The sequence below is a fragment of the Aethalodelphis obliquidens genome, unplaced genomic scaffold (genome assembly GCF_003676395.1).
Source record: "Aethalodelphis obliquidens isolate GAN/ISIS:26980383/991018 unplaced genomic scaffold, ASM367639v1 scaffold40, whole genome shotgun sequence".
Classification (NCBI taxonomy): domain Eukaryota; kingdom Metazoa; phylum Chordata; class Mammalia; order Artiodactyla; family Delphinidae; genus Aethalodelphis; species Aethalodelphis obliquidens.
Window position 1 is genome coordinate 7,181,147 of NW_020837984.1, and position 72,089 is coordinate 7,253,235.

Consider the following 72,089-nt stretch of genomic DNA (forward strand, 5'->3'; position numbering starts at 1 on the left):
GTAACACACTTTTAAATAGCAATTAAATAAATGCTTACAAACCATTATAACTAAGTTCACACAGGGACAAGCAAGGAAATATGCCAGGGGTATTGCCTCGCCACTGTAATTTTCAGGTGCCATGGACTGTAAAATACACCCTGATTTCCAGACATGCTAAAATGTGAAGAAAAAAATGCATCCTACTGTTCGTTGAGATATCCTCACAACTGACTCAGGCATTAGCTTTGTGATCCCATCTTCAAAGTTCAAATGACTTGCCCAAGATTCTAACGGGTGCCTAGACCGGGATTCAGACCCACTTATGAGACAATTCTAGTTCTCTTTCACAATTTGTAACTGAGACATTGCCTTGTTCCAAGAGTTAAACAGCACTAAACCAAACATCTCGAATGGCCAGTTTATCAGTGGGCTTTGCTGTCAAATACCTTTGAAGCTGGCCTGATATGATTAACTTTCAATTAAGCAAGAAATACCCATCCTAGATTTAATTTGCTACAGCTATCAGTCTCATTTTGGCCAAAGCCTGGTTTCTTAAACATCCAGAACATATCAAGGTAGGCAATGGGGCTATAGGATAAGAAAATTACACGGAATGGAAATGGAAATGGTGACAGCTGTTCTAAACCAAACATGAACTTACAGCTGATTTCAAATACAGCAAACGATTTGGACTTGAGGTCTTGACTGATCCAAGAAAACCTCTTATTTTCAGGCCAATACCAGTGATCAAATCAAGCTTTTAACAAAGCTGAAGTTTTAAACAAAGCCCTTCAATATTCCTCTTTGAACACATTTAAAAATCTTACCATCTGTTCTAAAAAATGACTATTTTATGTATGATTACATTCTACTAAAATGATGCTAGTTTTTGCCAAAGACCTATAAAGTTAGGAGTACAGCAATTATACCAAGCTGCTGATTCTCCACGAACATGAGGCACTTCAAATGCTTAGGTTTTAGTCTAGGTTTATAGAAGGCTAATTTAATCCTCTGGAAACAGGTTCACCCAAGTTGGTTTCGCTTTTCTACTCCCTTTGCATATTTCGTAGGCACTCTTACACATTTTTTCCTCTCTTCCCACCTTTCCCAAAGGGACTACACTACTTCCAAGGGTTGTTTTACAAGAGTAGAATTAATCAAGAATATGTGCAGTAGCTTTCTGCCCCTTGGTTCTCATTAAGACTAATTTTAAGCTTTGTTACCCCTAGCCCCTAACCAGAATAAAGAAGATGCTTTTTAACCGCAAGTAAAGGTAAAATGTGCACCAAGCTGTCACAGGAAGGACTTGTTTCTTGGGAACAGAAGGTATTTCAGGAGCATGTTCATTTTATACAAGTGCTGCCTTTACTTAATAACCTTAGAAATAATATTTAGAAGTCAACAGGTATCAAATTTCATTTAAAAATATTACCTAATACCTAAACACAAATAACCACTCTCATTAATATAGGAATAAGTTTGAGCCAATAAAGGGAAAATAAATGTAAACCAAGTTTATTTTGCTTTTTAAGTAGTGTTCTTAAAGCACTACAGCTTGGTAAACAATGTAAATTAGTATAAGTCATCTCAAAAGCCAGAGTTTTGTTTTGTTTTTTAATGAGTTGTTAAAAAGATGCAGCCTATTCTAACAGGATAAATATTTTTAACCATTTCACTTCGAGTTAATGAAGGCTCACAAATGAGCAACACTCCTCATTGAGGAAAACAAAAAGCTGTTGTCGACAAGCGACAGCACACACACACACAAACAAAAAGAACTGTGTAAAAATAACTAACTGTGTTCCCATATTTTTTGAAGTTGCTTTACAATGGGATGATATGCACATGATCTTGCTGCAAACTTGCCAAACAGACTTGTAATACATGTAGCCTAGACAAACAATTCAGTCCAAGAGGTGCTAATTTCAGACAATGCAGCACTATAATAATCCTTTTAACAACGCAATTTGTCTTACTCATTATCTTTTCTTCTAGACTGAAATACAGGCTAGAAAGAAAATGCTCCCTAATTAAAAATTGGTATTGTTTACAGGAAAAATTGTATAATTTTGCATTAGAATTTACAAGTATATGTTCAAATTGAATTTGCCTCCTCCCCCCATCCCAGCCACAAAATGGGCATGAAGTAAAATTTTAAAAAATGCCTTAATTTCCAACTTCATGCAAACTAAATAAAGATGACCAAAACAAAAGCTTAAACAATGGAAGGATATTTCACAGAAAATTTCTTATACAAAAAACACATAAGAAAAAGGGCCACTAGGTGACATTTTAATTTACAAATTGGCATCATTTTGGTCGACAAATATCCAGATGCTGTTTTCATCTGCTAACAAAGTTGCAGAAAAAAGAAAAAAAAAAAAAAACCAGAAAAAGAAAAAAAAAAAAAAAAAAAAAAAAACAACAACAACCCAGCATGACTTCTGACTTTAATCACACATTTCTTCTGGAATTTCATGTGGATTAAGGATGCCAGGGACAGACATTTGAAGTTTATGTTTCTCTTCCTGAGCCTGTCGAAGGGCTGTTTCTCTTTCTTCCAAAAAGAGATCCGATGTATCTTCACCTGCAAACTCCTGTGGAAACAGATAGTTGAAACGTCAACATACTTTAGTAAACTTCAATTCGCAAAATGACTTGCCTTTGGGAAAAAAGAAGTGTAGATAAGCACCTCCCAGTTTACACAAGCAATATAATTTATCCATCAATTACTGAGTTTAAATTATGGTATATTATTTTTATAATTCTACACAACTGAATTAAAAACCAAAGGTGTTAGTTGGGGGGAAAAAAAGATTTCAAAAGAGGGATAGTGTAATGCCATATACAAAATATACTCCATAAGCAATGATACCAAGAAAGACTAACGATCAAGTTTCTATAATTGTCCTCAAGTTTCTATAATTGTCCTTTCATCCTTTATACACTCTCAACTTTATGAATTAGTTTTTTTTTTTTTTTACTAATTTTATATTTACAGTAAAAAAAAAAACACAAAAAACAAAACCCAACAACAAAACCTTTGTATTTTGGAGGGAAAAAAACCTGCATATCTTATGTGACCAATTCTTTAATAGACATAGATAACATCAACTACTTATGAGTTTCATGGTACTTTTTGTATTTCTTTAAAGCATGATGATACAAGAAAAATCCCTCTTCCCATAAGTAAATGGAGCATTTTAACAGCAGTAAAAATAGGGTGGTATCTGCTAATTATGTTCCCCCTAAAATGAATTCCTTACTAACAAAATGGAAAATCCCAAAAGGAACTACCAATGTGTTTCTTTCACCCATTCCACTCCTTTAAAAATACCTATGGGATTCAATCACAATGTTGCAACAGATATTCTAAAATGAATTATATTAATAAAAAGTTCCCCCGAACATTTCAAACCATTTCAAACCTATCTCCTCTTCCTGGCCTTGACTTTGAAAGTGTTTCCTTCTGTAATCAGTCTCAAAAGAGTAAGACTACACATATTTTAAAAGCCCACTCATTTTGCATTACAAAAAGTGGTCAATTCTGGATGCAAGAATTCAATCAGTATTTAGTCAATACTTCTGCAACTGCAAATAAAATACATACCTTTATCTGTACCAGGAAATCCCTAAGATGTTCCTTGAATGCAGGAATATCCTGATTTAAGCTGAAAAGTCCTGTCACAAAGAGCTTTACTTGAGCACTGCAAGTCAAAACACAATGATTAATTGCTTAAAAAAAAAAAACAAACTTAAAAATTTAAGTTTATTAAAAAGTCTATTTATACTTACTCCTGAAGATGAGGGAATGCAGACTTAAGAAGATTAGCCACATATTCCTGAATAAACATTTGGTTGTTAACTGGATTTCCAGGATTTAATGGTGTACTTATTTTTCCTTCTTCAACCAAATTAAACATATATGCAAGGATAGATGCATGCATTGTCAAACCTGTTAAGAAGGACATCATTAACTTCAAGATATAAGAGCAACCGGAACACATACTTTTATGGCTTTAAATTCTTACCAGCAGTATGTGAGGTGTCTGTCACGACAGAAAAGATATGCTGAAGAATATCACAAAAATAAGTTTGATAGAAACTCTGAGCTGCAGCTTCTTCTTGTGCAACATTTTGTAAGAGTGTAAAAAGTATCTGTAAGCCTAAAATACATATAATGCCAACAACGTTATTACATACTGACAACATTCATGATGGTGTTTCAGCTATTAAACAATTCATTCGAAGTCCATTCGCCCCTCTTTTTTTGCTAATGACAATTATTTGCCTAAATTATCTTGACTCAGTAATGGAGTTAAACTGGAATCAATGTCTGCTAACTTACAGGCTATAATCTAATCATTACCACGTTTCCAGTATTTCTGAAGGTTTAGTTGATTCTCTCTACCTCCACTCCAAAAGCAGTGCAACTGAGTAGATTTTTCTATTACATAAAACAGTTATTATTTAAAAGGAAAACAAATCCTCCAACTATAAACAGTTTTTTTGTTTTATCCTTAGTTAACCCTCAGTGCCACAGAGGAAAAGCATATGGGGAAAAGGAAACACTGGTGAGGATATGGGTGAGTGATGTTCTCCCTGCCTTGAATCTTATGCCCATCTCCCTCTAACTCAATTCTGTCTATGAACTCACTCTGGATCTGATTAAACTGTTTATAGGACTTACTCAGACCTATCTATGGAATTGATGCATTCAAGCAAAACCATGAGAAGTGAAGTGATACCTACCTGTCTACCACTATACACCTACCTGTAAGTGTCTGTACATGGATTGTGGGTTGGTAAGCAAATGAATAAAGAACATCGTTTCTGTATATTTACCTGTATCTGCTACATTCCTCATAGTATGTTTGAAAGCCCAAATGATGGAATCCAAAACAAGTTTAAATTGTGCAGGTGGAATAGCCAGGAATGCTGGGAAACAATGAGAATTGACAGCCTGAAGTAGTAAGAAAAAGTTCGTTCTGTGCTCAGGATATTCTTCAAAGTCCTAAAAACAAACAGTGGGAACAAAATAAAGTTTCAATGCCTGAATTATGTTAAATGGAAGGGGGAAAGCAAGCCCTAATTCAGTATAAATGTTTGGAGTTGTTAGTGGACCCCGTTAAGATGTGAAAGTCAAACTCAAAAGCTAATAGAATTCACCTGTCAGGGAAGACAAAATTACTATTTATTAGACAAATGAATTACCAAACTGAAAGAATACAAGTTCACCTTATTATAAAGAGAACTCAACAAAACCCACATAAAGACCGTCATATTTTCTAGTAACTCTGAGACTGTTACTACCACTTTTAAGTGACTTTGAGATCACTAATACAGATTAGAAAAATTGTTGTCTACTGTGTAGATGTGTACACTTACATGTACATTTTTTTTCTTCTTGATTAATACATTTTCCCATTCCTTATAAGCACAGACTACACTTTAAAATGGCAGTGACTAAAATGCAGCAAGTATTCAACAAATGCAAGCTATTTGAATAAACAATCTATCAAATTTACTTTTGTAAATTTAAAAAGTATTTTTCTTATCTAGAAGTTCAAATATTTAATATCAGAGGCTAAAGTTTATGGTGTACTCATAGACAGCCATTATTTATCCTTTTAAAAGTGATAAGGACATACTGCAGAACCTCTCATTATGTAACTGAAATGCAAATCACATACCTTATTTATCATATTCAATGTGCATTCAAAAACAGCATCAAATATTTGAGGTATTTCAGCTGTTATATGTCCTCCTAACTTGTTGACAATAATAGCCATAGTACTAAGCACTTCTGGTTCTCTAGCAGCTGGGACATTTCTCTGATAATCAATGAGAACTGCATCCAACAGAGGAGGAACAAAATTTTCAGCTACCTGTTTAAAAAAAACAAAACAAAAAAACCCACAACTTTTCAATTTTAGTGTAGGCACTTGCTAACTCTTATTAAGCAGCTAGGTCAATGTCATCTGTAAGATTTAATCTAGGTTGATCATCTGCTGAAAACTGGAAACTCCTGTGCTTTAAAAGTTTTTGTATATTAAAACCTTACCAAGAGAAAGCGAGAAATCACAATAGGCTGAGAAGGGCCATGGACACTGCATAGTTTAAATCTGTAATTATTAAAGGAAACTGGGGCCTGACACTCTAAGTATTGTGGCAGGACCAGGATTCTAGGAATACTGTGTGTATGGGATTGGTAACCTCAAAGTAGAGTCCTCCTCAACAATACTGTACCAAGGTACTCATATCTAACCAAAAGCAGACACCCACTCAATGATTTTTTTAATTTAATGAATGCTAGTTGATATTTTAATAATCAGAAATAATAGCCATCACTTACTCTCAAAAAAGGAACTGGACTATGCCAGAAAGACTGTGTGTGAGTTTCCAAGATTCTCAATAAATACAGTCTTAGTAAGGCGTAACTTCTATGCTTTTAATAGGTTCTCCATTAAGATGTGCACAATAAATATAACCATCTTTCATTTAACTGAAGATTACTAGTTAGTACATCCCACCATACAACAAAACAAGTCTAGTTAAGATTTGAAGGATAAGCACAAAATTATTTTTCCTTTTACCTACTTGGTTCCTCTTAACTAGAACTGATTCTCACTTCTTTTTCTTCAAGTTTTATTGAGACATGATTAATGTATAGCACTAAGTTTACTTACATACACGAAATGATTATAAGTTTAGTGAACATCATCATATAGATACAAATAGAAAAAAAAACTTTGTGATGAAAACGTTTAGGATTTACTCTTAAACTTTCTTATATAACTAAGAGCAGTGTTAATTGCATTTATCATGTTTGTACATTACATTCTTAGTACTTATTTATGTTAAAACTAAACGTTACATCTTTTGACTGCCTTCATCCAATTTCCCCTCCCCTCATTCTCCCACCTCTGATAAACACAAATCTGGTATCTTTTTCTATGAGTTCGTTGTATGTTTGTTGATCTACAACACGATGTAACTTCCTGTTACACAGTATAGTGAGTGATTTGGTATTTTTATACATTTCAAATGATCACCACATTAAGTCTAGTTATGATCTGTCACCATAAAAAGTTATGAGTTATTGACTATATTCCCCACGTTATACATTTCATACCCATGACTCATTTATTCTTTCCTCCCCCACCCTGACATTTCTACTCTTAACACTGAAATAATTTATTTTCCTACATACTGGATCTGAAGTGTTTGACTATCTTTGAATTCACAGCCCCAAACCTCAACATAAACCTTAGTTGTAAAACATAATGAGACCCTTCTTATTATCATCACTGATACTCCTGAAATTATTGCCTAAGTTGTTGTAAATTATGAACTTCTCAATTCCTTCAATTCATCCTTTTTACTTTCCAATTTTAAATACAGTTCTGATCTCATACATAAACATGTTTAAAACCTTTTGGTATTTAAGCTTGATACCTTGAGAATTTCCTGAAAAAAATTTCCATATCAATAGGAACAATACTGAAAGTTTAAAATTATGAAAGTAAGTTGCACGGTTGTCAGTGCTACTTCCACACAATAGTGATAAACAGGATAAGATTTTTGGTAATGTTCCCAGGATCAAGAAAATGAAAGGTATACAATAACTAAACATAAATCTCATTTTCCCCAAGTTGAGGCATATGGAGCTGGTTTAGTTTCTGAAAACCATTTAAAACTAACAGGAATAAGAGCGCAAAAGAGACTTTCAAACCTTCAACTAGGAAAGTGCTTACTCCCCCCCACCCACTGAAAAGGCAAACTAATGACAGCTTTGCAAATTGCTCTCAAAGCCATGAGGAAAACAAAAATTTCATCTGAACTCTATCCAAAGAAAAATAAAAACGACCCAATCATCTCGGCTATCTTGTTACATCACCAACCCCCCCACCACCAACAGCAATTTCTTTCGAAGATGGTATATATCTTATTATTTTAATGTACTCAGGGACTCCACTAAATAGAATGTTATAAAATAATGCCAGATGTAAACATCTAAATTACCTTTAAAATAGCTAAACGCATACAGAATATATGCACGTTCCAGAGAATGCAGCATCAACTTTAAAAACAAAAAGCACATCTCACTTACCATCTGTGGATCATTGGACCGGCTCACCCAACCAGATATTAACTTTAAAGTTTCCCTTTTTACTGTTCGCATACTTCTAATCAATGGTTGCTTTGTAACCATCTCACCTAAAAAATACAATCAGGTGGAATCCAACTTAACAACTAAAATTCTACACTGGCAGTTACAGGTACTTCAGATACTATTAGTTCCCATTTACCATTAGAAAACTTAAAAGACAAGAGTACACAGATGAATTTCCTGAGAAAATAAACTAAGACTAATTTTATAGGGGAAAGGGGCCTGTGAGTGGTTAAAAAAATTGTCTAGGATCGCCTGAAACATGGGACGGATTAATTTAAATCTGTGAGAAGTGCTGAATGCTTACGCCAAGGCAGTGAATGCAGAACTGACTTATTAATACATCATTCCATAAGAATTCAGAATCGCTTACCATTAGCTTGAATAGCTGCAGAAATATTTTCACTGAGGCACTTGTATACATTAAGCATATCTAAATAAATTCTCCCAAGCTGAATCACAAACGGGTGTCCAACCGCTTTGCAGGCTCTCACATTTGTTTTCAATATGCTACCAAGTTGCTTGACTGTTTCAGGATCTTTAAGTATATCCACATTCTGCGAAAGACAAAAAACAACTCCATTTAACATATGAGAATTATTCTTGTAGCTAAAGCAAAAAACATTACCCACACTACTCCAAAGCACCATCACATTTATAATGTTAAATGGTGAAACTAATGCAAAAGTCTTCATTACTAAAAACAGAGCAAAATATTCCCAATTTTGCATCAAAACAGAATAAAAATACTACAATTTTTTCAATGTGCAAAAGTACACATAAAAGCACTTATGGGGTTTCCCTGGTGGCGCAGTGGTTGAGAGTCCGCCTGCCGATGCAGGGGACACGGGTTCGTGCCCCGGTCCGGGAAGATCCCACATGCCGCGGAGCAGCTAAGCCCATAAGCCATGGCCGCTGAGCCTTCGCGTCCGGAGCTTGTGCTCCGCAACAGGAGAGGCCACAACAGTGAGAGGCCCGCGTACCACCAAAAAAAAAAAAAAGCACTTATGGATCAGATATACATGTCAAAGGTACTAAATTTATTACTTCTGTAAATATAATTTTCTCAATTTCCATTAGAACTTTTACAAAAAGTAATAAAACTTACTTTGGTTGCTTGCTGGATTATGCTATCCCAAACCTGATTAGGAAGTAGCATGTATTTTTCTATCAAATGTTCTTGTACTGTTTGGTCTGTTTGTGCACCAATCATGTACCCCACAGCTTCATAAAATGTATGGACCTATGTTAAAAGGCAGACATTTTACTTGCATGCATCATAATAAGGAAAACCACACACAAACAATCCACATATACACTTAAAACTAATTTTGTTAAAGTGTCAGAAATAATTTATATTAAGTATGAAAACAGCCTAACAAACTTTTGGTTGAATTTCTGCCTCACTATAAAAACCTAACCACAGAAACACTTGAACTGAATTCAAGAGTGGCTTTCTTTCTATTCCCATTAATAAATTCTCATTAAAACAGTAGTTATTTTCTAAGAAAAATATGCTTGCTGATCCACATACCTGTTGAGGCTGAAGATCACAAATTATAGTGTTAATGTTGTTCAAAATCTCATCAATAAATGGCATTACTTCTCCAACCTGAACCTGAACGAAATGCCTGCGGCACTTTTGAGCTATTTTAATGAAAGTATCACAAGCCATGTCTTGGACTCCATCATGGGTCTCTAACAACACAAAAACAATTATCAAAAAAATTTTCAAAAAAAAATTTCCATTTTTTATTCAGCAAAACTAAATAAAATATATTAAGCAAATAGGATTTACCATGCATGAATTCAAAGAGCTTGTTAACTACAGTCTTCAAGAATTTCCAGTGAGCTCTTAAAAATCGTGGATATTGACCTACTATGTACATGATATTTGATGCAATAATAGCTTTATTATCTTTGCCTCTTTTCTGTTCACATAATCCTAGTAGATCCTGTAAAATAAGACAAATTTCAGTCATTTGTAATAAAATACACTTAGCTAAAGTTCCAGTTCATACCTATCTCTTACATACCTTTATAACAGTAACAAGAAATCGTTTTTCATCCTCTTCATGCATTGCTCCACTAATGGAGCCTATCGCCCAACACAATGTATTCAAATTTTTCCATGACCACTCTGTACCATTCACTTGATTGTGAAGCTTCTCAGTCATTATTCTTTCTGTATCTACATAATCCAGATGAGTAAGATAAACTACAAGGAAAAAAATTCCAAATGTTTCAAATTGCAAAACTTAATGAGCAAAAAGATTTTTACTAAGACTAATAGCACATTAATAAGGATGGCTATTAACAGATTGAGAACCTAAGCATGCCATATTTCCTAAAAAAGTATTTCCACCCCAAACTGAATTACAAAGATGAAGATTAAATTAACAGTATTTATTAACTTACCTAATGTTTCTCTCATATTCTTATACAAATTTATGGAATCTGTATCCTTCATGAATTCTCTTACAACTTCTCCCTGATCGTTTTCTACAACTAATACTTCCTCTGGTTTAGCCATTCGACTAACCATCAGTAAACGGACCTATTCAACAATAAACAAGAGAAACAAATCTGTTAGATCTTTGAAATCAGTCACATCAAATGTAACCCCCACTCCCACTTAACACCAACATACCAAACAAAATTATTCCCACAATATAAAAGAATAAATAACATGGATAAAAATCAATTGTTGGGCTTCCCTGGTGGCGTAGCGGTTGAGAGTCCGCCTGCTGATGCAGGGGACACGGGCTCGTGCCCCGGTCCGGGAGGATCCCACATGCCGCAGAGCGGCTGGGCCCGTGAGCCTGCGCGCTCCGCAACGGGAGAGGCCACAACAGTGAGAGGCCCGCATACCGCAAAATAAAATAAAATAAAATAATCAATTGTTAACTTTCTTGCATCTCATTTTCATTCCTAAGAAACTCACAGGTGGTGCTTGGATAGATTTAGCCAAAAAATAAAAGCCAGTATTTGCATCTGGTCCCCCAAATCACAGGAAGCACATTCAATCACCCACTACTGTTACCTTGGACAACACAGGCAAATACAGCTGCCTCCTGGGAGGAACATCAAAATGTTGACTTCCAGATAGCAATGGAGAGGCAGATGTTGAGAATGGGCTCTCTCTATAGAGTTCAGCTGCCAGATGGTTCCAGTACTCAAGACAAATCTTAAAGATTTCGGTTTCCTCTACTTCGGATACCAACAACATATAATGAAGGGCCTACATAGGAGACCAAAACTATTAAAACAATCCTTAGACGTTACTAACCAACCTCAAACTGCTTTCCATTTGCTACGTTAACGGGAAATAAAAACTCATGTTGCATTCTGTACAACTCTGACATTTCATTATTCATCAAACAGACAACAGAAATTCTCTAGGAACAACTGTGCTTTCTTCTGACATGTCCTAGGACGTGTCAAGAAACTTACGTGATTGTAAAAAGGTATGGACATTAAAAGACATTTGGTAATAGCAAAAAGGTAGAAATAATCCAAATGTTCAACAGATGAATGGACACAAAACTCGACGTTTATCCATACAAAGTATTATTCAGCCATGAAAGGGATTAAGTACTGATACATGCTGTAACATAGTAACATGCTAAGTGAAAGAAACCAATGACAAAAATCAGTATGTTATGATTCCATTTATGTGAAAGGTTCAGAATAGTTAAATCCATTGAGATGTAAAGCAAATTACTGGTTGCTAGGGACTGGAGGGTAGAGCGGATTGAGGGAGTGACTGTTTCAATGGGTACATCATCCTTTGTGGGTGATGAAAATGTTTTGGAATAGGTAATGGTTGACAACACTGTGAATGTACTAAATGCCACTGAATCAAACAATTTACAATGGATAGTTTTATGTTATGTAAATTACATCTCAATTTTAAAATAAGGTCTTTAGACTTTTCATCTTAGAAATGACAAATCTGCACATGCTTTAGGAATTTAATTTTCATTATAAATTATTGATCTGGTATTGAGTAGAACACAAAAATCGTGACACTTGGCTTTTAACAACTATAATTCAGAATTGGCAACATATATTTATATTACACAGACAAGTAACAGGTAAGATACGTTAAAAGGTACAGGAATTTTTAGAACAAAGTTGTACTTTAAGTTTTTATTATTAATTTCAGAAGCCAAAGGCTCCATAAAGCCTACCTCCATGAGTGTTTCCCTGAGATTTAATCTTTTTTCTATAAGTTGACCATGTTCTTTAAGAAAGGTGCAGAGAAACAAACTGAGATTTTGAATAAAGTTCTGTTCATCATCCTTTCCATTCGAGTATGCAAGTCGAATATTGGTATTTAAAGGAAGCATCTGCGAGGTTAAATATGGATCATAAGCCCTTCATTTTAAAAACAAATATACTACATTTAAGTTCTAAATTTCCACCACCCTTTTACTAATTTTAAAATATACGGAGTGGGACTTCCCTGGTGGCACAGTGGATAAGACTCCAAGTTCCCAATGCAGGGGGCCCAGGTTCGATCCTTGGTCAGGGAACTAGACATGTATGCCACAATAAAGAGTTCACATGCCACAACTAAGGAGCCCGCCTGCCATAACTAAGACCCAGTGCAACCAAATAAATTTTTTTTTAAATACAACAAAAAAACCATATGGAGTTAAACAGCTTATTCTCCCCTAGAATGCCTTGGTCTATTATATCCATTTTTGTAACTTGCTGTCCTAGCTTTTGATTTTTTTTTTAAAGTTGCAAGTAGTAAAATTTCCTCAAAGATTATGCTTTGACATATTCCCTACATCAGAGTTTTCCCACCTAGGGTCATTAAAAATGTAAAAATAGTTGATTCAGATCACTAACATATATAGTAATATAGTTTTGTGATTAACCTTCTAGATAATTTCATATACACCTAGTCAGACTAACACTTGGCTAATCCCTTCATTTAAGAGATAAAAGGTCAAAGGCAGAACTGATATTAAACCCCAGGTTACTAAGCCTCTAAATTCTGTAGAAATAAATTACCATGACACTCCCAGAGAATTTACTTCAAGGAATTTTCAAAATGTTCATAAAAATTTCTAGCTTACCCTTCATTTTATATAATAAATATACAATCACATTACAGCTCATCTATTTATGGTAAGCTGTGCTGAAATGGTTCAACTCAAACCCAACATTTTCTAAGGCACTAAAATTGTTTAGTCAGTTTTTAAGGGTGTTGTATTACCTGTTTTAGCTGCATCATTGTCAGCGTAAATAGCGTTACAAATTGTTCCTCATACTGGCTTACACTCACACCAGCAATCTCAGTGAGGCACTTCAGAGAGACATTTCGAAACATTGGAACATTCAGGAACTATTTTAATTTAAAAAAAGGGGGTGGGGGGGGGAAGGAAGCATAAAATTAAACGGCCTGAAGCACTTTACTTAAAATTAACAATTAAAAAAATAACAAAGGATTTAAAAATCAGGAACACAGAGGAAAAATATCAGGCAAATAGGTGGTGATAGGGTTTTTTGGCACATATATTTTAAGAAAATTTCATTATCCATCCAATAGACAGTAAATGCTTTAGTAGTATACTGTGCTTTCTTTGATGTGTCCTCAGACACCTGGAAAACACAAAGTTGCTTAGAAACTTTCCCCACAGTCTATTACATGACTTTTAAAGACATCATGTTTTCTGTATAATCTAAAAAGACTTTAATTGTTTAGGATTTTAAGAGATGGGCAATACACCTAGGATTAATAACGTGTGGAAAAATTGGCTCTTTCATATTTAACTGTTGAGAAGGTATAAAAATAGCCTCCCATTGGGTGTGGCAATTTGGTAAGCGTCAGAAGCCTTAAAAATGGACATACCTATTGATCCAATACTTACATGTATTAAAATTTATACCAAATATTTGGACAAGTGCATAAATGTCCAGTATTTCCTGCACTACTGTTGACAATGGCAAACAATTTAAAATAAACTGTCTATGGATAAAATGGTGGCTCTAACATAGTAAATTCAGATTAGAACATGACCATATCAAGCCCTCAACTACAAAGCCCCAAACGTAAGTTATAATAGTCTGCTTTTATAAGGTCTTAATTAAATACATAATTTACTCATTATATCTGATTAGAAAACATCTGGAAATACAACCAGTTGGTAACTATATCTGGATGAACAATTATAAGACTTTACATAGGTATTACATGCTACTGCAACTAAAAGGAAACCAAATTCATTATTGTTCACATACAATTTGGGAGACTGCCTGGTATGAGTGGCAGAATCATAAAATTCTGACACGGTTTTTAAGAATTAGTAGTTGAAACTACAGAAAAGTTCTTCTGAGCAATTTCCTCATCTCGGAAACAAAGCTGATTATGGCTGTGAATGTGGAATGGTTTTAATATTCAAAAGAGCATTACAAATTAAGAAAATACACACCACTATCCAGTGATAAATATAACTGAAATGTATTCACTATACCTTATAAATTAACGTGCTGATTAACTTGGTCTCAAAAATATATCCAAGTGGAATCCAGTTAAGAAATCTGAGCAACGTTTCCAAAGTTGCATGTACAAGTGGAGCATTTTGGGAATTTTCCTACAACAAAAACATGATTGTAAATTATCTTCCTATATAATTAATTAGTTTTTAAAATGAAATTAAAAGCACTTACCATCACAAACTGACAAAGCTGAAAAATTTGTGAGAATTCATTGCACATGCTAAAAAAATAAAAAATTGATCAGTTTAGAACACACATAGAAATGAACACTGTAATTATTTACATACTAACATTTCAGCAGCCACTGAAAACTTGAGTTACTTCTATTTATAAACACAGATATCAATAACTTCATCGAAAGTTACAAAGCTATTAAAACTGTGTAAATATCTCTTAAAACTCACCTATAAATAGCACTTAATTTCATTTCTTGAAGGTTTGGTTTTCATGTCATCCTTACTCTATTAGAATAATTTCAATCACATCACATCTTTTATTTATGTTTTTGTTTTTTGTTTTGCAGTACGCGGGCCTCTCACTGTTGTGGCCTCTCCCGTTGCGGAGCACAGGCTCCGGACGCGCAGGCTCAGCGTCCATGGCTCACGCGCCCAGCCGCTCCGCGGCATGTGGGATCTTCCCGGACCGGGGCACGAACCTGTGTCCCCTGCATTGGCAGGCTGACTCTCAGCCACTGCGCCACCAGGGAAGCCCCTTTTGTTTATTTTTTTAAAATTCGGCCACACTGCATGGCATGTGGGATCTTAGTTCCCCAAGCAGGTATCGAACCCACGCCCCCTGCAGTGGAAGCGCGGTGTCTTAACCACTGGACGGCCAGGGAAGTCCCTCAACCTAGTCTTTTAAATCAAGACAGTCAAAACAGAACTCTCCAAAATGAGAGAAGTGGTGTTCGATATATCCTCAAACCTAAAATGTGCTTATACACCTAAAATGTGCTTATACACCAAACCAGAGAAAAAATCCTAAATTCTGAAGCTAGTCTGAATACATAAAGGTAAAAAACATTTCTGTTCCCTAATGACTAAACACATTTTTATTACTATGTTGAAGAAAATAAAATCTGGCATGTTCCTGGTGTTAACTATAGGGAAACTGATAAAATGTAGGAATATTAAGAATAAAGTAGACATCTGGACACAAGTCATATCCTTGGACCTATGATTAACTAGACATCATATGAATCAGATTCCAAAGAGTTTTTTGGGAATTCTTAACCTATATTCCTTCCACATGACATGCATGAAGTTAATTTTGCTATAACATCATACATATTTTTCAAGCCTCCATATTTAGATTAGGCCACTTTAGCACTATTTAAATTTGTAGTAGAAAAGAATTACGTGTATTAACTTTTAATAATCATAGTTCCTTAAAAATTTACAATCTATCTCCAAATTCCTTGAAATTGCTAGATAAATTACTTAAAAATTCCAAAACAATTACTTGCCTGTCTTTTAAATGCTTAGCTTTCACTTGGGTTATCTGTCCACTAGAGAAATCAAATACTTCTTCACTCAAGAGTTTCAGAATCACCATATTATTCTGACAGAGACTTTCACTGGTCCTACTTGCTCCAACAATGTCACTGATAAAAGTTGGCCAATGTTTTGGCCATTCTTGTTTCAGTATCTAAAATAAGATAGGAAATGTTAATTTCATTTCACTTGTCAATGGTAAAGAAAACAAACTTCATAGAAATTGCGTGATACCAAAAGCAGGAGCAAATATCAACCACCTTTCATTTTCTTCCCCTTTATTAAGACAGGAAATGTGCTGCTCTCTATAGAATGTACAGAGTAGAAACTACAACACAAAGTTCTGTGTCTCAAATGCCCTGTTCCTCCTCTCAATAATCCTGATTCGTCTAATCTAGCTCTAATGTGTATGCATATCAATATTTGCCAGATATGTGCAAATTATCCTAAGAGACTATAAGATCTAACTCTAAATGATAAAAAGGTGATGGGCAGGGAAAGATATTTTTCTTTGGCTGGAATCTGGGCCTTGAAATATAGGTAGGGCTTGGAGATAAGAAATTTGGAAGAAAAGCAGCATTATCGTTGGGGACAGAATCATCTTTGACCAAAAGCCTAATGGACTTATTCAATTTTAAGGTCTGTACTGTTGATTCTGTATGCTAGGGATTTCCCAACAATATTCTGTAATAGCACCTGTTAAGTAAGAGGTAAGTAACTTAACCTCTTTGGACTCCTCCCTCTTCCCATTCAGAGATACGCTAACAACAAGAAGTTCTCAATAAAAGCTAGTTTAACTTAGTGAAAATCCAAGTGTTTAGGAAAACCCAATGTTTCTGTAACTTATTAAATTAAAAAAAATCTGTTTTTCCCTCACATACTAATTAATGTTCTCAAGAAATTTTTTGGACATATTATTAAAGGTAGGTAAACTTAAAATTTCTGACTTTAGAAATATAGAAAGATTAAAAAACAGGCTAAGTATAGAGATCAATTAAAGGGATGCTTGAATTCAAAGGCAATTTTTTCAATGAATTAATAAGACTGAGATAGTGGACATGGAAAGGAAACATGCACAGTATGAGACAGATGAGAAAAATTTTTTTTTATTTTAATAGATCTTTATTGGAGTATAATTGCTTCACAATACTGTGTTAGTTTCTGTTGTACAGCAAAGTGAATCGGCCATATGTATACATATGTCCCCATATCCCCTCCCTCTTTAGCCTCCCAATCCCACCCCCTCTAGGTCACTGCAAACCACCGAGCCAATCTCCCTATGCTATGCTGCTGCTTCCCACTAGCTAACTATTTTACATTCGGTAGTGTATATATGTCGATGCTACTCTCACTTCGCCCCAGCTTCCCCCTCCCACCCTGTGCCAAGTCCATTCCCTATGTCTACATCTTTATTCCTGCCCTACAACTAGGTTCATCAGTACCACTTTTTTTTTTAAAGATTCCATATATATTCATTAGCATACAGTATTTGTCTTTCTCTTTCTGACTTAAGTATGACAGACTCTAGGTCCGGCTGGACTCACTGCAAATAACTGAATTTCGTTTCTTTTTATGGCTGAGTAATATAATATTCTATTGTATATATGTGCCACATCTTCTTTATCCATTCATCTGTTGATGGGACATTTAGGTTGGTTCCATGTTCTGGCTATTGTAAATAGTGCTGCAATGAACATTGTGGTACATGTATCTTTTTGAGTTATGGTTTTCTCTGGGTATATGCCCAGTAGTGGGATTGCTGGGTCATATGGTAGTTCTATTTCTGGTTTTTTAAGGAACCTCCATACCGTTTTCTATAGTGGTTGTAACAATTTACATTCCCACCAACAGTGCAGGAGGGTTCCCTTTTCACCACACCCTTTCCAGCATGTATTGTTTCTAGATTTTTTGATAATGGCCATTCTGACCAGTGTGAGGTGATACCTCATTGTAGTTTACATTTGCATTAGATGAGAAATTTTTTAATGAGTTTAATCCATATTGGAGCCAAAGAAGTGAAGGTTTTACAGTACCATATCTGATGTTTCCTACCACAGCATATTAACAATTTTAAATGCTAGACAGCAGGCTATTGTAATTACTGTGAAGATTACTATCACTACTCTGCAAGATGTTAGTTTAGTTATTCGATAAAAGTAGGTTAGACTATTTGTTCAACCACTCAGCCTGAAGTGAAGCACTTAATCCTTCTCAGGGAAACAGTGTGTCAACTAAAAACTTACCTGAACAAGAATCATATTTAATTTCCCGATATATACCTTTTCCTTCTAAGAAAAGAAAAAATTTTAGATTAAATGAGGACTTAAAATAGATACATAAATAACAAATGTAGGCAACCCACACCCCCACAGAGAGAAAAAAAAAGACTGCAGATCTATTGTAAATGATTGTGCATATATGTGTCTGTATGTCTGTGACAGAAGTGGGTTTAAGTTGAAGACCCAATATTTAAATGATTTTATACTCTCACAATAATCTGCAAAAAAGCTCTTACCTCTACACAAGTTGGGTCAGATGACGTCTTGATAATGAGGCCAACAACATATTTTTTTATCCCTATTAAAAAAAAATTATTCAACACTTTCATAGCATGCTAATACATCTTCAGGAACCAAAAAAACTGGGGGTGGGGGAGGGCAGAGTAAAGTCAGATGATACACCTGAATCCCATCTCCAATTATGGCATTTTTGAAAAATGCCAATTAGTTTAGTGTACTATTCCTTTAATTTTTAGTTTTTGTTAAACTTTACAAAATATTGGTTTAACAATTAGGAACTACTGTATTCTAAGATATTCTTTAATGTTAGACAGTCAAGTATACCAAGCTGTGATTTTTAAATTAAAAACAAACCAAAACAAAAAACCCCATAAAGGACTAAGGTATTGTTCATTTAAATAAACACATTATTTTTGTGGGTTAAAACTACAAAAACCTTTAAGACATAACTTTGTGAGCACTATAAATAAGTTTATGTAAAATTTATAAATCAAGGTCAGATGTTAATCCTTTTCAGATTTATTTTAATTATAGCATTAAGCTAATCCTATAAGTAATTTTAACTTGTTTGTCCTACAATGTAGGAAAAAACAGAGTTAAGGAGGAAGTTTGTTTTTGTTTTTTTTGCGATACGTGGGCCTCTCACTGTTGTGGCCTCTCCCGTTGCGGAGCACAGGCTCCGGACGCGCAGGCTCAGCGGCCATGGCTCACGGGCCCAGCCGCTCCGCTGCATGTGGGATCTTCCCGGACTGGGGCACGAACCCGTGTCCCCTGCATCGGCAGGCGGACTCTCAACCACTGCGCCACCAGGGAAGCCCAAGGAGGAAGTTTTTATTTGTAGTAGTCTTTACTTAAGGGTACCTTAATAGTATAATCTGTTCTTAACAGTTAAGACTTCATGCCTTTTATTCTTTCAACAGTTGACTTCATGCCTTTGATTTTAATTTGCATCATTCAGAATTTACTTGGCATCTACTACAGCTCCCCTCAAAATTTAAAGTAATGTGGTACACTTACATTAATATATCCAAAGGGTCTGAAACAGATTCCCTAATCCAACAAATTATTATTTCCCACTACAAAGAATAAAGACTATTCTCACATCTGTTTAATAATTTAGGTTTTGCCACCAAATGACTTATGAAGATTTTCGAATTTTCAAAGCTATCTGAACTTCAAAAATACAGATAAAGGTTTTACTAAACTGTGTGTACCAAGTCTCATCTAACAAATCTACAACACTGGACTCAATATCCACTGAGAAGGAATATGCTAAGAAACTTACCCATAAGGGGTTAGCCAGAAATTTAGTCAACTTGAAGGCAACAAAGTGCTTATTTGATTGTAAAACTACCTTAATATAGTAATCTTCATAAGCTAAAACAACCTTCAAAAAATCATTAATAAATAATTTCCTAATTGCAGAAAAATTTCGTAAGTCCAATAAAGCCACAAAGTAAGGATTATTCATCAACTGAAAATGTAATGTTAAGTATTAAAAATGTTCACAAGAATCATTTAAAAAACCTGCCTGCCAGGTGCCAAAAACTTAACTGTTATATACAAACACATACAATCTGCTGAAAACTACGTTATTGACATTTTAAAAATTTCTACATTAGGCAAAGACCACAGTACTAATTGTTGCAGACAATATCCACCAATGAATGAATGCTAGAACAAATGGGCAACACTTTCAGGAGAAATTCATTATCTGCACACTGTCAAATTATCTTCCCAAGATATTTTTCACTTTCAAAGTGGAAAATAGTAAACCTGTAAATAGAAAACCAGTGGGCACCAACATAACTGATAAAGATTAATAATAAATGAATAATTAAACATATTGACATCATGTACCCCCGGTTTGGTGGACTGAGGACACATCACCTGTGTGGTATTCTTGCTCCAAAATATTGAACCCCAGTCTAATCATGAGAAAACAACAGACAAAACTAAATTCAAATACACTACAAAATAACTGACCAGAACTCATCAGTGTCAAAGACATATCAAGCAGAAATTAAGAACTGTCACAGATTAAGGAGACTAGAGACACAACTAAATAAATTGTAGACTAGGAAAAGGACAAGAGAGACAACTTGTGAAATTTGAATTAAGGTCCATAATTCAGTTAATAGTACTGAACCAATGTTAAATGTTTGGTTGTGATAATTTTATTATGGTTGTCTAAGTTGTTAAAAGGATAAACTAAGAGGTGTAAGTACATTCTGTACTTTTTGGGTCAATGTTTCTATTGTCTAAAATTATTTTTAAAAAACGAGGCTTTGTGGACACACAAAATAAAATCAGATCTAGATTCAATAAGGTGATTAAAACAAAGAAACAAACCGACTAGGGGAACAAGTTTTATTTTAAAATGAGTGCTAAATCATACCATTTAGTTAGGTTAACCCACACAATAATCTCATGTCCTTAATATCCACTAGATCAAATCAAAACAATTCTGGGGCTTCCCTGGTGGTGCAGTGGCTGGGAATCCGCCTGCCAATGCAGGGCACACAGGTTTGATCCCTGATCCTGGAAGATCCCACATGCTGTGGAGCAACTAAGCCTGAGCTCTAGAGCCTGCGAGCCACAACCACTGAAGCCCGCGTGCCTAGAGCCCATGCTCCGCAGCAAGAGAAGCCACCACAATGAGAAGCCTGCGCACCGCAACGAAGAGTAGCCCCCGCTCACCGCAGCTAGAGAAAGCCCGTGTGCAGCAATGAAGACCCAACACAGCCAAAAAAAAAAAAAAAAAGTGAACATTTTGGGCTTCCCTGGTGGCGCAGTGGTTGAGAGTCCACCTGCCAATGCAGGGGACACAGCCCTGGTCCGAGAAGATCCCACATGCCACGGAGCGGCTGGGCCCGTGAGCCATGGCCGCTCAGCCTGCGTGTCTGGAGCCTGTGCTCCGCGACAGCAGGGGCCACAACAGTGAGAGGCCCGCTTACCATCAAAAAAAAAAAAAAAACACACACACAAAAAAAGCAATTCTGATATTGTTGACCCTCCTGTTCTTTACAGATGAATTACTGTCATTAAGACCCCTAAAAAGTTAAGGAACCAAGGGGAGGAAAGTGGCCGGGGGTGGGATGAATTGGGAGATTGGGATTGACATATGTATAAAATAGATAACATTAATAAGAACCTGATGTATAAAAAAATAGAATAAAATTCAAAAAAATTAAGGAAAAGGGCCATTATAAACAAATAAAAAAGCACCCCTCTGAAACCTCTAATATAGGCAAAAACGTGGTTTAAACAAAACCAAAAATACAGCCTACTCTCTTAGATTAAATGACTGACAATACCAAATAAGACATTCAGTAGTTTTCTTCTAAATCTGTCATAAGGAACAAGAGTAGAACTACAATTCCTGCCTCTGGTTGAAACATGTATGAGTTTTGAGGCTTTTCTCAGCCTCGGAGAATAAGAAAACAGGATCAAACTGATCCTTCACTCTTCTGTTATAAATTAAATCAATTAAATACCTTCTCCCCCTTTTTTTAGAGGCTTCTGAAATTCACCCGTAGATGGAGTGAAGAGTAAAAGATGAAAGCAGGAAAAATGTGAAATAAGTAATTTAAAAAACCCAAAAAACTACAAGGATCTCAGAGACAATAAAGTCTCTGAGACTTTAAAAAGACTTTAAAGTCTCTTAATTTAACGTCACTCTATAATGATCAGTACTTCCATCCATCCAAAGCATTGAAACTATACGTAAACAACACCTTTTTGATCAAGTACTGCTGCATACAACTGTCTGTTTAGAATCTCCTACTGCTATGTAGCTTATCTGATTAAGTACCATAACTCCTTTCCCCAAATTCCTTCCCATGGTTTACCCAGAATTAAAAAAATAAAAGCAGTTCAATTAAGAAAAAGTTTACAATTGTAAACTGAACCTATATAAAGAAATGGTGGGAGTTCCCTGGTGGCCTAGTGGTTAGGATTCTGGGCTTTTCAATCCCTGGTTGGGGAACTAAGATTCCACAAGTCACACGGCACGGCCAAAAAAAAAAAAAAGGTGTCACACGTACCAAGGGAGAAAAGTCAAATGTTTACAAGTAGCAGAGAAAGCTCAGCTTCTGAGATTTAACAGAAAATACTTCAATCCCAGTGTCTATTTATTCTTTGTGCCAAAAGAATCAGTCGTCTGCCAGTTGCAAAAGTGACATTTATGTAAAACAAATTTCTTAAAACAAGAACTACCTTTACAAGATTTCATATCCAATAAAAACCATACTAATCAGAAATTATCTGTTTCCAATTAGTCAGAAAGTGTATGTGAAGAGACTAGGATATTCCTTCCAGCAGCCTTCTAAGCTCTTCCTTGGGAATAAGGAAAACTTGAAATATATATATATTAAAAATACAAACTGAAGAACATTTCACTGAAGAGTTCTCATACATAGTTTGTATGCCTTTGACAAACACAATTATGCTCTTATATGGTTACTAAGTTTTTCAAAGGACTCCTACAATGATCTAGCATACTTATATCCATAGCCCCCCATCCCGTTCTTCTAAATATGAACAAAAAAATTCACTTCCAAAGTTATTGAAGTCCTTTGAATTATTTATTGAAAAGGAATACTTTTTTTTTTAAAAGGACCAGTCACGTATAATTTCTTCAAAACAAGGTACACTAGTATAAAAATGCCTAACTACTCACTGGAAGGCAGCTTATGGCACATGAATGCTCCTTATCCAAGAGTTTATGCATGCATCTTTTATAATACAACTCTATTTTCTCAAAGTCAAGAAAAATTTCTTTGACAGTCCCATTTCAAATAAAAACAAAGCAATACCAAATAGCCTACACAATCCTGTAAGTTGATAGTATCAACATTAGCTAGCTAAAAAGCTGAGATTTAAGTAACTCCCATCCTGACTTAGAAGTTATATATCATCTTGCAAGTTAGTTACACAGCAATATTAACAACCTTATCCCCCAGGAACATATTGCAAATATTAGATCTTAATGATAGGGTAAAAGAAATGCATCACAGAATTTGATTCACTAAAACCCTTTAAAATGAGAACCTACTGACTGCAACATACTGATGGTGCAAACTAAAATATGAGTTAAAAAGTTGCAGTCTCCGGGGCTTCCCTGGTGGCGCAGCGGTTGAGAATCCGCCTGCCAATGCAAGGGATACAGGTTCAATCCCTGGTCCAGGAAGATCCCACATGCCACGGAGCAACTAAGCCTGTGCGCCACAACTGCTGAGCCTGCGCTCTGGAGCCTGTGCACCTAGAGCTCGTGCTCCACACAAGAGAAGCCACCGCAATAAGAAGCCCACACACCGCAACAAAGACCCAAAGCAGCCAAAAGAAAAAAAAAAGTTGCAGACTCCTATCTCTTGCTTTCATAGTGGCTAATTTTCATACAACACAGAAAATAGAAAGCCTTGATACACTCTTATAAAAGTAAAGCTACAATCAGACAAAACTGAGTTAAATCCAGTCCCAACCATTGTGCAATACTATCAGATGAAATTCACTTTAAATATTTGTTTACTCTGTAATCACATCCTTCCATCAAAGCCATGTATAACTGAAACTTCTTTTCTTTCACATTTTAAAATATTTTACAATGTTGTGTTAGTTTCAGGTGTACAGCAAGTGATTCGGTTATATACAAATAATATACACATTCTTTTTCAGATTCTTTCCATTATACCTTATTATGAGACACTGATATTCAGTACAGCACAATATATGTGCTATACAGTAGGTCCTTGTTTACTTTGTATATATAGTAGTGTATGTTAATCTCATACTCCCAATTTATCCCTCCCTCCCCTCCTTCGGTAACCATAAACTTGTTTTCTATGTCTGAGTATTTCTGTTTTTTAAATATGTTCATTTGTATCAATCTTAAAGATTCCACATGTGATATCATGATACTTGTCCTTCTCTGACTGACTTCACTCAGTATGATAATCTGTAGGTCCATCCATGTTGCTGCAAGTGGCATTACTTCATTCTTTTTATGGCTAAGTGATGTATTTCATTCTATGTGTGTGCATGTGTGTGTATATACACACACCCACACCCACCCTCCACATCTTCTTTATCCATTCATCTGCTGATGGGTGTTTAGGTTGCTTCTATGTCTTGGCTATTGTAAATACTGCTACTATGATCACTGGGCTTCATGTATCTTTTTGAATTAGAGTTTTCCTCTTTCCTGGATATATGCCCAGGAGTGGAATTGCTGGATCATATGGTTAACTCTATTTTTAGTTTTTTAGGAACCTTCATACTGTTCTCCATAGTGGATTACCAATTCACGTTCCCACCAATAGTGTAGGAGGGTTCCTTTTTCTCCACACCCTCTCCAGCATTTATTATTTGTAGACATTTTTGAGGATGGCCATTTTGACTGGTGTGAAGTAATACCTCATTGTAGCTTTGATTTTCATTTATCTAATAATTAGTGATACTGAGCACCTTTTCACATGCCTGTTGGCAAGGAAGAAAGGCTCTTTTCCCATGTCATACTGTTATTACAAACATCTGTCCATTTAAACCACCACCAATGATCATCAGAAAGACATCACTAAAATACAGCTCTGTCCTCTTTACTTTATTGTCCAAAGGAATCCAGAATAACGTTCCTACTCCTCACTCAATAAAATACTCATGAGAATAAACAGCAAAACAAGAAATGAATAGCTAAAAAACCCTCAAAAGCAGGGTTTCTTAACCTAGGGTTCCCATAGATAGGCTAGAATTAGACTATAACTTACTGCCTATATGTTTAGTAGTTTAAAGAGGAATGGATATTTATTCTTTACTCTTAAAAGGGTTTACGGCCTCAAACAGATACTAAACTTTAAAATATATACGGCAATTAAAATTTTAGTAAATTCATAGCATCACTATTTACAATAGACAAAATGTGGAAACAACCCACGGATGCATAAACAAAGTGGTATATACGTATAATGGAATATTAATCAGCCTTAAAAAGGAATGAAATTGTTACATACTGCAACATGGATGAACCCTGGGAACATGCTACTGAAATAAACCAGACACAAAATAGTGTATAATTATACGCATATAAGTTACCTAATACAGGCAAATTCATAGAGACAAAAAGCATAAAATAATGGTTAACAGGGCCTGGGGAGAGAGTGTAATGGAGAGTTAATGTTTAATCGGTAGTTTCAACTGGGATGATGAAAAATTTCTGGAGATGAATAGTAATGATGGTTGCACAATACTATGTATTTACTTACTGACAATAAACTATACACTTAAAATGGTAAATATTATGTATATTTAATCACAACAGAACAAGTTTTTATTTTATTAAAAATTCAACAATTTTTCCTATAACAAAAGAACAATCATAATAAAATCCACACCCCTTTAATAAAATCTATAGGTGGTTCCTGTCTCCTGCATGGATGTAAGGTAAGGATTAGGAATTGTTACATCTCAAGTAAAGACCTCTTACGGAAGTTCCACAGAACTAGGAAACTTTGGGGGGATCAAATGGTTACCTTAACTTCAAGTGGTGGGAAAATACTTTGTCAATTATGTATGATGCTGAAATGCAAAAGAACATCTTGAAAAATACTGCCTTGTTTTATTAGATAAAATGTAAATTTAATCATTATCTTTGCTTTATTATCCCATCATGTTATAAAACTGGCAAAAATACACGAATAGGAGTGCCCGTCACATCTGCCATTAGACTGATATTTCAAACATTACATTCTATGAGGGGAAAAAAGGAGTTTCTCATGGATTTGCTTCAGAGCCAAGGGCTTAAAGAGCCCCAACACTTAAATTTTCTTTTCAAAATGACCAACAAACAACTTTCTCTGTTCAACAGGGAGTATAACACTATCAACTTAAAATAAGTAAACATACACACAGAGATGTTAAGGATGCTCAACAGCAGAAGTCACAGTGAGAAGCAATTATATATGTACCATAGTGGCTACAATTAAAAACACTGACAATATCAAGCTTTGGTGAGGATGGGAAGCATACTGCTACTGAGAATGTAAAGTGATACAACCATTTTGGAAAACAGTTGGGCAGCCAGCTAAAAACATAAACCTACCATATGATCTATCCATTCTACACCTAGCTAATCAAATGAGTGACAGAAAGCAGATTGGGGGCTGGGGAGGTAAAGGAGAGGGCAATCACAAAGAAGAAGGTCTTGATTACAGTGGTGTTTTCATGGGTATATGCATGAGTCAAAACATATCAAATTGTACACTTTAACATGGTCTATTGTATATGTTAAATATACCTTAACAAAACTTAAAAAAGCAGTTTTTAAAAGCCAGTATTGCTTAAAGGCAACAAGTTAAACATGTGATATTCAGTACAATGAGAGACTTTAAGCATGCGAGTGACCTGACTTAGTTCTGTTTTTTAAAGTAGCATGCTAAATCCTTTGTTGTGAATATATTACAAGGGACACACATAAATGGTTGTTAAGGAGCCCAGTTAGGATGCTATTGCAGAAATCGCAAGGTAACCTGAGACTAGTATATGATTACTTGGTGAAATGGAGAGAAGTGGGAGAATTTTCATGGAAAAAGGCTGGCAACATACACATTGTGTTTATCAATAGTCAGCACCTAGATATGCAGAGGGCTTTACACACATTACCTCTTATATCACATCCCAATAACCATGCAACAAGACAATCAAGATAGTATGGCTTTATCACTTTGAATTTCTTCATAAATTCACCACTCCCCTTTTCAATATCAGCAAGTTTGTATATATTTCATGAAATGTAATGATCTGTAAGCCATATGCCTTAACAGATTAAAACATAATCCTTTGGTTTAATTTAAAATAATAGAGATTCCTTAACAAAGATTTTTTTCACAAGAGACAAAGGAGGCCTCCCCCCCCTTCTTTATGGTTTGAACCTTCTAAACCAAGCACCAAAATTATTTTTAAAAAGGAACGAAGGTTATAATGAAAGCTGATGTGTATTGCAGACAAGAAAGAAGAACCAACACCACTGACACACCTTCGCTTCAATGACTAGTAACCATTCCCTATTTGGAAATTATTCCACTTTACGTATTAAAATTTCTTCTTTTTCTTGAGTCAAAAATATTGTCTTAAATAAAACCAAACAAATGGAACCTAATTAAACTTCAAAGCTTTTACACAGCAAAGGAAACCATAAACAAAACAAAAAGACAACCTACAGAATGGGAGAAAATACTTGCCGAATGATGCTACTGACAAGGTATCAACCTCCAAAATATACAAACAGCTCACACAGCTTAAAAACAAAACGAAACAAAAAAACCCCAAACAACGCAATCAAAAAATGGGCATAAGACCTAAAATGACATTTTCTCCAAAGAAGACATACAGATGGCCAAAAGGCACATGACAAGACACTCAACATCGCTAATTATTACAGAAAAGAAAATCAAAACTACAATAAGGTATCACCTCACACCAGCTAGAATAGCCACCATCAAAAAGTCTACAAATAATAAATTCTGGAGAGCGTGTAGAGAAAAAGCAACCCTCCTGCACTGTTGGTAGGAATGTAAATATGTACAGCCACTATGGAGAACAGTATGGAGGTTGCTTAAAAACTATGGAAGCAACCTAAATGTCCATCGACAGAAGACTGGATAAAGATGTCACACACACAAATATTACTCAGGCATAAAAAAGAATGAAACACTGCCATTTGCAGCAACATGAATGGACCTAGGGATTATCATACTAAGTAAAGCAGACAAAGACGAATATCATATGATATTGCTTATATGTGTAATCTTTAAAAATGATACAAATGAACTTATTTATAAAACAGAAATACAGTCACAGACATAGAAAAAAACCTTATGGTTACCAAAGGGGAAAGGGGATTGGGGGAGGGATAAATTAGGAGTTTGGGATTAAAATATACACACTACTATATACAAAATAAACAACAAAGACCTACTGTATAGCACAGAAACTACACTCAATATCTTAAAATGAAAAATTGTCTTGACTTACTTAAAAATGTAAAAGCAAAAATACTGGGAAAGTCATTAGGGTCTTAAATAGATGAATGAATCCCAAATAGGGAGTGGTGCTAGTCACTGAAGTACTTCAATAATAAGTAATTCATTAATTGAATAATTATATACTGAACACCTACATACCAAGCAGTAAGAATGCAATAAAGACATTCTCTGATCCCTGATACCATTAAGCTTATTTTTGGGAGGGTAAGATAAAGAGTGAGAAAAACAGTGATAGCTAAGTGGGATAAAGGTTATAGTGGGTGGGGATGGGGGTGACCAAAAAAACCATTTTCCTGACCTAAAGCAAAATGATAAAAATCAGAGCAATGTAGTTAACTTTGTATTACATAAATCTAAATTCATTAAAATGATTATGAAGGTTATATCTCCCTTGCTCTATTTTTATTAAAATATCTTTTAATTAAATGTTTTTTAACATGTCCTTACTCGGCTATTATCTGTCTTTTGCTCATTAAAATTTTACTCATTTGTGATCCGCTGGTACAGGACACACTAAGGGAACACAGAGCAAGAGACATCTAACTTACTCCAGAACTGTCAGGTATTTTCCTGGCAAACTGTTTTAGATAATGCCCTAAATTGAAAATGCCATTCCACTAAACGAACATGTGAAAATTAACGTACGCTTATGGACAAGAACCTGAAAGCTGATAAAATATATGCTGGATTGGAAAAAATGTACAAAACTTATCTTGGGGGTTTCCCTGGTGGTGCAGCCTCGGTCCGAGAAGATCCCACATGCCGTGGAGTGGCTAGGCCCGTGAGCCATGGCTGCTGAGCCTGCGAGCGTCCCAACGGCAAGTGAGAGGCCCGCAAACCCAAAACAAACAAACAAACAAACAAACAAAACTTATCTTGGCTTGCTGTTTGATAGGTTTGATAACCAAACCTATCATTCCTTTAAAATACATCAAGCATTGCCATTTTCATGAATGAGCTTGTCCAAAGGGGCCAACCTGATTTTTCCCCTTTTACCACGTGTTAGCACTTATTACATATACGCCTAATTTAATGATATTTTTTAAAAAATGATATCATTTTTAACATGTTTTATCTTCCTACCTGTAATACTCTGACGTAGGGAATATATTTGTATAGTCTTAATACCTAATGGTACTAAAATGGACAAAGACTAGCTAAAGTGGAGACAACAGCTTAAAAGATATGACAATTATAAACAAAAGGAATGTACAATATTTTGGGGGTTATACTAATTTATTTCCAATATCGAAGTTACTTAAGATGAAGGAAAATTCACATTCAGAAATTTAGTATACTTCGCGAGATACAAAATTTTAGGATTGTAAAAGCCTCCTAAGATTGACAAAGTTGGAAAGAATTATAAATGTAGTGAATAAATTTATTTCCCAATGCTTTATAAATGAGATCAATTACCTTAAAAACACACATCATTAAATGCATCATGCAAAGTTGCTGCTGTATATCTAAAGTTAGACAGAGTTCACTAACATTCTCTGGGAGCCATTTTACACGCTCTTCTAATATTGAGCCTCTGAAAGACCCTAAAAATTACATCACACTTTCCCCATGTAATGACTTCACTGACAGTGAAAACCATACATGTGGTGATAGGAACGTCACGTACTTTTAAAGAAGTCTACATCCCACTCAATCTTATCACTAGTGTTAAGGGGAAATGCAAGGGGAAAGGTGATTCTAATTGATGTTTTTTATAAGTACTGCTTGCAGAGAAATGAAGTATCTCACTAATACAGAATAGGAACACATGAATAAAATAGAATTCTCTTGACTCAGGAAGAATAATCACCACCCCGCCTCTACCAGTTTTTGCCAAACAAGATGGTAAGACTTTCAAAATTAAAATTATATACATATTCCAGGGCATATATTAAATATACATATGCCCTGGAATATGTATATATTTTGATACTTACATAGAAATATATGGAAGCTTTTGACTTTATGATAAAAACCAAAAGATGCCACTCCCATTCATGCAGAAAGCAAAAACTGTCAAGTCCTCAGGGAGAACTTTTAGCCTCTAATTTTTTCAGTAACAAATACAACCATGACTGATAAGCTAGTATAATTTTAAATTATTTAATTTTATACCTGGAAAATAATTTGGGAGGATCATCTAGCACAATCCTTATATAATAAGAAGCAGAGGTCTATGTGTTTAGAAATTAAAGAGGAACTTATTACAGTAAAATGGCACTGAAGTAAAATATTACACACTTTTTTGTTGGTATGGTAAGCCATACCCAAAGTTAAATTTGAGGCTCAAACCACAAGTATAAAACAACAGTAGTAAAGGAACCAGGACCGCACCTAAGGTCCCTAAAAGCAGTGATGAAGTACAAAAGATCTATTTGGGCCTGAGTCAAACTGTACTTACTAATTTCTGAGAAAGTCACAGAATGTGATCTAAAATGGTTTCAAACCAAAATAAAAACATTTAAAGAAAGAGGAACCTCTTTGGGGGGGCACTATTTCCTCCCATACTATCATTCTTAATTCAGTTTATGGTGTATTACGGATACTGCCGTTAAAAATTGTCCCAGTGACCTCTAAAAGTGCTAGAAAGATGTCAAGATTTAAGTCAGACTGAGTAAATCCAGGTCGCTATTCCACCATAAAGATGACATGAGAAAGCAGGTAAAGACAAATCTTAAAGAGCAACAAAGAAAGGGAACATAATTTAATAGGAAAAAATGCCACCAAAAGTAGTATAACCCCATTTTAAAATCCAGACTTCTCTCTTTATTTTTCAGAGATTAAACAAGTAACAAAGTAGATAATAAGGCAGTATGTGAAAACTGGAAGGAACTGCATTAAAGAATTCCAAGAGACTAACTTTGCCCCATGTTTCTTAAACCATGACTACTTTTACTGAGGTAGTGACAAAGGAAAAAGTAAAAATATTAATACCAGGCATCACCACATCTTCATTTTTTGATCTTTCCTTATTTTAGAAGCCAACCTCTTATAAGGTATGCCCAGAATGTCAAAAGCTAAAGTCTTGATTTTTAAAACTTGTTTCTTCCTTTGCTGTTATATTTATGTTATTCCTTGTATTACAGTACTCATTACTTGCTACTGTGTGATGAATTTAAAACAATACATAAGAGCGCATATTCAAATTTCATTCATTTCAAACATGGTCTAGATTAACTATATAAGTTGATACAAATTTTTCACCACATATTTACTGTAGAAAGTTTCACCAGTCTGGTTTCTGCTTTCCCCCAAAAATAACCTATTCTTCCCCTGACCCCAAATATAAACAGAACCTGCCTTGCAACATGATGAAAGCAGTAATCCATTAGAGCATAATAAACTACTAAAGATTCAACACATTCCTCCTCTCCAATACTCAACTATAATAAAAATGCCAGGAATAATAAAATTCTGAATCTACAATTCTTTAAAACACTTTCCTACCTTCACATTGGTTCCTTGGAAGAATCTTCCACCTTGTTTTTATCACATTTTCCAAAATTTGTAGTCCATAATACTGAAAATTGGAGAATAGAAGCATGTGAATATATTGCTGTAAGACTGGCAATTTCCAGGATTCACAAATGGACAGACATTCACACATTTACATCTAAATTTTCAAAAACATTATGCTACCAAGTTTAATTACATATATTAAACAAGGATCTATTTGCCCATATACTGAGTTTTCATGCATTTTCCTCACTTTATTGTTTACTACTCTATTTAACGTCCTGCTGTTTATACATGCTCACACCAGGAGGAAGAACCAAATAAAAAGCCCTTAGCAGCCAAATGGGCTTAGTCTGTAGAAGGAAAAGTAGCAGCCAGATACGAATTCACAGCATAAATGACTGCTTATAGGCTCACGTACTTTAACACGACCAGGCTCCTAAGAATTTAGCAGCTTGGATGCTCTCAAGCTTCCTACCATCTTCTAGGAGTTGTAAGCTCTTGGCCAAGTATTAAAGTATTGTCACAGATACTTTCTACAGAAAGTGTTTACAAACATCACTGGTGTGTTACTTAAGGAGCAGCAAGACAGCCCACGGGTTTAATTTTAAATTTTAACCCCACCCTTAGAGTTGCTATTTCTACTAATTTAAAGATAAACTTTTGTGCACAGTCAAAATAATACACAAATGAATGTTGCAATCTGTATCTACCTTTCAGGTATTCCTTCCAACTATAAAAATGATAACTAAAAATGTAAGAACGTTAATAAATACAAATACCACCTTCAAGCCATTTTGTCCCTCCTGTTGATTACTCACTCTAAATAGTCAACAATATTTATAACAATTTACAAGACTACAGGAGTTACTACCCAAAATCATTACCATGACCAATTAGTGTGGATAGACAGGAGGAAGAAAAGGGTCAAAACTGTTGTGGTATGCTTCAACTGGTTGAATTAGGGAAGAATCAGCCATAATACCTGAAAGGTAAACTCATTCATATATAGACATTTAACCTCAGATTGCAAGTTTTGGCTGAGAATAAGAGTTCATCTTTAAAATGGTTAGTCATCACACAATAAAATAGGAGCATTAGTATTTCAACCAAAGGGATCATGTGAATGCACACTTTATCCAAAGCACAATATAGACTGTCCCAAACTACATTGTGCTCAAACAGTGTTTTTGCTGTTTTCTTTCATTTTTAACATTTCATACTTTTTAGGAAAAATTTGCCATTTCAACCCAAATCCTACATTTGCAGAACATTCCTTAAAAAGACTTCAAAAATAAAAACAAGGCCAAAGCAAAATTCTGAAATTACAAATTATAAATTTGATGCCATGCCAAAAAAGTTTCATAATCAGCAGTAAATGGTGAAGCTTTCTTTCCTGTTCATTTACCTCTCTTTATAGATCTAAGTTTCAGACAAATGTAAATAAAAAAGGTAAGTTTCTCATTGACTAAAATTCTAAATTAACTTTTAAAAACATACTACCCTAAACTTGCTTTAAATTAATTCTAAAGGCATGAAATCAGAGTGTCAAAAGTTTTACTAAGTCAAAACAAATGCACTTCTTACTACATGGAATATATACCCTCTTGCTAATTCTCAACCAATTACAAAGATCTTTAAGAAACTAAGACACAAAACCTGCCATAAATACACCAGTTAAGAAGTACTAATCTTAATGATAACTTAACCATATTTAGCCAATGTATTTTCAGCCTACCCTTTTTAACTGAAGGATATCCCCCCCTTCATTGTTGCATTTATTTACTTCTGCCTTTATATCTGATACTGTTACCTGAATTACCTATTTACTAACCTCTAGTCCTTTCTCCAACTGTAAAAAAGTAGCACAAGCTTGCTGAAGATACAATTCATCTTTTCATCTTTCCGCAAACAGGTCTGAGGCAGGAAGCCCAATAAAAGCTTTTCACTACTTAGTTCAAAGGAATACATAGATCACCAACATAGTACCCTAAAACCCAATCTCTCCTAGACATTAAGACTCTACACATGATGAGAATTCACATTTCTTTGAAAAGGAGTATTTAGATTAAAAAATCTGAAGTGATAGCCAAATCTGAGGGCCAATGATAAATAACTACTTTGGAAATATACATAAATAATCCAAATATCATTCTGAAGTATTAAGTTTCTGCTTTACACCTCAGGACTTGAGAAATCCACTGCTGAGTTATGAAGATGAGGGACAGAGAACAGCAAAGACTAAATGAAAAAAATAAATGCATGAAATGATCCCTATGGTAGAAATTTCTACTGAGCCCTTAGAAATACTTATTTTACGCATTGAATTCCCCTTTCCCCTCCCACCGCCCATGAAACAAAAACAATTGATGAACAGAATTCAGTTAAAGGGAATCAAAAGGGTAGACCTTGTGGAGGCCTGCCGTCAAAGCCTAGCTGTGTCAGTTGCACAGGAAGACACCCCTTTTCTTCCTATTACAAGCAATCAACATAATGGAACATTATGATTAATATCAGGTAGTGTTAACATCTTTAAAGAAAAAAAAATGATTGCATAAAAGCCAAATGTCATAGTGCATAAATTTAGCACCAAATCATTTGTAATTTATGTAAATGGAAGAATTCTTTACCTGTTGCTTTCTTTCTGTTCCTCTAATCATCTCATTTTTCACAAGACAAATTTGAGTTTTTAAAAATACTGTTGATAAATCAACTTAAACATTAGTAATGTCTGTCAGTATAAAAAGCAAAATTTACCAGGCAAGCAAACAGGCAAACACTGTTATGTTACTTAAGGTTAGCACTTTGAGGAAGTTCTGGACTGTATTTTTGCCCTAAAATTTATAAGATGTCAAAACTAGTTAATATTTTAAAACTGTTAATTAACACAGTCTGATTTCAGAAACAGAGGTGAACATGGCTACTTTCTGTTTTAACACAATGTATACCAAGTGGAAACCTTGTGTGTATTTAAACAGAATGCCATGCATGGTATTTTACTACTTTAAGGCAGTTTAAAGAGAAGTGTGAATCATCAAGCCTAAACAGTCAAAACACATTTTGATCAACCCTTCTGTTCAAACTTAAGAAAAAAGGACCCAAATGATAACATTTTCAATTGCAAATAAAAACTGAGTGCTGTCCCATTAAAAGCATTGGTACCATGGAGTAGGGTTTTACGCTGCCCACACAACTTGGTTTTGGAGGTGCCTAGCCTGTGTTATATTGATTACTTGCCCAAAATAATTCCTCTGATGTTATGTTTCATCTCTGAATAACATTCAGAATTTATGCCGAGATCTGTACACATATTCTAAAAAGAAAAAAAAAAAAACCAAACCAAAAAAAACCCCCAAACAACAACAAAAAAAAGCCACCTTGCATACTAGTCCCAATTTCAAAACTCCATTTATAATTCTTAGGACTATTTGCAAGAATTCATTCTATGTTTAAGGCTAAATTTTGAAATAAGTTAACATTATTAAATGATTTGAGATAACAAATCCTAATACTAAAAATGAGATACCTTCCTCAAAGTTTATGACTGGAAGAAAAGAAGAAATAATGGATTTAAAAAACCACCACTTGCTTACTTTCGTGTTCATATTCTGTGAAAATTCCAAAATTGTGTCGACTCTTGTCCATGCATCAGGATGCTCCTTTAAATGTGTCAGTACTTCTTGAGCCATTCTTTGCTAAAATAGTATACAAAAAGAATTTTAAGCTAACTTGTTCTTTCGAATGGTATTGAGCAAGGCACAAATTCTAATAGGACGGTGATTTTATCAACTTTCAGAAATACTCAAGAAACTAGTCCTTATAGAAATAAAAATGTGTCCATTATCAACTTTAATTAAGAATGGGTACAGGGCTTCCCTGGTGGCGCAGTGGTTAAGAATCCGCCTGCCAATGCAGGGGACACAGGTTCGAGCCCTGGTCGGGGAAGATCCCACATGCCGCGGAGCAGCTAAGCCTGTGCGCCACAACTACTGAGCCTGCACACCACAACTACTGAAGCCCATGTGCCTAGAGCCCGTGCTCCACAACAAGAGAAGCCACTGCAATGAGAAGCACACACACCGCAACTAGATAAAGCCTGCGCGCAGCAACGAAGACCCAATGCAGCCAAAAATAAATTAACGAATTTAAAAAATTAATTAAAAAAAAGAATGGGTATATTCTTTTCAAACAGAAAAGTGTTTTCTTCCCCTAATCTGCTTTATTTGGTATTCTCAAAACTGAACTTAAATTCAATCAATTATCTACTCCAACATAAACGGGTTCTCAGCACACAATCAACCAAAAGCAACGTATAAAAATTCACATCTACTTAGATAAGTTATGTAATGGCACACTCTGGTTTATAAGAGTCACCAAGATATCTTTAACAAACTTTATCTGTAAAACTATATTTCAGGGGAGACAGATAAAAGCTAAGTCTAAGTAAGTCTACAACTCTCTAATACCTGTTGATACACATAAAACATTAAGATCCTTTTAAAGCAGTATTTTCAGTTTATTGTAAACACACCTTTGTCTCCGAAAATCCTTTAATTTCACATATTAAATCCTTGCTTATTTTGAAAATTTTCTTTTTTTGCTTTTGTATTTCTAAAATGCAAACCCAGAATATTTAAACCTATGAAACCATCATCTAGAATTAACAAATGTTAAGATTTTGCTGCACTTGTCTGTTTTTCTTTTAAACATAAGATCTAAAACTTATGGAACTTTGTACCTTTCTTCAGCGCCATTTCCTTCCTTTGTTCCTTCTTTAGAGATAATCATTTTCATGACTTTGGTGTCTTTTCCTGTCTGTATTTTCACAGCATGTGTATGAATTTCATATAGTTGTGTGGTTACTAAATTTTATATAAATAGTATATTGTAGAAATCCTTCTGCAGTTCGCTCTTTCCATTTGACATAGTTTCTTTCCCTCGGCTTCACTGAGATATGATTGACAATTGAGAGTTTTAAAGATCTAGCCATGTTGACATTATCCAGTTTCTTCATTTTAACTGTTAGTTTTTCACACAATATGAACACTACATTTTATCAAAGGCTGATAAGTCTACTAATTTTTTTCAGGAAGCAACCGCTTAATCTTTTTCACCTCTATAGGCTGTTTTGTAGCTCAACTGGATCCTCCCTAATTAACTTTTACCTATTTCTATCACATGTTGTAACCAAAGAGTAAACTTTTATGGTTTTAAAATTTGGCAATTATCCTTCTGTTAGATCGTTTACTTGATCAAGGGTTTGATTCTATGGGTTAAACAACGAAGCATCAAAAGGAGGGGAGAAAAGCATTCTTATTTAAACCATCTCTGACACAGACACCTCATAATCTTTAAGTTGGCTTTTATTCCAATTTACAAAAAAAATAATTTTCTCTTGTGGCTTTTTTTTTTTTTTTTTGTGGTACGCGGGCCTCTCACTGTTGTGGCCTCTCCCATTGCGGAGCGCAGGCTCCGGACGCGCAGCCTCAGCGGCCATGGCTCATGGGCCTAGCTGCTCTGCGGCATGTGGGATCTTCCCAGACTGGGGCATGAACCCGCATCCCCTGCATCTGCAGGCAGACTCTCAACCACCGCCACCACGGAAGCCCCTCTTTTGGCTTTTACACACTGCTTATTGTTTAAAACGTTGACAAATACACACCCACTAAATTAGGTAATGGTTCTGTATCCTGACAATAAGACCAGAAATACTTTGGAACTTGAAAGAAAAATAAGGTGCCTGGGTTCCACCCTAAGGGTCTGGGATTAGAGCAAGTGTGTGAAGTGTTGAAATACAACTATACATTTTTTATTTGATTTATTTAAAGGGTTGTAATTGTATCATATAATAAGCAACCAACAAAAGGTAGAAAGAATGGTGATGTGAACTATTTATGGCCAAAGCCCATTTTAGCAGTGTTTTGATTCTCTTCCTGAGAATATCTAACTGGATAGACTTGCATATAAAACAGTAACAAATATTAAGAGGATAAGGTACATCAAAGATCCATGACTAGTAAGTTATTTGGTCAAGATACAACTTTATCAGATTTTTTGAAGTGATGAGCATTCTACACATAAATGAATAGTTCCCACACTATCACCATTCATTTCCATCTCCCCATAAATCACGTTCCTTCCTTTTCAGTCATCCTTTTTGTTGTAATTTTACTCTCTAAAGTTATTGCTAGTATTTGCGTCCTTTTTTTAATTTGTCTTAATCCCACTGTCCTTACATAATATATCCTTTTCTTCTTTTAAAAAATATATTCCTTTATTAACTTAAAACCCCAGGAGGGGTTAAAAAAGGCACAAAGGGAAACAGAGGAGAGAGAAAATCTGGCATCTCCCTGTGTTACTAACTGAATGGTGAAAGTATTTTAGTTGCTAAGCAATAGATAAAAGAGTTCAAGACACTTAACACAGTACTGGAGAAAACACCCAACTCCAACATTTTTGTTTCCCTGGCGTCCTACTTGGCTAAAAATAGAAAAATGTTTATAACAGAAGGTAGTCCTAATATTACAGTGCTAATTATTCTACTATACTACCCATCTAGGCAAAAGTTCTATCTACAGATTAAAGGCCACCCTTCTAATAATTCCTTCCTCTCCAAAGTTACGAAATCCTTTTGAAAAAAGTTAGGCTACATACAGGTGAGTTTAAAGCTTAATTAGCAAAATTTCTACTTGCTATTTTAAGTACATATTTTATGACAGACCAAAGCCAAACAAAAACTCCCCACCAAACCATATTTTAAAACAATGAGTTTGGGCTTCCATGGTGGCGCAGTGGTTAAGCGTCCGCCTGCCGATGCAGGGGACACAGGTTCGTGCCCCGGTCCGGGAGGATCCCACATGCCGCGGAGCGGCTGGGCCCCTGAGCCATGGCCGCTGAGCCTGCGCTCCGCAATGGGGGAGGCCACAACAGTGAGAGGCCCGCGTACCGCCAAAAAAAAAAAAAAAAAAAAAAAAAAAACCCAAACAATGAGTTTACATCACGTATGTGAAATCATCTTCATTATACTTTCAAAGTCCCCTTTAAACAGAATGGCTCCTAAATAGCAGTCACCGCTAACAGGTGCTTTACAAAACCTCATCACTAATCCTCCAGTCTCTTGCAAGGTAGGTAACTTTGTAGATGAGACTCTAGAGGAATGACTAGAAATCTTACTGGAATAAATTTAAGACATTTAACACTAAAAACATGTTTTCCGGGCTTCCCTGGTGGCGCAGTGGTTGAGAGTCTGCCTGCCGATGCAGGGGACACGGGTTCGTGTCCCGGTCCGGGAAGATCCCACATACCGCGGAGCGGCTGGGCCCGTGAGCCATGGCCGCTGAGCCTGCACGTCCGGAGCCTGTGCTCCGCAACGGGAGAGGCCACAACAGTGAGAGGCTCGCGTACCGCAAAAGAAAAAAACAAAACATGTTTTCCACTGCAACCTTCAACTTTTTATTCAAAATAAAACCCCCAAGAAGTGGTATATAAAAAATTGAACAAGGAAGTTTAAAGATATCACTTTCAGAAAAGGGGTTCTTAACTGCCTTTAAGCTCTAAGCCTGTTCCCTTATCTACAACAAATACCAACTTACTGATTATTCTTTATGCAACTGACTTGTCCCATGAGAAATCTAACCAGACATAAAATTCTTACTTTTGGTAAAGTTAATTTTGTCTTCATAAATGGAAATATCTGTAAACACTTTTCTAAATCTAGTCTTTATTCAAAAGTCAAATTTAAAACAAATCATTAAATCTCGACACTGTGAAACATTACTAAAGCAGTATTACAACATAGTCTTCATAATTACTTCTGTTATAAGCCTCGAACACTGGTCTATTTAGTCATCATACTTCTAGATGCTGTGAACCAGGTTAAAAAAGAACGAAGACTAAAGAGCAGTGGCAGCTTAATGATGTGATACAATTAAATGCCTATCTTCCTAATGGCTTATAGACTTATGCTTCTAATATAGTCAAACTTGAGCCCAACCTTACTTCATGTATTTCAACCTTACTGTCATACTTTCTTCCAAAAGCAGCTGCTTTCCATACATCCATGCTGGGATGAAATGGAGCTTAAAGCTCCATGTTGAATGTATGGTATGTGTAGTAAATACGGATACTTTTTCAGGAATGCTTTTGGAGACAAGAACACTGATCGAAAGCGCCTAGGAGTATAAAACTGCACTAACAAGCTTACAAAATCACTGTAATTTTTTCCACTCATACAACTTTCATGGCCCTTTTTCCCTTTAAATTTTTTCTTTATTATAGTGAAACCAATGTTAGATTTCAAAGGGAACAGAAATACTTATGCACTTGCTAATATTTATACATCATGTTTTTTGGACTATCTATAAAAGATACTACTATATCCACCTTTCAGAGGTTTCTAAAAAGTATCAAAGTAGCCAGGGTTTAACTATGCAAATATAAATTAATGGCTTGACGATACATTATCTACCAGAAATGCACTTTTTGGCAACAAAATTTTACTAATAAGATATCTGTCACGTCACCTTATAAGATTTTTTAAATCCAGGAACAGAAACTTTTACTCGTTTAAAACTTTATTAGGTCCACAGGGTGCAGATTGAAGATTGTCCAGTTTCTTGTACCATAAAAAAATTTTTAAATTTACAAACATTCCTGTTTTTTTTAAAAAAAAAACCCAAACCTTAAACTGATCAAAACATAGATTAAGTGTAAGATAATTTCCTATTTTAACAGTTAGCACTTTTACAAGTGCTAAAATTCAAACAATGTAAAGATACCTGGTATTGTGGGATATTTAAAACAAGTTTTATCTGTGAAGTACTTCTGCAATTTAAATGTTTCAAAAACAGAAGACTCATATTAACTCCAAATACATTAAATATATAAGGGACATACAACCTTTAATATCTACAAAACATTTAATACATTGGGCTATATCTTTTATTAAATGGGGTAAAGGTTGCTGAAGAACAGAACAAGTATAATAAAAATATTCCAAAACTTCCCACTCTAAACCATTTCAAAATGTAATGCAATTTCTTTCTCCAGACCACCTCTCAGAATATATAATTCCAATTTAATACAAACTATGGGAAATTTTTAAAAAGGTGGTAATTTAAAATTTTATTCTAAACTCAACAACTTTATTACTCTGCAATAATGTTTTGATCAGCTACTTTACCTGGGCTCCTTCTCCGTGGTATAAGCAATTCACCACGTTGTCTAAAAGGTTGATATCCAGTTTTTGGCTGAAATCAAGCAGCTGGCGAGCTGCATGGTCTGCTAACATTGTCATAATTGCTGGCATAGATTACTGAAAATAAAGAGAAAGAATTTAAGGCGCCTATGAAGTTTTGATATTGTCAAAAAGTTTCTACTCAAGTTATTTTACTTCAACCATGTTCTTACAAATATTTTACTTTGTATTTCAGAGATTTTACCTAAACAACTGACATAGTAAAAGCAAATAAATGCTGAAGTTACTTAGGTACTCCACAACTGCATTAATCATTAGGGTTCACTTTATTTTTACACCCCAGAAAAATCATACTGTTCTTTCTACTAACATGTATATAAAGTTACCCTAACCCGTTTTAAAAATGATTATTAAAGAATTTATGGTCCTAAAACCTGATACAATTTAAAATCTTGATCTCGAAAATTTTAAATACAGATGAAGTTCAAATGGATCCCCGCCCCCCGCCCCAAGTAAGGTCTTCTAGTTCAGTAAAAGCTCACTTTCCCTCATTTCATGTTACCTTAATTTTTAAGATATATTGAAGACGCTAAAAATTAAATGTGGTATAAAGATTTTCCTATATATAGCAATGATTAGCTAACAAGTCTAACAAATCTGGTGTCCTTAACCTCTATAGAACTTAAGCTTTTGCACTCAATTAAACCATTTATATTTGTTTCTTTCATCCATGAATTTGTGGAGATTTAAATTACAAGCGTACAAGCTCCTTCAATATATGTTCTAGGAAAAAAAACTATGGTTAATATGTCAAACAAGATTTTTTTTAATTTCCAAGTACTGACTGGCAAAACAAAAAGCTGTAAAATCTTGCTATTTTCTAAATAAGACTAAATTCTACCACAACAGAAAAATGAGCTTCTTCACCTCAAGTAATGTACTGGCTAAAACCTACTGGTTCATATGCAATGGTACCCCTTTAAGAGGATTCTACTCCAAGATGCTGGCACACATGCACATTCTTGTTGCCCAGCCTTATAAAAATCTTTCCTTTTGCTTTTTCTTCAAAGCCAGTGCCACTTAAGTCTGACTGGCTAAATCAGCACTCCTCAAACTTTTTGGGGTTAAGATGCCTCACAATCAGAGGAACAGGATAGTTGTTGCCAAATTTAAAAAATTCACAACTTGTATACAATTACAGACGATTCAGGACACCATGAAAGCCATGCATGAAACCTTGAGCTAAGTACCCCTGGTTTACTGTACTTAGACCCAACAAGGTCAGATGGTCATCTCTACTTCTCCCTCTCTTAACCTTCCAAGATCAGGAAATGGGTGGCTAACTTAATTACATTATGTTTGGACAAAGCAGCTTGTTAGGAAAAAGGCGTTATTTCTTGTCTATTTTATAACAGGTAAAAAAACGTTAACAATGGCAGCAATTTTAAGTCAAATGTTTTATTTAACGATAATATCAGTTACAACAAAGTAGAAGTCTGAAGGATCAGTTAGGTTAGATATAATGTAAAAACTGAGAAATTATGAGTTCGAGGAATTTTATTCCTCTTAAGTCCTTCCATCCACTGTTGACAGTAAAAACTGGTGAGATTTCAAAAATTTCTACAACAGTTATTAAATGTATTTTTAATGCAAAATACCTGACATACACAATCTTTGATCTAAATACTAATAGGAAAAAGAAAATATATATTTCACAAACGGAAGTGTAAATTTACCCCATTCAAGTGCCATACAATTTCAAAGGATCAGACAATCTTAAAAATTGAGGCTGAAAAGCAATGTCCACAAAACCAAGATCTATACATCAAATGTTTTCGATTGGGGGGGTTAAAAATTGAACGAACTTTTATCCTATTTCATCCTATCATAATTTAATAGCCAAAACGAGAAAGAATAAAGTGACTCTAAAAAGTTTCATTTTCAAGCACATTGTCCTTACAAAAATGAGACAAATTCCTGTGAAAAAAAATCAGGTTTAGAATAGAAGCTTGTGTTAAATACAGCAGGGTATGCCACCCTAAAAACTAGCGGCTATCTTCGAAATGACCTACCTATTCTCGAACCGTACGTAGTACAGAAATGGCGGCTTTCTAGTCAATGCCAAGCACATTTAGTCTCCCAAATCAAACAGCTTCCAAAACATTCTTTCCACTAACAGCAGTGTCCCACGCGCTTAAGATACACAATCAGGCAGACAGCAAACAGCCATAGCGGGAGAGGTGAAAGAAACCACAAAACCTTTTCCTTCTCCTTGGGACACTCAATCCTAAATTCCACTCACTGTATAGCAAATATAAGGTATTATCCAGCCACGTGGTGACTCTACAAGTGACTACCAAAATACCTTCACTGCCACTTCAAACTGAATAGGCAGGCAACTACACACTGCCAGCTCCCATCCAAAACCCAAAAAATCATAACCGTTAATGATAACTACATAGTAGGTCAAAAAACAAGTCGCTGCAAGGAGAAAGACTGCTACTTTAGATTGTGTGGGCAATTGCCTGCTTCATTGAGTAGAAACACACCTCACTACGGCCCGCCCTCCCCTCTCTTCCCACTCGAACCGATGTGCAGCACTTCTAACTATAGCATACTGGAGCACGCACTCACCCCGCCCATACTCGGGAGAAGGCATTTAGACCAGACGCCAGAAGTTCACCGCCCCATTCTCTATGCAGCATGGCCTCTGCGTGGTCAGAGGAGGTCCGGACTGGGCAAATCTCTCATGCTTCCCCCAGTACACCACTTTCTCCCACCCACCCCAAACTCAGACACGGGAATGAAAGAGAATCAGGGTATTATCCACTGTACAATGCCAGCAGTAAATGAGTCGATCACTTTACACACGCAAGTCCCCCCAAACAAACTACAGCACAGAACCTCATCTGCACTTCCCTGAAAAATCAACTAACCTTTCCTACTTCTAATTCTACTCCGTAAAAAACCAGAGATTCTGAGTTTCCCTGCAGGAGGAGCAAGGACTTAAGAGCCCCTCCCTCCCGCGATCCCAAGCTCTCCACCGAGGGGCCACGTGATGCAGGCGGACGTTTCAATGCTGCTGCACTAAATATTTCTGGAAACTTCCACTCCTAATAATTTACAGAAATGTTCCTGAAATCACCCCAACTTCTCCCCAACCCAAGGGGCTGGGTAAGCCCTTCCACCCCCGCGCCGGGCCCCACTTCACTACCACGCTCCTTGCCTTCCTCCACCGCTACCCGCACACGCGAATGACCCAGCAAGCGCTCCCCTCCCGCGGCAGCCTCCCCGCCTCCATCCCCCAGCGGCAGAAGCGGCTCCATTCAATCGCAGGCTCTGCTGTGGGCCCGCCGCCGCCTCCCCGGTTCGCCTCCCGCGGCCGCCGCCGCGCCCCACGCCAGCCTTCTCCCGCCCTGCCGCCCGACCCTCGACCCCGAAGACACAGTCGACTTACCCAGAGATTGAACCAACTGCTTCTTCCTTCCTTGTCGGGGGATTAGGGCGAGGGAGGATGGGGGAGGGAGAGGGGAGGAAATCAAGGTGGGTTTCACAGTTTTCCCACCTTAAAAAAGGAAATTAAAAAAACGAAGAGGATAAGAGCAAAAAAAGCTCAACAATATTTACTATTTCAGGGACACCTCCCCCCGATACACACACCCGCCACCCCCCCAAAAAAGGAGAATTAATCTGTGGAATAAATGCTCCCGCCTGGCTAGGGAGTGAGGGAAGGGGGAGGGGAACGGGGTCAAGTCCCAAAGATTCTGCCCCAGGGAGACCCTCCAGCTACAGGCGGCAGCAGGAGCGGCAGGAGTAGGGGCTATAGAGTCCACACGGCCGGGGGACGCTCTGCTGCCAGTTGCAGTCCGACCCCCCCCTACCAAAATACGGCTCCCTCACGCGGCTCCGGCGCTGGGCCCCCCCCACCCAGGCTCGCCTAAACTTTCCCCCCTTCTCCTGCTCCTCAGCGACTGGTGGTTCCCCCCTCCCCCTCTGGGTGGTTGCACGGACTGCAGCAGCAAAGACTGGAACAGGCACCACCGCCGGGTCTGTAGCTACTGTTGCTCTTGCTGATGCTGTAGCTCCCGCTGCTCCTGCCGCGGCCGCTGCAGCCGCTTCTCCCCCTCCTCCTAGTGCCTCAAACTCGGAACCGGTTGAAACCGGTTCAGACTGGGAGATTCCATCTCGGTTGAGTTTTCAGCCCATGGCGCCGCGGAGCGTTTGGAACCTGGGCCTCCGCCCCCAGCCCGCCCGCCCATTGGCCGGTTCCAGCCACAGCCGCGCCATCAGCCTACCTCCTACTGGCCAGCTCGCCCGTCAATCCCACCTCAAGGCTCCACACAAGCCCGCCGCTTCGTCCCCCGCCTCTTTCCAGCAGCGATTTGCCCGCAGAGTGGGGGAGGGGAAGAGGGGCGGGTCGCAAAGGGGCTAGGAGGAGGGTGGAGGAGGAGGAGGTGGGACGAAGAGCTGAGCCCTGCAGAGAGGAGAGCGAAGAGAAGCCGCGCGGAGGATTGGTTCGAGCGAGCTGTCAATCAAACGTAGCCCGCCCTCGACTTCCCGCCCCCTCCCGCCGCTCCCCCTCCCAGTGCTTAGCCCGCAGGCCCGGCCTTTCCGGCTCGCTCATTGGCTGGGCGCCTTTGGTGACGAAGAGGGTAGGGCGCAGCTCCTGAGCTGGTGGTGGCGCGAGTTTGAGCGCGCCGCGCGGTAGCCCGCTTTCGCTCGGCTTCTCCCGGACCCGCGCTGGCCCGCCCCCGCCGGCTCCCGCCAACATGCGGGGCCTGAGCCTGTCGGGATCGGGACCCGCCCCTCTGATGGGGGCTGCGCTACTAAAAGGGAGGGCACAGCGAATTGTTTTTTTAATCGGGGAAGGGTGGGGTGGAAAAAAGGAGCGAAAAGAACACAACGGAGGCCAACTAATTGTAGGCCCCGGACCTCTAATCCATTTTAAAGGCCTGGGTTTGGGGCCAAGATGTTGAGAGGTTGGGGTGAGGTGTGGGGTGCGCACTCTTGGCGCCTCGTGGTTTTCTCGGAGACATGGGAAAGATACTTAGTTCTTGGGCAAGTCTCCTTCAAATTGTAACTCGGTTTCTCCCTAGGCTGGAATTTGGCTTCTTTAACAACCGATCCTTCCTAAAAATTAAGACGCTGTAATCCCTGTAATTGGTTTAACATCGTCTGTTTTTTCTGGGTGAGCTTACATGCCAACTGCCCTTGATCTTCCCCTACCCTCGGTTTTTCCTTTCAGCATAGCTGCCCTTCGCATACTTCATGATCACCAAATAGTATTTTCTTTGAAAGTCGCACGCATTTGGCCCTTCATATGGTTGCCTCTCTTGTCCCCAAGTGCCCCTCCAAGTAAGCTTTATTGATTGTTCTTTGCTGAAGAAACACCAAGCAGCCCACCAAAGTTTAGAAGGCCCATTGTGCCACCAAGAGGTTGATAAATGATTTATTAAATCAACACTCTTTTCTCCAGCAAATCCTCACTCACAGTGGACAAAGGCTTACACCAAAGCATAACTCCCTCACCCTCCAATAGATTTACCAAAATGATATTGGATTACTTTCAGACCTGAGATTTTTATTCATTGCCTAACCGAACAATATCAAGCCAAAATATATAATATATATTATACATACACTGATCATGTGGAATACCTACATTCTATTACCGGAAAAGTGGGGCTGTCCTGTTTTTTAAAAAGTTTTTCCCTCCGCATTTTCAGCTCTTGGAACAGGCCACTGTTTTTTTAGATGGCAGAATAATACGAATACAAACGGCATAAGACCTGACTGCTCAGAATGTGACCTTGGGCAAGTCATTTCACTTCTTTGGGCCTCAGTTTCCTTCTCACCCATTAATGAGGCTGATATCACCCATGCCTGTCTCATCCATGTAAGGGTGAAGCAGATGTGAAGGAGCAGTGCGACTCATAAAGCACTTTGTGGATTGTAAAGTCCGAATTGTCCCAGTTTGCTGACCCCTTCTTTGGTGCTTTTCATGTCATCTTTAAATCATATCCCTTAGGAGGTCTTATCTGTCAGACCATAGTGAATCAGATATAAATATTTAGCCCATTGTTTTTGCCTAGAGTTAGCCAAAAAGGGCAAAAAGAAGTGACAGGAGCAGATAATTATGTTTGATCACTGTATTTTCAGAATCAAATTCAGAACACAGGTTTGACATATTTCTAATCCTTTTCTCATTGCCTTCATTTGTTGGAGTCAAACAGACTTCAAACCTTGGAGTGGGATATGAATAAGGAAATGTAAGTAAACTGTATTGAGTGCCTGCCTGCTATCTAGCAGGCTGTTACAGACCTTTCTGTACAGTATTTCACTGAATTCTTATAGCAACCCTGTGAGGTAGTTACTCTTTTCCTGGTCCTACTCTTGCTTCCCCGCACCCTCTATCACACATACTTACACATACACACAGGTACACACCACCCCACAGGAGCTGAGTCAACTTAGAACCCATGTTTGTGTTCTTTTTACTAGTTCACATTGTCTCACAAAACAACATTCATCAGAAAAAAGAGAAACAAACTCATAAATTCCTTTTTACTACTTGTTACTTATTTCTATTAATTTTTTTAATTTAAAAAGTAATACATGATCATGATTAACAACTCAAACAATAGAGAATGAAGTATCTATGGTAAAAAATAAAAGTCCTCTTCGTATGTCCTCCCCCTCAGTCCCCAGTTCTTTTTTCTGCTCTGGGATAATCATCATTAAGGGTGTGATATGTATATTTTGAGATATCTTCTATGCATTTACAAATATACTTGCTTTATGTTTTGTTCAGCATATATGACATACTATACATATTATTTGGTGGCTTGTTTTTTACTTAACAGGTCAGAATGTATAACTCCACTTCATCCTTATTGACAGCTCCATTGTCTTCCCCATCTTCTCAGTACTATAAATTACTCATCCAGTCCCCTATTGAGGACAGTTAGGCTATTTCTCATTTTCTCTCTTAAAAATAATGCTTCAGTGAATATCCCTGTACATTTATCTTTGAGCACAAATGTGAATATATCTCTAGGTTCATATCCTAAAAGTGGAACTACTGTGTCAAAGGCCATGTACATTTGTTATTGTGATAGGACCTGCCCAAGTGTCCCCTAAAATGATTGTGTCAATTTTCACACCCACCACAACATGTGAACAGTACCTGTTTATTCCCTATCAAACCATAGATATTTGCTATTAAGGTCACACCAGAGTCAAATCTTTGCATTTTAATTTGATCTTTTGCCTCTGAAGACAGTCTCTACTGACTGTGAGCTCTTCAAGGAATACATAAATTATAAGATTAAATACCCATATAATGTAGTAAAAAATATTTGAAGTAAGATATGAATTGATTATATTATCTTAATAATGGAATTGGTCACTTCACTCTTTTTGAGAAAATTGATATCACTTTGACCTCAGAGATATAACAATGACCTTCCAATATGCACTTCTTCCTACCAGTCATAAGAAACGGGCACTTAGGCTGAAAATACCATGAGTCTGACTCACTGGGTGTATTCATCTATTGGGCACAAATTCACAATTCCATGGGATTGTTCTTCCCATGAATCTTTAGGGCACGTTTGTGACTTTGCAAGACCTGAAAGGAAGCACTGGGAGAAATATTTCTTTGTAAATATCTTATAAGGAAATTGTTTCTCTATTTGCTTTTAAGAATACTTCATAAAACAGTACATCACATCACATCACATCCTTGGATTTCAAAAACATTACTAGTGTAACTTGGACAATAGTACAATTGTGTATGGTGGTGAAGCATGGAGGTGGGAGAGAAGAGATACTCTTTTCAAGAAAAAATTGCCCTGGGGGCATAGTCCAGTTTGCAACCCTATTCCTATCAAACCCAATTTACAGTGTTGAGAATATTTATGGAAAATTATGAATATTCTGTCTGTGGAGCTAAACTCCCTATGTGTCTGAGACCTCAGTGAATAATCTATATGGAGTCTGTGACACCTCATATCATTCAGAAGCAGAATTAGCAGTTGTCTGAAAGTGAGCTGCTGCCTTTTGGGGAACATAGCAAAAAAGCATCTGAGAAGGCTGCTAAGTCTAGGAGTTATAGTTTGACAGTCTGAGAAATTTATACAGTTCTATAAGGTAATTTTCAACAATGGGTCCCAGACTCTCTTACATAGAAGTGAGATAGGAAATATCATTTCACTAGGATCATTCTCAGGCAGGACAAGGGAAGCCACAGAGTTGTTTTTGCTGAAGTATTTCTAAGCCAAAAATAAAATAATGAGCTGGTGTTTGGGGTCTGCATAAATAAGAAGTAAAAAAAATAAATAAAGAACCAGGGAAGGTAAGATGCCTTTTCTTTGGAAAGATGTGGGTTGGAAAGATGCCATTTCTTTCACATATAACATACCATTAACTATTAGGCAATTAGAATCAGAACAGGAAGTAAAATAAAGGAAATGAAGAGGTGATGCCGATCCATTCATCCAACAAATATTTTATTGAGAGCCCAGTAATTGTTGGTCACAGATCTAAGTGCTAGGATTTGAGAGGGCGCAAATCCGACAAAAATCTCTACTTTTATTGAGCTTTGAGTCTAATGGAGGACACTGGGAGTAAATAACAAGTGAGAGAAATGGTATGTTGTATAGTGATAAGTGCTAAGGTTAAAAATGAATCTGGATGTTGGAATAGGGAATCGGGATGGTACAATTTTAGATACAGTGGCTGAGGAAGGTAATACCTAGAATGTAATATTCAATAAAAGACCTGAAAGAAATGAAGGAGGGAGTCCTTGCAAGCATTTGGGAGAAGTGCTTTCCAGGCAGATGAAGAAATAAAGGCCCTGAGGCAGGTGCATGTTTGGTGCTCTAACACTGTTAGAGCCAGTTCAACTGACTCCTGGGAGCCAACTGTTAACTTTTCAAGAATTTTGTAAGCTGGTTGTCAAACACAGCCATTGTTAAAAAATTAAATTATATAAACTTACTATTAAGTAAATAAATTATATTAAAACAAAAGTAATAAATACTCAAAATCTATCACTTCCTAATTAAGTTATTTCATTTTACTATTATCTATGCTCTTGAGATTATTTACATCAGTGGTATTTGCATGATGGAAATACCATATAATGATGTGCTACTGCAAATACCTTCACAACTCCACGATTTGTGACATCACATTGGTGGCTTGAAATTGGCCATAAAGGGAGTATTTATACCATGGAAGTCAGTTGAAGCAACAAAGGGGACAGATGATGTAGGGCCTTACTCTAGGCTGTTGTAAATGCTTTGACTTGTTTTCTCAGTGAGACTGGGAGCCAACCAGGTGTTGGAATACAGATGTGATGACTTGACCTGACTTCAAATTTTAACAGGATCAATCTAGATGCTATGATAAGATTAGGCTGGGGAGCAAGAGTAGAAAAAGGGAGATCTATTAGGAGACTCTGCATTCATCCAGGGATAGATTGGGGCTTGGACCAGAGTGGTAGTCATGGAAGTATTCAAAGTCAAAATATATTTTGAAAGTAGAGTCAAAAGAACTTCCGCTGGATGGGATGTGTGAACGAGAGGATTTGAGGATGACTCCATGGATTTTGGCTTCAGTGACTGGAAAGGTGTAGTTTCCATTTTCTGAGGTGGGCTTCAGCAGACACAGATCGAGGGGAATCGGGCTGAATTAGGATCTCAATTTCCTATCATCTATCTTTAAAGGCAGGGGCTTTGTGCCAAATTCTTAGTTGTGCTTAAGAAATATTTGTTGAGGGCTTCCTTGGTGGCGCAGTGGTTGAGAATCTGCCTGCCAATGCAGGGGACATGGGTTCAAACCCTGGTCTGGGAAGATCCCACATGCCGCGGAGCAACTAGGCCCGTGAGCCACAACTACTGAGCCTGCGCGTCTGGAGCTTGTGCTCTGCAACAAGAGAGGCCGCAACAGTGAGAGGCCCGCGCACCGCGATGAAGAGTGGCACCCGCTCGCTGCAACTAGAGATAGCCCTCGTACAGAAACGAACACCCAACACAGCCAAAAAATAATAATAATAAATAGCGTTCCCTTTAAAAAAAAAAAAGAAAAAGAAATATTTGTTGAATTCATGAATTAATCTCTTTTGGCTTTTGTAATCGAACGAAGTCCTGGAAATTAATGTTGATGAGAAGATGTTACCAGACGTGAAATTCTGTGACTCTAAGACTCTGAACAAAAGGAGAAAAGCTACTAGATGCCACTCCAAACTAGGTCCACTTTCCTTCCTTTAATTCTCACCACTTAGTAGGTCTATCTGACACTTTGCTCTGCATCTTTCTGCCTGCCTGGTGCTTTAGTTGTCTGATCAGAAGCAGAAAACTTAAAAAACAGATAAGAATAGTAATATATTATCAAATTTTGATAATATTTTATCAAAAGTAAGTTTAAAAACTTATTGGCCTATAATAAGCTGAAAATAGATTCTAAAAACAGTAAAAAATGATCTATCACATACTCTGACTTTAAAAGGAAAGAAGAACATAGCAAAGTTAGTGGATCTATTTCTATGGTTCTCAATGCGGGCAATTTAATCCCCAAGGAGACATTTAGCAATCAAACATTGACTCACCAGAAAAACATTGTTAGCCAATGTCAGAACCAAACAGAGCACATTATAAGTCCAGGTAGAGCAGAAGGTGTAGGTAATAGTAATAATAATAGCATGAAGGCGTTGTTGCTTGTTGGGGAGCTACTAGCATCTAGTGGGTGGCGGCCAGGGAGGCTGCTAAACATCCTGCAATGCACGGGACAGATCCCCACAACAAAGAATTATTCAGCCCCAAATATCAACAGTCAAGAGGTTGAGAAACTGTGATCTAGTTATAAAATATTTGAAGTTATCCTGGCCTAATAAAGGAAAAAAAAAAAAGCTGAACCTCAACTACATCAGTCTTTCTCAAACTTCACTGTATACATGAATCGCCTGGGGTGCCTTTTGAAATACAGATTATGATTCAGTAGGTCTGGGCCAGGTCTGAAACTCCTTTTCTAACAAACTTCCTGGAGATGCTGATGCTGAGTCCCTGGTTTGAGTAACAAGGCACTGGATTATGCCACTGTACTGTCTTTTGGAGTGGGATGGGGACAGGGATTCCTTAAGAATTTGTACTGAGAAGTCCCAAAAAATAATGTCTGGGGCATGGTATTTGCAAGTTTTTACTCAGCTCATAAAAAATACGTTATTTTTGGGTACTCTGTATTTTGCGATTCTTTCCCCCTGGTCAAATCTTTAAAGTGTATTTCTAGAGCAGAAGAAATTCTTCTCTGAGGAGATCAAATTAGTCTCATAAATGTTCGTAGAAAAATCTCAGTACCTCAAGTGTGAGGTGGTACTATTTTTAAACCATTTCAAGCTGATTTCTATATACTTGAGAATGTCAGAATTAAACAGCTGAGAGATCATAAACCCAAATAGATCAGAAGGGGAAAGTAATAATAAGAACAGCAAGTATAACCTCATATGGTCAGAATGGCTATCATTGAAAATTCTACAAATAATAAATGCTGGAGAGGGTGTGGAGAAATGGGAACCCTCCTGTAATGTTGATGGGAATGTGACTTGGAGCAGCCCCTATGGAGAACAGTATGGAGGTTCCTTAAAAAACTAAAAATAGAGTTGCCGTATGATCCTGCAATCTCACTCCTGGGCATATATCTGGAAAAGACAAAAACTCTAATTCGAAAAGATATATGCACCCCAATGTTCATAGCAGCACTATTTACAATAACTGCTAATAAGACATGGAAGCAACCTAAGTGTCCATCGACAGATGAATGAATAAAGAAGATGTGGTACATATATACAATGGAATACTACTCAGCCATAAAACGGAATGAAATATTGTCTTTTTCAGCAACATGGATGGACCTAGAGATTACCACACTAAGTGAAGTAAGTCAGACAAAGACAAATATTATATGACCGCTTATACATGGAATCTTAAAAAAAGTACAAATGAACTTCTTTACAAAACAGAAACAGACTCACAGACATAGAAAACAAACTCATCGTTACCAAAGGGGAAAAGGGGTGGTGAGAGATAAATTAGGAGTATGGGGTTAACGGATACATACTACTATATATAAAATAGATAAACAGCAAGGATTTACTGTATAGCACAGGGAACTATATTCGATACCTTGTAATAACCTATAATGGAAAAAAGTCTGAAAAAAATATATATATAACTGAATCCCTTTGCTATACACCTGAAACTAACACAATATTGTAAATCATGGCCTTCCCCTGGCGGTCCAGTGGTTTAGACTTTGTGCTTCCACTGCAGGGGGCATGGGTTTGATCCCTGGTCGGGGAACTAAGATCCAGCATGCCACGTGGTTTGGCCAAAAAAAAAAAAAAAATTGTAAATCAACTACACATAAAAACAAAACCAAAAAAACAGCAGGTATAATAATGGCTAACATCTATTGAGCACTCACTATGTCCAGGAACTTTACTAAGCACTTCATGATATTTATTCATTTAATTTTCACAATAACCCAGTGAGGTAGGAACTATTACTATTGCCATTTTAAGATGGGAAAGTGAACACAGAAAGTTAAGGTATTTGAAAATAAAGTGAAAAGTATACAAGGATACCCTGATTTTAAAAAAATGAGTGAAAGAAGTATGAAATTTCTTCTTATTTCCTAGAAGAATAAGAACCAAAAGAGGTTCTTATTCCTTTCCATTTGGATGTAAATTTCAAAACCTTGTAAGAAAGAAAAGAAAGAGAAATACTATTACCTGGAAGGACTGGAACATGTAGATGTAATGGGATCTTAAAAAAAACAGGGACTTCCCTGGTGGCGCAGTGGTTAAGAATCCGCCTGCCAATGCAGGGGACACGGGTTCGAGCCCTGGTCCAGGAAGATCCCACATGCCACGGAGCAATTAAGCCTGTGCGCCACAACTACTGAGCCTGCACTCTAGAGCCCGCGAGCAACAACTACTGAGCCCACATGCCACAACTCTTGAAGCCCGCATGCCTAGAGCCTGTGCTCCGCAACAGGAGAAGCCACCTCAATGAGAAACCCGTGCACCACAACGAAGGGTAGCCCTGGCTCACTGCAACTAGAGAAAGCCCACACACAGCAACAAAGACCCAACACAGCCAAAAATAAAATAAATTGATTAATTTAAAAAAATTTTTTTCTTTAAAAAAAACAAACAAAAAAAACTTGATTCTAATTTGACTTAGAAACTTTCAAATTCTCTTAAAATTTATTTTAGATCTATGGTCAAATTCCCATAGAAAAAAAGTTGGTATAAATCCTACACAACATTGTAAATCAATTATACTTCAATAAAATTTTTAAAAATCCTGTAAGTTATTTATTTACTTATTTAACCATTCTAAATTTATTTCAATAACAGGTACATTTGCTCAGGCATTTTGAAAATTGTCACAATTCATGGAATCTTTTCTTAAGAACAGTCTAGCATGATTTGCCAATACAACTCTTTATTTGTAATGTAGCTAGAATCTGAAGATTTTCAAATGAATAATATTTGAACCACTTTTCACATGGAAAATGAAGTGAAAAATGTTACAGAACTATATGGGCCATTATAGTCATAATTTCAGTAATTCTAATCCTCTATAGATGAGGCTTATGCCATTTATCTAAGAAATGTGGAAAACGATATATATGTATAAGCATGAGATCATAATATCCTTCTCTACAAGTTCCTTTTATACTAATTGTTGTATTGCACGGAAATATAAAGTATATTTTGTTTGCATATACAGACATTCATTCCTCCTCTCCCTCATTCTTTACACTTTGAGAAAATTGGAGAGAAAAAAAGGAAAAGGGGGAGGGGATTCATGGAATGGAAAATGTCCAGTGAAAATTCTCTTCTCACTCAAAACAATTTAAAAAAAAAAACAAAAAACCTCCATAATACATTTGGGGCTTCAGTACAATGCTCTGACACTTGGACACTTAACTGTTTTTTCTTTTTTTTTTCTTAATGCATCAATTTGTTTACTAAGAGTCAGCTATATATTAGACACACTTACTATTTTTTCTAGTTGGATAAAGTAATTTACTGGAAATCAAATAGTAGTAGTTGTTTATAAGAAAATTCCCTGGTAGGACCCTCCTACACTATTGGCAGGAATGTAAATTTGTGCAGCCACTATGGAAAACAGTATGGAGGTTCCTTAAAAAGCTAAAAACAGAGTTACCCTATGATCCAGCAATCCCACTCCTGGGCATATATCCGGAGAAAACTCTAATTTGAAAAGATACCTCAATGTTCATAGCAGCACTATTTACAATAGCCAAGACATGGAAGCAACCTAAATGTCCATCAACAGATGAATGGGTAAAGAAGATGTGGTACATTTATACAATGGAATATTAATCAGCCATAAAAAAGAATGAAATAATGCCATTTGTAGCAACAAAGATGGACCTAGAGATCATCATACTAAGGCAAGTAAGAGGGAGAAAGACAAATATCATGTGATATCATTTATATGTGGAATCTACAAAAATTATACAAATGAACTTATTTACAAAACAGAGACAGACTCGCAGACATAGAAAACAAACATGTTTACCAAAGGTGGGGAGGGGAGGAATAAATTAGGATTTGGGGATTAGCAGATACAAACTACTATATAAAATAGATAAACAACAGGATTTAGTGGATAGCACAGGGAACTATATTCAATATCTTATAATAAACTATAATGGAAAAGAATCTGAAAAAGAATATATATATATACAAAATTGAACCACTTTGCTGTACACCAGAAACTAACTCAACATTGTAAATCAACTATACTTCAATTAAAAAAAAAAAGAGAAAGGAAATTCCTTGGTAAATTGACAATTTTTCCGTATCTGCTATTTGTCAGTTGCTTTGTATATGTAGACAGTCATAAATGTTAGAAATAAGACCAAAGTAAATTCAAATTTCTAAATGTTTGAATGTTTAAGAAAATAAAAAGCAAAATTTAAAAATCTTTATATACAGTGAAATTTGGGTTGTGCCATAACACCATGAACACAGAAAATGTACCACAGTATAACTTCAAACTAAAATAATTTTTTCTTGATTTATCCAGATAATTATTTCACACTTTTTTTTTGCCTGTAGAGATCCAGCCTACTGAACACACTCTGTAAAAAATATTTTAATGTGTTTTAATATTTAAAAGTTTTTAACCTATTCTGAGCTCCATGAAAACTGAAGTATTTGAAAATATTTGTCTTTCCTACATAAGTCAAATTATACCAAAGGACACATTGAAAGTAGTTTGCCTGATAATTCATCTATAGGTTTTGTGTAGAACCTAAATATAATTTCTGTGCTCGGGACTTCCCTGTTGGTCCGGTGGCTTAGACTCCGCGCTCCCAATGCGGGTGGCCCGGGTTCACTCCCTGGTCAGGGAACTAGATCCCACATGTCGCAACTAAGAGTTCACATGCTGCAACTAAAGATCCCGCATGAGGCAACGAAGATCCCACGTGCTGCAACTAAGACCCAGCGCAGCCACCAAAAAAAAAAAAAAAAAAATTCTGTGCTCATCACTAATGCACAACGAAAGTTTTTCTTTCCAGATTGTGTTTGCACCATCACAAGCAACACTTCTTTCTTTACTGGGTAACAATTGGATTCCCCAACAAGGGTTTTGCCGTGGATTGGGGAAGACAAGGCGAGCACAGGGTGAACAAATAAAATGAACAAAGGTGCATGAAGCGGAGGCTGAAGCAGGGTGGCAAAGCTGGAACAAGGGGACCACCGCAGCAGCTGGCGGAGTTGTTAGGGGTGTGCAGTCGAAGGCTGGGAGGTGCAGGCTTAGCAGGAACCTTATGCCATCCAGGAGGCTGAGTCAAAACAAGCCCCCAGCCTCGCCAGACTGAGGAAATAGAAAAGAGTGCCGGGTTGGCCTTCAGAAGCAATGAGGTAGGAGACAGTAAAGATCACAGACTTAATTACCCAGGTGGCAGAAGCATCTTCTTGATAATAAACCAAGAGACTCAACCCAAGGAAACTATGGAGAAGGAAGAGAGGGACTTATGAATGACATGGGTGTAAACAGTTTTAGCTGCTTTTTTTTTTTTTTTTTTGGCTGTGCTGCCTGGCTTGCAGGATCCTAGTTCCCCGACCAGGGCGGAGTCCTAACCGCTGGACCACCGGAGAATTCCCAGTTCTAGCTGCTTCTTATATCACTAGGATACATTTCATGCAAAGGTTTCAGTTTTCTGATCAGAAAGAGAGTGGGCCAGGAGACCAAGAAATTTGTGCTATACCAGATTAGTCAGGGTTTTGGACAGCCCCTAAGGCCCTGCACCTATTATAGCATTTTCAAAATCCACGGTGGTCCACAAGGGCCTCAGTTTTCTGAGGAGTCCATGCTTCCACTGGTACAGCTAGAAAAAACTAGAGACAAGTCAATGGAGCTTGTCACTCAGTTGTTTCAGGAGAATTTGTCCAGTCTTGTCTTATAGTAGCGTCAGCTCCAGTGCTAAATACAATGCCAATACAAAAACAAAACCAAGTCCTTGAACTAAGTAAGCCTATGAGAGAAAAACAAGGGGCCGTTGGAAGTTCACACAGCTCCTGATCATCTTTCCATCAGGAGCTAACCTCTGCCCTACACCCTACTGACAATGTGGACTATAGCCTGTTTTGCTCCCAGCCTCCTACTATTCCTGTTAAGAAGCTGGATCACCTGGGCCCTCTGGCTGCACCCTCAAGGCAGGAGATGCGAGTGCTCTTCCATAGACAGGGACTAAGAGGAGAAGACAGGCCTTTCCTTCCCTTTCCACCGAGTCCTCTCCAGAGAGGACCCAAAGGACTGCAGGCAGCCCGAAGGCCATCGGGGGGCTCCTAGAAGAATTGTCTTCTGGTTCCTGCCTTTAGAAACGTAGAACTGGCAGGTGTTATTTCTCCCTTCTAGTTTTTCTCACAAATGAATGGTGCAGGGTGGGGAGAGTGGGGAGAGTGGTTTCAGGCATTTAAGCTTTAGTGGGAGTGAGAGATCTGCAAACATAGTTCTTATAAGATCAGGGTGACGAAGGGAAGAAAAGAGGACCACCAAGGGGACCTAAAGGGACCAAAAGGGGACCCAATGAGGGAGGACAGAGTAAATGGGGCTTCATCCTGGAATCTAGAGAGGGAAGGAGAATCACATGCAGATCTGAGAAGGCAAATGGCAAAATGTCATCATGAAATTCTTGGTAGGAGGGCATGAGAGAATTTGCTTCTATTTGCTCCAGCGAACATGAAATCCCCGAGGTCTTGTGTACAACATAAACTTCCTTGGTTGTTGAAGACTGTAGCCCAACAATTTATACTGTGGAAATAACTGGCATAGAGGAAAACATATGAGGTTTACTTGAGGGACAAAAACAACTTCATCTATAAATTCCACATCTATATTGCAAATTCTGCTCCTGCAGGAGATATGTAGCTTTCTAGTAGCTGCAATGGAGAGAGATAGGTTTGAACGGCACCAAAAAAGTGAGATTCACAGGATCAATCAATAGTTTTATAAATGTTGCCACACTTTTAAAAATTGGATCTGCAAAATGGGACAGTGAAAAATGTCTGGAATCAGGAGAGCTGAATTCTCCTCCCCATTCTACCCATAATGGACAGGCAGAGCTCTTCACCATATGTGAAGTATTCCAACTGCTAAAAGGTCCCTAAAGTCCTTTCTGGCCTAAAGACAATCCCTAACTTCTGTGTGTTCCTTTCTTCTTAGAGATTAAACCTGATAAAGAGCAGGGCAGAAAAAAAAAGTTTATTAGGGATTTTATGAATATATGTGTTTTAAGGAAGCATCCCCTATACTTGTTCAGACATTCATTCATTTGGCTAATTTTTTTGTGTGTGTGTGGTACACGGGCCTCTCACTGTTATGGCCTCTCCCGCTGCAGAGCACAGGCTCCAGACGCGCAGGCTCAGCGGCCATGGCTCACGGGCCCAGCCGCTCCGCAGCATGTGGGATCTTCCCGGACCAAGGCACGAACCCATGTTCCCTAGCATCAGCAGGTGGACTCTCAACCACTGCGCCACCAGGGAAGCCCCATTTAGCTAATATTTTGAGTCCCTGTCGTGAGATACATACTGTGCTGGGGCTGGGAGTACAATGATGAGAAAAACCTTTCACTTCCCTGGACACAAAAAGACCTAATGATGAAAATGTTTTCTTCAGATGTGATTTTTCCTATAATTGGGTCTACAATAGACTCTATGTAATCACACATCGTTTCATAAATTTGAACAAATTATCCTTAACAAGTAGGGGTTAATTTAGTTGCGTGGTTGGCTTTTTTTTTTAATACCAGGGAGCTATTTTCATTGAATGATCTTAGAGAAAGTCTTTGAAGACATTTCAGAGTCACTTGGTCAGAAGTATTTATTGATAATTTACTGCATGGTAGATTTGCTATAGGTGGTGAGGATATGGTAAAAACAGCCCTGCCCTCAAAGACTCATAACCTTGCGTCTATTAAAGTATGAGAAATTTAAACTAGTTTCCACTCATGCAATTTAAACTTTGTTATGCTAGTCAATTGCCCCAGCTTCATAAGGTGGCCCTGAAATTTTTCAGGTGATTTTTTTTTTTTTCAATTCAGGACTGTTTGCTTATTTAGACAATTTGTGACAAACTGTCACTTTTTCAAGCAATGCTGCCAGCGTGTTGATTTTAAAAAATAAATGTGACCATGCCACTCTTCCTTCTCCTCTCTAGCTCCCCTCCCTTCCAATTTAAAAAAAGTCCTTCAGGGACTGCCCTGGTGGTCCAGTGGTTAAGAATCTGCCTTCCAATGCAGGGGACACGGGTTCAATCCCTGGTCTGGGAACTAAGATCCCACATGCCGCAGGGCAACTAAGTCTGGGCTCCGCAACTACTCACCCCATGCACCGCAATTAAGACCCTACACAGCCAACTAAATAAATATTTTTAAAAATAATAAAAAAATTTTTTTAAATCCTGCAGTGTCTACCCTTTACCTCAGAGGAAAAGAAACCCCAACTCCCTAGCACATCAGGCAAGGCCCTTGGTGACTGGACCTTGCCTCCCCCAGTCCTGCTTGTGCTCTGAGGCTTGCACTCGGTCCACTCTGGCCACACTGATTGCCATTTCGCAGAACAACAGTCTCTCAACTCTGGGCCTTTACTCATGCTGCTCCCTAAGTCTAGATGGCTCTTAACCCGCTTCCTCCTTCTGGTGACTTCACTTATTCCCTGGACTTGGGTTCATCCACGACCCCCACAGTTCCTGTGCCTACATCCATCCTGGGACTCACCTAGTACAGTACAACGGCCCACTGACACATCCATCTCCTGACCATAATGGGAAATTTCAGGATGGTGTACAGGGCTGAACACGTAGACACCCATAATGAAAGTTTTGAATGAATATGAATAAATGAGCACACATCTACAGATGACATTCCTAGCAGAAAAACATGAGGGAAGACAAGCATGGTGCATTAGGGACTCTGGAAGGAATTCAGAATGTTTGGAAAATGTAGTTGAAGAAGATGAATGGCTAGAGGTGGGACAAAAGAGAGAAGCAAGGACAGACGCAGCCAGTTTGACAATTTGGACTTCATCCTGAGGACAACAGTGAGTCATTAAGGGGTTTTAGGAAAAGGAGTAATTAGATTAGCGTTTTAGAAAGAACCTTGTAGAGAATAGATTTGAAGGAAGCAAGACTGGGGATGAGGAGATGTGTTAGAGTGACTATTGCAGAAGACCAAGGAAGAGCTGGTGATGGCCTGAACTAATCTAGCAGCCTTGAGGATAGCAGGAAGTGGAAAGATCCAAGAAATGTTAAGGGGGTAGAACTGGCAGAACTTGGTGGTTCATTGGTTGTGCATCTTCCCTCCCCAACCAAGTGCTAAACTTCTGAAGAGCAGGAACTCTGCAATATATGGCTTTGTATTCCACTAAGTTACCTATGGTGCCTACCTATAGATTAAGTGTTCAATAAATATTTGTTGAATTAATAGATGAATGAGTGAATGAAACTATAGCTACACACAAGCTCAAGCTGATAAATTCTTACTCTTCAAAACAAAACAAACATACAACTCACAAAACTTAGTTTTACAAAAGACTGAAAGACAACAGGAAAGGCTAGCTCGGGGACCTTCCTGGTGGTGCAGTGGTTAAGAATCCGCCTGCCAATGCAGGAGACACAGGTTTGAGCCCTGGTCCGGGAAGATCCCACATGTCGCGGAGCAACTAAGCCCGTGTGCCACAAATACTGAGCCTACGCTCTAGAGCCCGTGTGCCACAACTACTGCAGCCTGCGTGCTTAGAGCCTGTGGTCCACAACAAAAAGAAGCCACCGCAATGATAAGCCCGCACACTGCAACAAAGAGTAGCCCCCGCTCGCCACAACTAGAGAAAGCCCGCGCACAGCATCGAAGACTGAACACAGCCAATAAATAAATTTATTTTTAAAAAAAGCCTAGCTCGGTGGAGTGTTCCTATTGTCAAAAAAGACAAATATAATCAATTTATAAAAACCTCTATTATTCCTCGAAGGAAGGAGACTTATTCTAAAGCAAATGCTTAAAAGGATCTCATTTTACTCAATTTATACAAACAGAAAAGTCTGTGCAACTAGCCACTTAGAATCATATTACATAGAGATCCCTTGTCCAATCAATGTGAAAGTATATTGCATGCTATTATATGCTACGTCTGTTTGGAGAAATCTTGTCACTTAGATATGTCAGAAATGTCAGAAAAAATGTTCTGTGCTTTCCATACAGAAAAATCCTGAATTTCATATTCGCTCCAGAAATATTCTTGTAACTCATAAAATATTGAACTATGATTCCAGAAGTTATAGGGCAAACCAGCTCACAAAAAGATGTGTCGGGGCTTCCCTGGTGGCGCAGTGGTTGAGAGTCCGCCTGCCGATGCAGGGGACACGGGTTGGTGCCCCGTCCGGGAAGACCCCACATGCCTCGGAGCGGCTGGGCCCGTGAGCCATGGCCGCTGAGCCATGGCTGCTGAGCCTGCACGTCCGGAGCCTGTGCTCCGCAACGGGAGAGGCCACAACAGTGAGAGGCCCGCGTACCGCAAAAAAAAAAAAAAAAGATGTGTCTAAGGTGATGGAGGATGTCATTACAGTTAATCAATAGCCCATTACTGGAAATCAGCAACGATCTTAACAGTTAACATAATAAACGCATTTAGCCTACAAAATGAATGCTTTGATTCATTCTTCAACCTTACTTAATTATTTCCACAATCAAAGAAATGATGACAAATTTTCTTTCCAAGTTCAATATCCTGTTAAAAACATTTTCAAGCAAGGTCACAACTAGTCATACACACAAATAAGAAACAAAGTCACAAAGACTAATTCATCTTTTGCATTTGCATACTCTTGGTGATAAACTGTGAAAGGAGCTTAGATTATTTTTTAAAATGTATAAGTGTCAAATGCAAAAGTACATCACAATACCTGATTATCACAGATACGAACCTAACAGAATCAGTTTTCCAAAAAGGGAAAATATCAGTTATCTTATTTTACCTGCACAATTAAACCTAACTACACATCAGTCCAGCTCTACTTGCTTGAAAATATTCAAAAGCATAAAAAGGATCAAAGATGAGGATAGTTTGAACTACGATATTCACATTTTAATTTTAATTGAAAGATAGATGCTTCACCATATGAGATCTCAAATTATTAATTTTATTGCCTTAAATTTTTTCTTACTTCTAGGTTTTTAAAAACTTTTAGTTGGTCAAGTTTTTAAATGATAGATAAAATTTAAGTGATCTTTCTCAAATTTTTTTACAGTTTATAACTATTTAGTAAAGAGAACTTAAGAGACTAGTTAATTCAATGCTTTTGATTTGATAATTAAAAAAACAAAACAAAACACCATCAACTATGTTTCAGGTTAGTGGGCTTGCAAAAAATTTTTTTTACCTCAACCCACAGTAAGAAATACATTTTACATTATGACCTAATCCACATGACTGCACATAAAGGACTGAAACAGGACAGTAGTTCTATGAAACATTACTGTGATGTACTCTGGTATTTCTGTTCTATTCTAATTATGTTTTAAAGACTCGCTAAAGTGGTGGGCTACGGCCTGCTGCTTGAAAACCTCAGCTTTAGTCACCCCATATTTTAGAAACAGCATAATGATTAAAGACTCTTGGGGCAGATGACTGATTTCGAATCCCAGCTCCACTACCTTTTAGCTCTGTGATTTTGTGCAAGTTCCCCATCCTCTTTTGACCCAGCCTCCCCATCTGTAAAATGAGGATAACAACAGGATCTACTTCATTGTGAGAAATGGTTTTCAATACACGTGATACTTGTAAGCTCGAATAAAACTGCCTCCCATTTGGTAAACATTTCAATTCTACCCCTTATTATTATTATTATTATTAATTACTTATCAGTCACCAGGGGTTTTCTAAAAGTCCATGTATAATCCATGATACCAGGCATTCCAAAGACACACTGTTCTCATGACTCATCTTTGACTGATAAATTGTAATCATGACAAATTGGCTTTTAAGTATTAGTGAGATACAGTACTTGTCACTTCATCAAAATACCGTGTTTCCCCTGGTTTAAAAACAAAAAATTCGGGCTTCCCTGGTGGTGCCCTGGTTGAGAGTTCGCCTGCCGATGCAGGGGACACGGGTTCGTGCCCCGGTCCGGGAAGATCCCACATGCTGCGGAGCGGCTGGTCCCGTGAGCCATGGCCGCTGAGCCTGCGCGTCTGGAGCCTGTGCTCCGCAGCAGGAGAGGCCACAACAGTGAGAGGCCCGCGTACCACCAAAAAAAAAAAAAAATTCAAGTTCTATATAATTAACAAATAACTACCCCTCAGAACCAAAGAATAATTTTGTCACAGAGGGTGCTTATCAACCTCATCAAGTCTCTCTGAAAGGAAAGTCCAGTGTTTGAAATTCATTTTCAGATGGCGTTTACAGCCTCTCCCTCTGGTGAGGAAATGTGTTGTAATAAGACATTTAAAATCTTTTTTTTTTTATAGACTTTTAAAAGTATATATTTATTTTATTTTTGGCTGCATTGGGTCTTCGTTGCTGAGTGCGGGCTTTCTCTAGTTGTGGTGAGCAGGGGCTACTCTTCGTTGTGGTGCGTGGGCTTCTCATTGCAGTGGCTTCTCTTGTTGCAGAGCATGGCCTCTAGGCGCGCTGGTTTCAGTATTTGTGGCACACAGGCGCAGTAGTTGTGGCTCGCGGGCTCTAGAGCACAGGCTCAGTAGTTGTGGCACATGGACTTAGTTGCTCCGCGGCATGTGGGATCATCCCAGACCAGGGCTCGAACCCGCGTCCCCTGCATGGGCAGGTGGATTCTTAACCACTGAGCCACCAGGGAAGTCCAAGACATTTAAAATCTTGATCGCTGTCCATAGAAATTTCACTCCTTCAGATTAACACAGCTTGAAGCACCACAATTGATATCTACACCATTTATTATATTATAAAAGAATGGCTTTTTCCTTTTTTAGAATGTCACAAGAAGAAAAAAATATGTATTTGCTCCCTAAAGTCATAACCTTCTAAACAGACATTCAGAACTTTATTACTTAGCATCTATATTAGCAATAATATCAAATTCTTTACAAGATGAATAACAGAATAAAAGTAGTTCCAGAGTTTAAAATTGTGTATTAGTATTATTTTTTTTATTTTGATAAGACAAACAGGGTCTTTTGTTACATCATTTTAATTCTATTAACTTTGGCCAAGTGTACTAGATAGCTACTGTTAAACTAGAAACTCCCTAATGATATTGTAATTCTGAATACCACTTCCTGAACTGTTACCCAAATTGATTTCTAGATGCTTAAGGCAGCCTAAGAGTTGTTGTAAAAATCACACCAATTAAGAGGGAAACTGGCTTTACTCTGCTATTCCTTAGTTTCCATATTTGCTTTTGCTTCTCTGCCAGAACTATACACTTGCTTATTTTTCTTGTAAAGTTATTTGAGGCTTCTCCTAAGTAGAGTAACTGTGTGATGTGTTAGCAGGGGGAGGTGTTGGGGTAGAGTAGAATGAGGACTGTCTGGCCTACCCACATGTGAGCAGAAGGAGAGGTCTCCTTGGAGTTTCACGATTTGATTATACTCTACAGCAAACTTATATCAACAGGTAATAGAATCTATCTATAGAAGTAACCACTGTAGAAATGGTTAATAATCTGTAGGTCAAAGAGATCTGTGAATTCCTAGATCTAGAGAGTGTACAGTCTCAGTGAAATATAAAAGAATGTGCAAACCAAGTAAATTTGTATTATAGTCTATTTGAATATAATTGGCAATGAATTATTGTTTGGGGTTCATTTATTCATTCATTTACACACTTAGTCGCCATCATTATCGTCAACAGTTATAAAAGCTGCCTGATCTTTTTAGAGCAGCCAGAAAGATTTGAAGAAATGCATATCTAATCATTTCTTTCTCTTGCCTAAAACCCTCAATGGAAACCCATTGTTCTTAGTATCAAGGACACCAGTGTTAACAAGTCTTATCAAGTCTACCTCCAGAGCCACTGCAGATGCTTCTCTTCTCCTCACTCCCTAAGGGTCAGCTGGCCTTTTGGTTTCCCAGTGGCATAAAACCCTTTTCTCTGAGAAGGCAGTTCCCTCTCCTGCAACATTCTGTAGTCTTGGCTAAAGTAATTCCATTTATCTTCAATTCTTACTTTAAAAGCCAGTTTCTAAGGGAGACTCTCCATGATCAGCCCCTCCCTTCAGGGTCTCCTTATACTTTAGGTACTAACCCTTCTTCTCACTCACCCCACTTTAATCCAGTATCCGTTTCATGTCTGTCTCCTCTGCTAGACTGTCAACAGGACCACAGGTCTCTTCAGTGCTCAGCAGCAAGCAGAGTACCTCGCCAAATAGTAGGTGCTCAACAGATTTTGTTGAAAGAAGGAACACATTTATTACACGCTCACTACAGCCTACTACCTGCCAGGCGATGTGTTGGGCACTGCAGGAACAGAGCTGAGTAAAACAGGGTGTCTGCCTTCAATGGATCAGACTTGCAAGCCACTGTTACCACAGAGCACAAGCGTTTTTAAGGGATGTGGGTAACAGGTGCCTTGGGTGGAGGGAGGGGCAAACACCAACACTCAGAAAACATGAAAACAAACATTTCCACTTAGTACATGCTGGGCTCTGAACTAAAACCTGTACAACATTATCTCCCTCAGTCAATTCTCATGACAACCCCATGTGGTGGTTCAGGAGCTTGCCTAAGGCCACAGCCAGTATTTGAATCCAGCTTATCCAGGTCTTCTAACTTCAAAGCAGAAAGCTACACATAGATATACAACAGCTGACATAGTGAGTCCCTGGGAATATGTCCAGTCACTTCACCATGCCCTGTTAACAATTTAAAAGGGAGCCATAATAGCCAATTTAAAATTTGATTTAAATTTTAAAAATGTTGAATATGCAATACATTTACATGTTTTTTCCACATGTTTTTCTGAATAGACAATGCATTCTCACAGTTCAAACATTTCAAAACATAAGCAGGTTCAGTTAAAAGTTTCCCACTCCATGTAAGTTGGTACAGCCACTATGAAAAACAGTATGGAGGTTCCTCAAAAAACTAAAAACAGAGGTGCCATATGAACCAGCAGTCCCACTCCTCGGCACATATCCAGAAAAAACTATAATTCAAAAAGATACATGCACCCCTATGTTCACAGCAGCACTAGTCACATTAGCCAAGACATGGAAACAACCTAAATGTCCATCGACAGATGAATGGATAAAGAAGATGTGGTACGTATATACAATGCAATACTAACCAGCCATAAAAAAGAATGAAATAATGCCATTTGCAGCAACATGGATGCAACTAGAGATTATCATACTAAGCAAAGTAAGCCAGAAAGAAAAAGACAAATACCATATGATATCACTTATATGTGGAATCTAAAATATGACACACATGAACCTATCTATGAAACAGACACAGACTCACAGACATAGAGAACAGACCTGTGGTTGCCAATGGGGAGGAGGGTTGGGGGAGGGATGGACTGGGAGTTTGGGATTAGCAGATGCAAATTATTGTATATAGAATGGATAAACAACAAGATCCTACTGTATAGCACAGGGAAATATATTCAATATCCTGTGATAAACCATAATGGGAAAAGAATGTATATACATGTATAACTGAATCACTTTGCTGTACAGCAGAAATTAACACAACATTGTAAATCAACTATACTTTAATTAAAAAAAAGGTTTCCTACTCCTGTCTCCCATTAGCTCAAACCCAGACCATAGCTAATCCCAATTATAAGTACTGTATGCATTATTCCAGAATTTCTTTATGAATAAACAAATAAAAATATATACTCTTATTTTGCCTTTAAAATTTTTAGAACTTTATTTTATTTATTTATTTACTTAAAAAAAAATTTTTTTTGGCCACGTCATGCAGCATGTGGGATCTTAGTTCCCCAACCAGAGATCGAACCCGTGCCCCCTGCAGTGCAAGTGCAGCATCCTAACCACTGGACTGCCAGAAATTCCCTAAATTTTTTTTCTAATTTTTAGAAATTAAAATATAGTTAATGTATGGTATTATATAAGTTATAGTGTACAATATAGTGATTCACAATTTTTAAAGGTTATATTTCATTTATAGTTATTATAAAATATTTGTCCCTTTTTTTCCTCACAAAAGGTAGCATACCATACACACTGTTCCACACCTTGTTTTTTTCAGTTAGTGATATATATTTTGGAGATCTTTCTGTATCATCACCACATCATTCTTTCTTGACAGCATAGTATTCCATTTCAGGGATATATTACAATTTATTTGACTGATTCCTTATTGATAGACATTTGGATTGTTTCCAGTGTTTTCCTATTACAAACAATGCTGCAATGAATAACCTTGTACATAGGTCAATTAGCACATGTGCAAGTATACCTGCAGGATAAATTCCTAGGAGTGGTACTGCTGGGTCAAAGGGCATGTGTAATTTTGACAGATATTGCCAAACTGCCCTCTGTAGGGATTAAATCAATTTGCATTCCCACCAGCAGTGGGTGAGGGCACCTGTTTTCCCACAGCCTCTCAAAACAAAGTTCTGGTTATTTGCCAGTCTAATAGGTAAAAAAATGGCACCATTTTTGGGCATTTTTCTCATTATAAGTGAAGTTGAGCTTTTTTTTTTTTTTTTTAATGTTAAGAGCTTATATTTCCTCCTTTCTGAACTGTCTATTCACATCCTTTATCTGCTTCTCTTTTGTTGGTCTTTTTCTCTGGGTCAGAAGCTTTTTCTGTATAAGGGAGATTAGTTTCTGCCTATGATGTAAGGTGTAGCCACAATATTTTGTGTTAAAAGTTCTGACCGACGCAAAAGAACATGTATTAAATATGATGTAAAAATATTCAAAAGGAGAAGGCACTATACCATTATTTGAACATGATTATATAGCTAGATAACTTTAAATATTGATTCAAATTAATACAATTATTTGATTACCTCCTGATACAGGAAATTGAAAATAGTGCTGGATCCAATGGGAAGCTATAACAGAATATACACACATTAATACCATTCCTATATGCTAAGAATAATAAAAATATGATGGAAAAGAGACAATTCACAGTAACTACAAAAAATTAAAAGTACCTAGAAGTAATTTTGGCAAAGAAGGAGTATGACCTATATGAAGAAAAATATAAAATTTTATTTGTCTTCTTTATTAAAAGAAGACTTGAATAAATGAAAACACAGACTAAGTTATTGGATGAGGAAATTACATATTTGAAAGAGGTCACTTAATTATCTTATAGGTTTAATACCATTAAAGCAAAACTAAACTAAATAATTTTGAGAAAGTGTTTTCATGTAAAAAATGAAAAATAAATATATACATGTTTTAATTCTGAAAAGGGGAGTCATGATGTTAACATATATTATAACAGATGTTAACATATATTATACAGCAATAATAATTAAAGCAGTGTGGTATAAGGGCAAGATTAAACAGATGAATCAGTAGTCCAAAAATGTATCCAACTGTAAATAGGAAGATGATACACAGTCGTCCTTCAGTATCCTCAGGGGGATTAATGGTTTCAGGACCCATATCAAAACCCACAGATGCTTAAGTCCCTTATATAAAATGGCAAATCCACAGATGGAGAACGCACAGATACAGAGGGCCGACAGCATAATAACAAGAGGCACACAACATAATTGGGAAAGAAAAATTATAATTCTAAGAAGAATTAATGCTTAGGTAGTGTATACTTTCTGCCTGGCATTCTTCTAAATTCCTCATGTATATCAATTCACTTAATCCTTGTTTCAGTCCTATGAGATAGATGCTACTTAACTGATGAGGAAACTGAGGCACAAGGAGGGTCAGTCACTTTTTCAAGGTCATAGATACAGCTAGAAAGTGGCAGGGCAGGGCTTAAATCCAGACAATTGGCTTCAGAGTCTGTGGTCTCAACCATTTGTAATTAGGATAACTAATTATCAATTTATTAAAAGTGAAAAGTAAGAATACAGGCAAAAATACTTTAATAATGCATATTTGAAAATCTGGGACTTCCCTGGTGGCACAGTGGTTAAGAATCCACCTGCCAATGCAGGGGACACGGGTTCGAGCCGTGGTCCGGGAAGATCCCATATGCCGCGGAGCAATTAAGCCTGTGCGCCACAATTACTGAGCCTGCGCTCTAGAGCCCGCAAGCCACAACTACTGAGCCTGCATGCCGCAACTACTGAAGCCCACGTGCCTAGATCCCGGGCTCCGCAACAAGAGAAGCCACGGCAATGAGAAGCCCACGCACCGCAACGAAGAGTAGCCGCGGCTCGCCACAACTAGAGAAAGCCTGCATAGCAACGAAGAGCCAACGCAGCCAAAAATAAGTATAATTAATTAATTAATTAAAAAAATTAAAAGCTCAAATTTAAAAAAAGAAAGAAAATCTGCTATAGAACGTCATACAGTTTCTCTAATGTAATTCTTTTGCTTTGCTTTTACATTTCTGTATTGTTTGAAGTCTTTTGCAATTATAAACCCTTTCATAATTTAAATTTTAAAAAATGGGATATTTTGAATTTTAAAAAATCTTTGACTATGCATGAATTATTTCCCACCTGTTTATCCAGTTGAAATAATATATTATCTATTTTTTCTTCTTTCAGGATTGATGATCTATCTTCCTTAAAAACATATTTATTAATTTCCTACGGTTTGCCCTGAGTGAAAACGGACAAGATAAATGCTGTAAATTAGGAGAATTTGGGACAGTGTGGATGTAGATTCTCAGACATATGAAAGTTATTAAAAACAGCAGGCTGTTTGGACAACAGAATTAAATAAAGTTCGTCAAAAAAGGAAAAGTGAAATGAGCAAAAAAAATTTTTTTGTAAACTATATATATGTAAATTATTTTAGTAAACAAAGTCTGTGTATCAGAAATTTTCATTTTTTTTTTAATTTCTACACATATTCCTCACACACCCCTGCCACTATACCTTTCCCACAAGAATATGCAGCAAGGCATTTACAAAGCTGAAAAGTAACTCCAACCCATCACTAACATACTCAAGGTATGTTAAGGACCTCAGGTGTGGGTTGGGACATTAGTTAAAATATAAAATAAAAAAGATACTCAGTACTTTTATTCAGCTGTGGGATAGAATTTTCAATAAATAAGGAAATATTTAGGAACATCAAAATTTATGTGTTTTTTATATTTTTTAATATTAATTAATTAATTAATTATGGCTGTGCCATGCCATAATTCCTTGGTGATCCCATCAAAGTCCCATGCTAATGAATGCTAGGCTCTATATGATCTCCTCCTACATATTTCTCTAATTTAATCTCCGGCTGTATTTCTCTCCCACTCACTCAGTCAGTTCTGGCCCCACTGCCTACCTCAGGGCCTTTGCACTTGCTTTGTCCTCCTTCCACAGTTCCTCCCTTACTTCACTCAAGTCTCTGCTCAAATGTTATCTCCTTAGAGAGTCCTTCTCTTCACCATCTTATTTAAAATGGCCCATACCAGACTTCCCTGGTGGCACAGTGGTTAAGAATCTGCCTGCCAATACAGGAGACATGGGTTCAAGCCCTGGTCCGGGAAGATCCCACATGCCATGGAGCAACTAAGCCCATGTGCCACGACTACTGAGCCTGCGCTCTAGAGCCCATGAGCCACAACTATTGAGCTCACGTGCCGCAACTACTGAAGCCTGCACACCTAGAGCCTGTGCTCCGCAACAAGAGAAGCCACCGCAATGAGAAGCCCACGCACCGAAACGAAGAGTAGCCCCCACTCACCGCAACTACAGAAAGCCCACATGCAGCAATGAAGACCCAACACAGTCAAAAATTAATTAATTAATTAATTTTTAAAAACAGTCTCATACCACCCTAGACCCTCTCTCATCCTCCATCCTTTTTGTCATTTATACATTTATTTGTGTACTTGTCTATTATCAGTCCCCCCAGGAGGGCACAGAATTGACTCTCTGTTCACTGCTCCATCTCCAGAGTCCACGGACCAGCACACAGTAAGCCCTGTAACTGTTGGAATGAATGAATGCTGCTTCCTCTGACTGGAATGCCATTCATCTGCCTAACTTCTACTCATCTGTAAAGAGCACCCTAAATATTA

At 37.3% G+C, this 72,089-nt stretch overlaps 1 protein-coding gene across 3 annotated transcripts; it reads right to left on the minus strand.

Annotated features, from left to right (window-relative positions):
• Positions 1-1,481: 1,481 nt before the first annotated feature.
• XPO1 (exportin 1) lies at positions 1,482-45,556 on the minus strand. 3 transcript variants are annotated; one of them, XM_027131788.1, is made up of 25 exons: positions 44,827-45,556; positions 41,355-41,486; positions 35,767-35,868; positions 32,165-32,237; positions 18,677-18,738; positions 18,405-18,449; positions 16,134-16,315; positions 14,840-14,888; positions 14,644-14,763; positions 13,386-13,514; positions 12,349-12,507; positions 11,199-11,396; positions 10,574-10,712; positions 10,192-10,373; positions 9,954-10,110; positions 9,690-9,853; positions 9,264-9,398; positions 8,529-8,712; positions 8,096-8,202; positions 5,676-5,870; positions 4,828-4,996; positions 4,014-4,148; positions 3,778-3,937; positions 3,593-3,689; positions 1,482-2,579 (listed from the first exon to the last, which is right to left on the minus strand). In XM_027131788.1, the coding sequence occupies exons 2-25, from the start codon at positions 41,478-41,480 to the stop codon at positions 2,433-2,435; spliced, it is 3,216 nt and encodes a 1,071-aa protein (XP_026987589.1). In that variant the 5' UTR covers positions 41,481-41,486; positions 44,827-45,556; the 3' UTR covers positions 1,482-2,432. The 3 variants fall into 3 exon arrangements, with proteins under 3 accessions (XP_026987589.1, XP_026987590.1, XP_026987591.1); XM_027131789.1 differs by lacking the exons at positions 41,355-41,486; positions 44,827-45,556 and adding an exon at positions 36,912-36,932; XM_027131790.1 differs by lacking the exons at positions 35,767-35,868; positions 41,355-41,486; positions 44,827-45,556 and adding an exon at positions 34,582-34,638.
• Between the last annotated feature and the right edge of the window lie 26,533 nt (positions 45,557-72,089).

Bases quoted from the DNA above. Each gene is read 5' to 3' on its own strand.
- XPO1 (XM_027131788.1), bottom strand. From the start codon at position 41,480: ATGCCAGCAATTATGACAATGTTAGCAGACCATGCAGCTCGCCAGCTG. The intron at 13,515-14,643 runs GTATAGTGAATA...AAATTAAAATAG, and splicing joins TCAGCACGTTAATTTATAAG to TTCCTGAATGTTCCAATGTT. The intron at 8,203-8,528 runs GTAAGCGATTCT...TGTATTTTTTAG, and splicing joins TGCAGCTATTCAAGCTAATG to GTGAGATGGTTACAAAGCAA.